At 37.2% G+C, this 72,089-nt stretch overlaps 1 long non-coding RNA gene across 1 annotated transcript; it reads left to right on the forward strand.

Annotated features, from left to right (window-relative positions):
- Nucleotides 1-16,425: 16,425 nt before the first annotated feature.
- LOC106782040 (uncharacterized) lies at nt 16,426-28,247 on the forward strand. The gene is made up of 3 exons (XR_001378873.3): nt 16,426-16,603; nt 18,268-18,433; nt 28,160-28,247. It is a non-coding gene; the product is annotated as an uncharacterized lncRNA (long non-coding RNA).
- Nucleotides 28,248-72,089: the final 43,842 nt, after the last annotated feature.

Here is a 72,089-nt window from a genome sequence, read left to right on the forward strand (position 1 = left end):
AAGCTTATGTAGCAGAGACCCCGGGCAATGTTTTTCCCAAATATACTGACTAGATCATAGCCTCCTGCTAAATGTTTTCTTCTCTTGCCAGTAACCCATGCTGCTGCTTCTTTGCCAAATTCAATATAAATTGTTATTATAAAACCAATAAGAGTTGTGTGCATTTGTTTTCGTGTGCTAGTTGTCAACCATCTGAGACCATTGATGGGTTTGTGGGATTCAATGTTGAAGACAGCCTTGGCTCTTTGCCCCTCTGAGTGATTATTTCAAAGCTTCAGTGGCCTAGTGATGTGGTAGGCAAAGTATTGGATTGTCTGATGTCCTTAAGGCAATGGACCTAGCTGTACCTTTTTCTCACCTGAACATGGCCTTTCAGAGTTTGCAGCATCTAAAATACTCCTAGTACTAAGTAACACAGAGTCCTCACAGAGGGAGCAAAGGGTTAATATTTTATATCACAATGAGGACAGGGTAAATTGACAAAGAACACTTATTGGGTTACAAATAACTTAAAGTAAATCTTGAAGAGGCCTGCTTTCGAAAATGTAGCTTGAATATCTTCACCTCTCCTTTTTATTTTGTCAAGTCTTGTTGCATTGTGGAATATTGTTGCTATAATGGAATAATGAGCCTTTGTTTATTTTTAAAAATATTTTCCAGGTTTTTATTATTTATTTTTTAAATTTTTAAATAAAAATTGTATATATAAAGGTGTACGACATGGCGTTTTCATATTCATGCACATAGTGAAATGATTACTACAGTTAAGCTAATTAACATATGTGTTTCCTCGTACTTTTTTTTGTGGGCTAATGAGCTTTCAAAATGAAAAATGCTAAATTAGGAAGTCATCCTAACTTTCATTAAAAAATCATCAAGGCTCAGCCTCCTGCCCCAGCAATTAAAGACTAATATGGAATATTCATGATGGTTATAATTCCTTCATTACCTTTGCCAATGAGTCTGTGAGTGGCTATTGATATCCAAGTATTGGCTTCCACTTAATTATTATGATTTTCCCACTAACAGTAATTTTTTTCATCCCAAAAGCTTGAGCCCTATAACTATTCATGAGTCACTTCCCCTGTATGTGAGATGTAGCTCAAGATGAATTACCTTAAGTTTAATTTTATCAAGGACTTAATTTTAATGATCACCTGCTCCACAAATAAAATAAGAGAATCAACGCACCTCTCATTGATAAAAGTCCTGTGTGTTTTGGTACAAGCTATATTTAGCCACTCTCCTTGAAGTTTTCTGTAAATTTTGAATGAGCCAGCTAATATGGGGTAGAACAAAATCACAAAGATTGCGTAAAGAAGTAATTAACAGCACACTGATACATTTGAATTGCAATGTCTTGTTTTAAATTGTTTACAGTGATTTTATCATTGCCCTTCTGTTGTTTAATGCTCATGTGCTTAGTTGTATAACCAGGTAGTAGTATTCTTGAAGGCAGTTTCTAGGATATCTCAGAATTTTGAATTTCTTTGAGTGTCCAAAACCTAGTATGAACTCAAAATCACCTCCTTCTTTATAGAAAGTTTAGGGGAATGGGCAGATAAAATAGTTTAGGACAGACAGGCTGAGACGTAAGATGATGCAAGAAGAGAGTGCTCAGGAGTGTTTAAAAGGTTAAACAGGAATTAAACACGAAGACTTACTGGAACATCCACTCAAACAATTGTGGATTTCTGGATAAGCATAAAAGGGCATATAGGGCCACTTACTTTGTAGCATTGAGTAAATAATGCATTTCAAGGTTAAGTATGGGTGTATTTTTTATTTCATTTATTTTACAGGCTGCTAGATGTAACAAAATCTATAGTAGTGCTGGTAAGCATAATAAATGATGTTTACGGGATGAATTATCAGATGTTGTTTGGTAGCAAAAAGGGGAAATTTTCTCTTGCATCCAAAAATCCAGAAGTGATGTTGCTTTTTTTTTTCTTTAAACAAAGGAAACAATGTGTCCTACAGGATGATGTACAGTTATTCTAACATTATTAAGATCAAAGTTCTTTGGGGTCCAAGCCCACTATGCATGATGGGTGAAGGTGATATTCTCGTGATCTGACTCTTTGTCATTTCTTATTTTGCAAATATCTTATGATGCCTGAAGTTCATGGAAGCAAGAATCAAGCATCTTGTTTGGACTTCCTGGAACTGATGACTTGGGAATGTGTATGTCTGTCAGACAATAAGATAAGAATAAAATTAAGGAAAATAAGACATAGGGCTTTGTATTCTTTGAGTATCATCTGAAGTCTTTTCCTAAGAGGGGAATTAAATTTCCCTGATGATGCACAAGATGGTGAGAGGAGAGAGTGCCGCTGCTTTTGTGGTTCTTGCTAATTGTCTATGATAACCCTGAGCCAGGCAATTAGTATAGAGAAATTGGAGAACGTGAAATTCCCCATTAATTATGAAGCAAGTATACAGACATAGTTCTAGGACACACAGGGTGGTGGGCCAGCTCTTGCCATTGTTCTCACCTTTTGCCTTGAGCACGTCACTGCAGGGCTTTACTGCTGGGGCACACCAAGTCTTATTATCTGGATTTCAGTCTTCATAAGTAACTAAGGAAAAAGATGGGGTAAGAAGAGAAAGCCTGTTGTAATTGTAGCTCAGAAAAAGAAAATGTTTCCAGCTCTGCTGTCACCATCTCTCAAATAGCCATGAAGACTCAGCCAAAACTCCCCATGGTAGAAGTAGCTAGTTTCTGGTCATACAAGCTCGGCTATAATGGCTGTCTTTAACAACCACTCGATAACTATTTGGCCATCTCCAAAAAAAATTAATGAGCCCTAATTATGTGCCAGGAGTTGTGCTAAGTCTTGGGGTTATAGGAGGAAAAACAAATCCATTCAGTGTTTAAGAGCTCTGGAGGCAGGCAAACCGCTTAAAACAGCTCAGTCACTAACTAGCGTTGTGAATATGAGCAAATTAATGTATTTTCTGTAGCTCATTTTTCTTACTTAAAGATGGGAATAAGAATAGTATCTATACTAGCACAATGCAACCAGTATTAATAAATTAACATAAAGTGCTTAGAAAAGTATGAGGAATATTTATATATTGTTAAACGTTGTCAATATTACTGTTTCAATGAGTGGTAACACTGTGTCAGACACTATACTAAGTGCTGGATTACAGAAATGCATGTATCTTGGCTTTGTGTGCTTACCTGGATAGAATCTAGGATGAAAATGCTTCTCAGTAGAGTGAGTTCCCTCCTGCTGGGTCACACCTGCAGGATGTTCCGCTGGTAAGGAGCTTCTAAGTCTTAAAGGGTCTCATTGGTGAGATGATTCCTGGGTGTCATCAGCTGAGAGATTCTCCTCTAGGGACTAGCTAGGGGCTTTCAGTATGTCCTCATGGAGAGCTTTATCTACTAAGTAAGTGAGGGATTCTGCCACTTACCCAGCAGATCCATTGGCCAGACTACAAGAAGAGCCCTATATTCATTCTGAGATTTCTTCCCTCTAAGTTGTGCCGTCTGGTTTCAGGAAGCTTAAAGCAAGGTCAGTAAACACTTACATAAATTAAAAGCAGAATGAGGATAAGTGTAGAGTATGCAATTATTCAGCCTCCTCATGACTCAACTATGAATTAGAGTTAAGGGGTAGAATTTTAAAATCCCCTTGATTTCTTAGATCCTTGCTCTGCCATTTATAAGCTGTTTGAAGTAGGCAATTTACTGCTCTTAACGTCAGCTTCCTCATCAGTACAATGAAGATGATCACCACCACCTAAGTTTATGTGAGGCGATGTCCGGCATCTGGTGTCTAGTACAGTGGCTGACATATAATGGGCTCTCAAGAAATGAAAGCAATTGGAACAACCCCAAGGTGAGCAGGTTAAGGACTTTTAAGCGTGTTTTTTCCCCTCCCCAAAGGAGGGGTTAAAATCATACAAGATAATTCCCAGGAACTTGTCGAATGAGTCTCATTAAGCATCCAGACTTGTTTGCTGGCTCCCTATTTTACAGATTTCATGAAGCATCTACTTCTGCTGGGGATCACCAGGCTTTTAAACCCAAAATCTGTTTTATTTCTGCCTTTCCCTTCCATTCTGATTCTTAATAGAAACAAATTCTAAAGATAAGGACTTCCTGTTTTTCAATGATTTTAACTATTTCTGTCATCCACAGTGTCATCTTAAAATAAATGAAATAAACATTAATGAAATGATAGATATATAGATAAATAGATACATATGTGTGACTGTATGATAGGAGGCTGTTAAATTCTCCATGCCTTACGCTAACTTCATGTATGTAAATAAAACAGTGATACGACAAAATGGAATGAAGAACAAGAGAGAAAAATTGTACCACAATTGTATTAAGCTCAGAATGATATAATACTGCACTTATTCATAAGAAAGCTCTGTTTATATTGTTCACAAAAAAATTATAAAAGTGAAGATAAATTAAAAAAAAATCTTATTCCTCCTTAGAAAATCTCTTCTGGTTGTTGAAATGCTAAATTCTCTCAATTCTCTCCAGCATTATGAAGTGACTATTCCATGTCAAAGAAGCCAGGGGTGCACTAGGATAATTATATTGTTGGTTTCAGTCCAACAATGACTTATCCTTGCAAGTTATTAGTGAGTTTATTGGACTGCTAAATCAAGAATTTATTAAAATGAACTGTGCCTCTCCGTAGTTTTGCTGAAGCATCAAGGTTATAGAGGAAAGTAAGTAAGGCTATAAAACATTAAATAAAAGATCATAATCTTGAGTTTCTAGTTAAAGTGAAGCTAATTTGATTTAAAATTAGCAAAGCTTTAGCTTCACCTTTGGAATTCTTAGCAAAATAATGCACTTTATGTGAGAAAATTCCATTTTGATAGGAAACTTTTTCTATAATTGGGGCTAGAGGATGGGGAATAGAGAGGTCATTGGCAGCCAAACTGTTATAGGGAAAGATGTTTTTTTTTTTTTTTTTTTTTAATAGTCCTGGCTTCTAAATGGCAGGTAGTTTCAGCACCATTTACCTGGGAATCATTCTCTTAATTCTCATTGGATTCTCATGTAAAGCTGCTATTTATATTATGCTGATAATGAGAACCCACCAGTAGTATCTGAATCAGTGAAAATTATTTGTAATATGAAAGTGTCATTTCCTCACTTGGAATGACCACTTCTCCTGCTAACCAATTTCCATTAATATTTTAAGATTCAGCTCTATTGCTTACCCTCTGTGAATTATTCCATGAGTATTCTCATTCCCAGTGAATTCCTATGGTAGACTATGTTCTAACAAATTAAGTCCTTGATTTTGTGCTACCCACACAGTTCCTGTTTGAAAACTCATGGGTAACAATTTGTCCTCCCAAATAAACCGTAAACTACTCACTAGCAGAGAGAGTGATGTCACATGGCGGGTAAAATTGGCTGCAATTAAAGATCACGCATCCTTGGAACTGTGTGAAGAACACTCTCTTTTCTACAGAATGGCGTCAGAAAAAGGAGTGTAACCTAATCTATGGCCCATGTTCAGACTAGGCTGAAATATTTGCAACTGAACTCAATATATTTGCTTCATCGATGCCTCTGAATAGTAACGAAGTTAACTAGCTTAGACGTAAAACAGCAAAGACAGGGTCCATATAATAAAACAATAAGGAAAATAGTGCTTGCTGATTAGGTAGTGGGAGATTAAGCGTGCTGGAAGGTGGGGAGGGGAGAGCTGTTGGAGGAGAGAGATACAGCTCACATCTGAGTGAAAACGATATATGCCTCCCAATCCATGTCAACATCTACTCTTATGAAGGCTCCAGACGTCCCCAAGAGAGAGTCTGTTCTGTGGGAGAAGAGGGATGATTCTTTGCACATCATGGAGTCCATCACTTGGCTGTGTTCCTGGTCCATCTTCTGCACAGTTCATCTGTAAAATGAATGTGGAACAAAGGTTTTCAACTTAACAACAACAATAACAAAAACAAAACAAAACAGGACTTATTGCACTGAAATATCTGGAACGCTTGGGGCATAAGCAGCATTTCTTGTGTGCCTGTCTCACAGAATGTGACCCAAGAGAAGAGAGGAAATATTTCTCTTCTCACAGTAATACACCCTACAGCTGTGGCAGAGACAGAAGACTTGGGTATTCTTAGAGGAAACAGCAGCACCTGGTGTGCAAGTGATTACTCATCAGAGTCTTATAGGCACTTAGGAATTCCATGGAACAGGAGCAGCAGGAACCAGCAGAAAATTGGCTTGTTTTGTGAGCACGTGGTATTCATCTTCTTGAGGATCCCGGATATGTTTGGCTGGGAGGGAGAAGGATTTTCTGGAGGACTGGAAATCAGAGCCGATGAAAGTTACTTTATTATTATTACTGTGACACCACATGCACCACAGTCAGTTATAGCACAAATAATCTTCGATTTCAGGCAAATCATTCAAACTTTAGGAAAAGAATCAGAATAAAGGATACAACACTCTTCTCTGAAGTATAGTTATTTACATGTTTTGAGTATGAACTCAGCAAGAGCTAGGTTAGTTCAGGCTCTTATTGGAGAAATTAACAATTCTTCCAGGTATACCAGGAATCATTCAAAGGAGACAATAATTCTTTCTTTGAACAATTATTTTAAACACTGATAGTAGTCAGACAATCATTACTGAGTGTGTGAAAGATACAGTGGGACTTCTTTTTTTAAGATTTAGTAAGGCAAGCATCTTTGGACAAGGAAGAGGAGTAAAACTAAGGAATGTAAGCACGCCATGGAAAAATATTCTGGCCTCTTAAGTGTGAAATTTTAGACCAGATACAGAAGTTTATTGGTAACTTTCCCATTAAACCCAGAGGTTAGACTTTTAAGACTTTTAGAAGGAATAACATTCTAGAATTGAATTTGAGCAATCACTGAATAGGGCAGAACAGAGATGTGAATAAGCTCTCACTAATGCTCCTAGGAAGACTGCATGGTTTGCCTTCTTAAAGGCAACCATGTCTTTGCAGAAGTACCTGTGGGTAGGAAATAGCAAGAGATTTAGAGATCTGGCCCCTCTTTAGCCAACCATATCTGAATCAGCATTTCCACCATCATCGGTATCATGAACATTTAATTGAGTACTATGTATATCACAGGCACTATGATAAATGACCTACTTATTCATTTATTTGATTCTCTAAACAACTCAATAAATAAAGTAGCTTTAATTCGACTTTTCAGAAGAGAAAATTGCAAATAAGTAAAATGTACAAATTCATGGATATGATAGCTAGGATCTGAACTTAGGTAATCTGACTCCAGAACCTGCCTTATCAAGGAATGTTTCATCCTGCCTCCCAACAGCTCCCGGTTATTTAAATCCAAGTACTGTTTATATCTACCAGAAAGGAATGATGGAATTCATCCTTTTTGTTTTATATTTGTCTAGATAAGGTATCCTGCTGTTGTCTCTCAAAGAGAGTTGTAGCCAAGCTGTTTATGGACTTGCTTTAAGTGAAAAAAAATAGTGGTCAGTTAAAAACAGTTTCTATCCATTTGCAGAATGATCAAACATGTATTTCCATATAACTGCAAAGCTAGGATGTCTGCTGTTTGGGGGAGGATGTTAAACCCTTTCATCCTCAGAGAGAAGATTAGTATTCCATTTGCTTAAAATGATCTTTCCCATGCTTGTTGTTATTCGCCAACTTGAAGGACAATCTCCTCCTTCCTCAATGATCATTGCGATCTCCACTCACCCTTGCATTCCCAGGTATCATTGTTTTCGAGAACCTTGCAATCATGTTAGTTTAATAAATTGAATTCACCATTCTGTCTCAGCAACAACTTACTTAGATGTTTTGCCACAATCTCAAACTTGGAATCACCCATATGGAACTTCCTTCCCTCTCTGTCTCCCTCACTCTCTTCGTTTTTCTTTCCTTCCTTTCTTAGTCCCTTCCTTCTGAAAGGAAGGTGTGTACCAGACACTGTGATGGAAGCTGGGGTTTTGATAAAAAGAAAATGATATTCTTTGCATCTGATAATATAGTAGGAGATGATCAACATAGAAACTCATAATTGTAGCATGGCAAAGAAATTGTGTAACGGGAGCTCAGAAGAGGCAGAAGCAATGGAATCTTGGTAAAACAGATCTCAGAGGAAGAAACAATATGTAGAGCTTACCAATTTCCAGGTTTTGACTACTTCCACTCTGGAAGACATCAAGCTACCAAAATCATTTCACTGAATTTGGAGTTGGAAAGAGATATGTGTGTTTTGCTCTCATAAGCCAGTATAAGCCACCTCAGTACTCTATTTTCTGTAAGTGATTCACCATGCATGGGTGTTGAAGGAAGTTTTCACATTAGAGTTGACATTTGGTTGTCCCTTAGTCTCTTAACTCCTTGGTATGTGTCTTTACATCCTTTATCCCTACCTCACCCATGTTTATTACAAATACATGATAAGTTTACCAGCTCAATATAGATAGATAAATATATACTACTAGGCTGAATTAGAAAACATACATATAGATAGAAAGATAGCGAGATATGGATATAGATATAAATATAGATATACATTCCCAAGGGGCAAAATGATTACAAGGAGGCCTAAACTACTATACTGCTACATGAAATTAAAAATTAAAAAACTTTATTGATATCTGCTTATGAGTTCATTTAATTCACTTGAATTTGTCCCTCATTACCATTCTGCCATCCTTTTATTCATCCCTTCTTAACTCTGTTTCTTTATAATTGTTGTTACAAATCTTTTCCACTATTCTGCAGTCATCACTTCCACTTTTGAGCCCTTTATTCTCACAAAATAACCCCAATTTGTTCTCTTCTGGCATCAAGTTCAAGCAATACGGAGCTCTTCTTTTGGGTACCACAAAATACTGCTTCTGTGTCTTGAACTCCTGCTCAACTTTTTCATCTGTGCTCCTATACTTGTTTATTTCTGACTTCCCTGAAACCCTGTTCCAGCATTTGTCAATATTCTCCCTTATATCTTCATAACTTCATTTTTATTAGCTATTTCCCCACAACTATAAACAAAGGACATTTTTCCCGTATGAGAGATTTTCTTCAATTGGACATCTCCTCAAGTGATACTTTTAGCTTTCTTCTTTCCTGCAATGCATACTTTTCAGGAGAGTTTTCTAAGTCATTTCCCTCTCTTTCTCCCTTTAACATTAATCCTTTGATAACTTTCACAATAGCTTTTATCCCCATTCCTCTGTGATAATTTATTTCTTAAAGGTCACACTGTGTGCCTAAAGAGGAACTCCTGAGACTGTTTTATCAGAGCACATATCTAGCCTCTTTGCAATTGATTTTCTTGAAATTTGCTCTATGCTACCATTTTGCTGTCCTCCTACTTCTCTGGCTGCTTTCCTGCCTCGTTCCTTGGTTTCCTTCCTAATTCCGACTCCATAAGCATTTCCTCCTTTGACTCCTTTTTATGGTAGTTGTACGTACTCCAAAATTCCAGCTGAGATAGTTAGATGCTCTACCTCCTTTTGAATATTTGGTGTTAGACATTTGACTTTAGTCATTCTAGTGGGTGTGCAGTTGAGTCATGTTGTGTTTCCACTTAAGCTTAATGATGTTGAGTGCTTTTTCATGTACTTCTTTGCCAGTTTCATGTAGGAATATATAAATATTGCTAATATTGCTTTTTTGAATTTGTCTTTTCAAGTCTTTTACTGCGTAGTTTGTTTTTCTTTAGTGATGTGTAAGAGTGCTTTATGTATGTTCTAGATGGCAGCCTTTTGACAGATGCATATCTTTCTTTCTAGTGACTTGCCTATTCAGTTTTAATGGCATCTTTTGGAAAGCTGATGTTTTAATTTTGATAAAGTCCAATTTAATTTATTTAAATTTATCATAGTTCTGTCAGTGTTCTATTAAGTAAAACATCCTGCCTATCTCAATGTTGTAAAGTTAGCTTCCGATGTTATTCTCCAGAAGCTTGAAAATGTTAGCATTTATATTTATGTTTATGATGCATTACATATTAATTTTTGTGTGTAATGTGAGATAGTGTTGGGGTTTGCTTTTCATCCATATAAATATTCAATTATTCTGGCACTATATGTTAAAAAATACTGTCCTCTTTGAATTGTTGTTGGAGGAGGTCATTGAGAGGACATGACCACTAGTTGATGGGCGAGCTGGACCAGTGCAATAAGAGGCTGCTCCTCACACCCTCCCCTGTCCTTGGAATGTATATTCTGCCCACTATTCCCACAGTGGGGGCTGTTTTCAAGGACACAGCCTTGAGAGAGCCATGTGTTGCTGAGACCATCTAGACAGTATACCTGATTGAACCCAGTTAGGGCCTCTATATAAGCTTTAGGATTCTGGCGGGTGGGGATAGAGATCTATGTGTCTTGTGGCCACCCAAACAACCCTCGTATGTATGTTTCCTTGCTTATTAAACCTGCAACCTACCAATCTGGAGTGGCCTGCCTCTTTCTTTGGTCTCTCCTTGTCTTCCATGTATGGGGACCAGTTTGCAAAGCAACAATTATTTGACATCTTCATAAAAACAAATGATGGTGGGTTTATTCCCAGTGTTCCGTTTATCTATTTTTCTATTCTTACACTACCTAACCAAATTGTTTTGATTACCATAACGTTGCAGAAAACTTGAAATTAGATAGCTTAAGTCCTTCAACTTAGTGCTCCTTTTTCTCAATTTTTTTTTTTTTGAGGAAGATTAGCCCTGAGCTACCATCTGCTGCCAATCCCCCTCTTTTTGCTGAGGATGACTGGCCCTGAGCTAACATGCGTGCCCATCTTCCTCTACTTTATATGTGGGATGCCTGCTGCAGCATGGCTTACCAAACAGTGCCATGTCTGCACCTGGGATCTGAACCATTGAACCCAGGGCCACCAAAGCAGAATGTGTGCACTTAACTGCTGTGCCACCAGGCCAGCACCCCTCAACTTGGTGCTTCTTTTTCAAGGTTAATTTGGGAGTTCTAGGTCCTTTTCATTTCCACACAGATTTCAGAATAAACTTGTCAATTTCTTTTAAAAAAAGGCTCCTTGGATTTTGAATGAAGTTGAGTTAAATCTTGAGATCAAATAGGAGAGAACTGACATCTTAACAATATGGAGACTTCTATTGTACTAACATGGATTATCTCTCCATTTATTCTTATCTACTTTAGTTTCTTTCAGGAATATTTTCTCTTTTCTCTAATATATAATTCTTACACATCTTTTATTATAACTATCCCTAAGTATTTTACGTTTTCTAAATAATGACAAATCATGTATCTAAATTTAATATTCCAATTATTTGTGTTAGTCTATAGAGATAAGTTTATATTGTTTAATGGCTGTGTGTCTTGTGACTTCACTAAATTCTCTTATTAAGTCGTGGAATTTTTTTGTACATTCCTTTAAGTTTTACACATATATAATAGTATCTGAAAAATACATTTCACTTATTTCTTTCCAATCTGTGTGCTTTATGTTTATTTATTTTGCTATAGATCAACCCTTTGTACAATGTTTAAAAACCATGATGAAAGTGAAACATCCTTCCTGATCAGGGGAAAACATTCGATATTTTACCATTAAATGTTATGTTGGCTGTAGGTCTTACATATGTATGCTTTATAAAATTGAAGAAGTTTCTTTTTATTCCTAGTTTGATGAGATTTATTTTTTTTTATCATGTATCTATGTTGACATTGTAAAATGCTTTTTCTACATCTACTGAGCTGGCTATATATTTATATAGCTTTTATTCTGTTAATGTGTGAACTATATTTATCTAATTACAAACATTAACTCAACTTTGCATTTCTGATATAAACTTTTCTTGGTTTTTTTTCCTTTTTATATAATGTTAATTTTGTTTGCAACTATTTTGTTAAGGATTCTGCATTTAAATTCATGATGAATATTGCTTTGTAATTTTATTGTCTTGTAATCTTATTGTCTGATTTTGGTGTCAGAATTATTTGGTTATTCTGGCCTTATAAAATGCATCGGAAATGCTTCCTCCTCCTCTATTTTCTGAAATAGTTTATGTAGAATTGGTATTATTTCTTCTTTAAATACTTAATACAAAATTCTAGTGAAGCCATCTGGGCCAGGAATTGTAATTGTAGGGAGCTTTTTGTATACAAACTTGGTTTCTTTGATAAGTATTGAGCTATTCAAATTGTGTATTTATGTGTCAGTTTTAAAATTAAGTATTAGGGAGTATAACAGAGTTTCTCCAAACTTTACAGTTGACATACAACAACTCAGTTTTAAGATGAACAAAATTTGAATATTTTGCAAATGAAGGCAATTTTAAGATGTATTTATCTAGACAACCTTCATTATGTCAGATAGAGTTGAACACAGATAATGCCGAAATTCCAAAGAGGAGGGGAAATGTAGAAAATGTAAAACTCCCCAGGATTCCCACAGGTAATCAATCACTGACAGGCTGCCTACTTCGGACTGACCTCGATATGGATGTCAAGAAGCATCCAAGTTGCCTGTTAAGGTTTTAGCTGAAGCTCACAAATGCACACCAGGCTAATGTGCGAGTGAGCACATCCATATGGTTAAGACCCAGTCAAGTATCAGAATGGTGAAAACAACAAAGGAGTGGAAAGAAAAACCTGATGCACCTGCTGCTCTTCCAGTAACCAAATTGCATTGCATCCTGCTTGTGACTGTTCACCTCCTTTAACATGAAATCATTCTCCGACTACTAAGATCATCTGACAGCAGCACCTAATATTTTTTAAGTTTATTTACACTTTTAAAAATTTTCAAGTGTAATACAGACATGATTATTAAAAATAATTTGGAGGATACAAAAAAGGAAAAGAAACAAAAACAGAAGAAGACTCAGAAGCTTATTTTCAGAGTTAACCTAGGATATTTATTTAACAAAAGTGTGTGTTTATAATTCATAATTAGTATCATACTATATTTATATTATATATTCATTTATTTTTCATTAATATGTTATCATTTTCCCATTCAAGGAATAGGTTTTTCAATTTCTTGATAGTAAATATTATGCTATCCTATAGCTACGCTACAATTCATTCAATCATTACTTGCTTTGCTTTTGATTTACATAAAATCTTTTTATACAATTCTTTGGTAGATTTTCTCATTCTTTGGATAGAGTCATATAAGATGAAATAATGAGTCAAATGGTATAGACTTTCTTCAGGCTATTGATAATATATTCCTAATTTGTTTCTTACAGAGCAATAGGAGCATTTAAATTCACGTCATGGATAAATGAAAGTGGCATTTACCTGCACCCTTGCAAACAATCAATTTTTACAAAATATTTGAATATTTGCTGGATAAATATTTCATTGTTGTGTTCATTTTAATTTACTCAAGCATACATAAAATTAAACTTTTTAATATATTTGCATTCATATATACTTTCTTCTGTAAACCACATCATTTTCTTTTCCTACAAACCTATTGGGATTTTAGTATAACTCTTGCTAACAAATAAGTTCTTTAGGGAATAATATCAATTTTTTTCTGCAATATTTTAGGAAATGTTCTCCTTGGCTTTGTTTGCCCTTTATGTGTTTTTTTTTTTTTTTTTTATAGTTTGTGTGTGTTGATATGGAAAGAATTTTGTTTGCATTTAAATTTTTCAGTTTCTTACTGGTTTATTTAATTGCGCATATTTTTAGAAAATCTCTTTTCATATTTATGAAAACTATTTACCTATATATTGGTGAGTGTTTCACAGGTTTTTTTAGTGCTTAAAATTCAGTCCATCTGGAATTTATTTTGGTGTCCTAAGCCTTGCCATAAAGGGATTTACTTTTTCCTTTTAAATTATTAAGTTCAAAACTTATTAGGTAATGAATTTGGTCAGTGTATCTTGTGTTCATCCCTTCATTACTCCAAAACTGTTGATTGTGTTTGTCCTGTATGTTCGAGGGTCACACAGTTTCCAGCCCTTAAACAGTGCACTACAATTAGCGACTATGCATATTTCTGTAGTACAAAATAAAGAAGACAACTTTCCAAAGGTGGGTCGAAGAATAATTACAGAAGAGGAAGAGAAAAAGAGAACAGTATTTGAGCTAACGTGGGAATAACAGAAAGTTTATTTTCAGAAGTGACCTTTGAGCTTTGAGCTGCTCATGTAGATTGTTTAGAACATTGTCCTAACATGCCCCATATGTGATCTAAATTCATCATTATGAAATTATCAGCAAATCAAGAATGTGAAATATTTTTTAGGACAATTGACCTGGAGTTATCAGAGGATTCAATATTATGAGAAATATAGCATGGTGAAGAATCTAGTCTAGATTGCAAAGACTAAGAAGATATAACAACCAAATTAGATACATCAATTTTTACTGGATCTTGCATTTAGAAAGAAACCATAAGTATGCTCTTTCAGACAACTGGACATGGAAAATAGATGGAATATTGTAGGATATCGTTGAATTAATATTGTATGTATACTACACATATGTATGTATATATCTATTATCATACATGTATTTTCACGTATGATAGTAATGGTGTGGCTTTGTAGGAGAATATTCTTGATATTGAGAGATCAATTCTTCAGTAATTTTGTTCTTGAGATGTACATTTGGAAGTGTTGCTGTGGATACATTCTATCTTCAAATGGTTTGGTATATGGACCGTGTGTGTAGAGAGAGAAATGGAGCAGTTAGTGAATATGGAGGTGTTTATTGTAATTATTTTCTCATTTTTCAAATTGGTCTGAAAAGTTTCTGATTACACATATGCATACACACATAGGGATGACATCAGTTTCTACCTTCCAGGCTTGTTATGAGCATTAAATGCGCTGGTCTATGTAAAGAGCTTACTACCATGTTTGGTAAATTATTACTATTTAATACATGTCACTTGATATTAAGTCATAGAGAACCTCAGTACAAGAATACTAAGCATAAATTTTTCAATGGATCATCATAATGATGATGATGGTGATGATGATGATGATGATTATAATTATAATTTACTTCAATCCTCCATGTAATTTCTAAAGCAACCCTGCTGTATGGTTCCTCTATTTATGATTGAATGTCTCAAATAAGAGGACCTTATTAGTTTTTAATTGTTATCCTTGCACAAGCCCTCTTCATGCGATTTTAAATCCCTTTTCTTTCATGAGGTTTATCAAGAGCATTCTTCTCAATTGAGATTATCTTTTTCTCCCAAATCTCTGCAAACTAACTTATTGCTTGTATTACTGATCTGGGCATTTAGATGTCCACCTCTTATTTCCCTTGCCTCTTACTACTCTAAAGTACTTCACAGCATTCAGTACAGTACCCATTTGTAGTATGGAGCCAAATATAGCTTTAGAGCACAGAGAAAACTGCAGCTTGAGATGAGAGAAATAATCTATACTATGACAGGAGTTGCCCTTTAAAATTGTGCCCAATTGTGGAAGTAGCGTTTTCCTAAAAAGTCTGAAATTTAAAGTGAGAAAATCGTATGCCTTTAAAGATTTCCCTGATTGCACCATACAACCTACAGTACAAAGAAGGACTGAATTTCTCCATGTACTTTGAATTTTAACATTTCCTGCCTACTTCCTAAGTGCACAGATATTTTTTGTAATAAAAATTGGCCCCAGAATAGGATTAACGTAGATGAGATTCCCTAAAACACAATACTAACCATGATCCTTTCGATTTAACTTTCTACTTCCATGGGATTTGCAAGGAAAGAAATTTAATTTTTCTTGAAGACGAATGCATTAACATTTAATAAAAATCAAGTCATATGACAGTATTAGTAAAAAATAAGAAATGTAAAAACCTTTCTATATTTGAATAAGATGACTGAATTGAGCAGCATCAACTCCTAGACACGAAATAAGATGCGAGCGAGAAGAAAAATTTCAGGCAGAAAAAAAGTGTTTGGTTATTGAGCTAAAGCATTGAATAGGCTCACATTATGGAAATAGACCACAGATTTATTCTCAGAAAGATTATCCTTTCATACATTGTTGGATGTGGATGTGATTACCAATGGTCTAGGAAATTGGCTACTATGTTTAGTATTCATTACCTACCATAAGACAAATAATGGCTATAGAATATATAGTGGGCGCAATTTTATTTTTCCATCTCTGTTCCTTTGCATTCTGACTCTTCTAATATTCTACATAGTTTATTTTTGGGTGGTTCCAAGTTAGGCCTGGCCATTCAGATTATTCCAAACTCTTGCCGTAGCACTTAATTCAGAGACTGGCATGCAATACAAGTTAGTCCACCAAGATTTATCTCTGAAACTTGAATTAATCAAGTAGTTGTATTAATCAGGACAGGCTAGGATATGCTGCTGCAACAAATTAGCCTGGCAGCTTCACAAAATAAACATATATTTATAGGTCAAGGTAAGTCCAATTTGGATTGAGTCACACTCCTGCTTGTGACTTCACCATTTGAAACATGTGGTCTCCAAGGTCACTGCACCAGGGGGAAAGAGGGCTGGAAGACCCAGAAAAAATATTTCTAAGACCTGGGCCTGAATGGATTTAGACCATTTCTCCCACAACTCATTGGCTTGAGCTCAGTCACTTGGCTCCATCAACGTGAAAACAAGGCTGGACAACAAGTCATCTTCTGTGGCTAGAAGGAAGAATTGAGGTAGTGAAAATGTCTCTATCTCAGTGCTCTTTCTATAGAGGTTAACAGTCCCATAAAATATGAGTTTGAGTAACTAGTGTCCTTTCTTTTTTTTTCTTTTTTATCCAATATGGAAAAAAAATCCTTCATAAGAATGAAAGCAGACAGAGATACTGTCCTGATTATATCATTTGAGCTTTGCAAGCGACTTCATATGTGTTCCTGTCCTTTTTTGCAAGTACGATGTAAGCTGGATTTCTCCTTCTTACAACCAAGTCATCACTAATTTAGAGCTTTTAGACTACCTAGCCCAATGCTTCCTAAAATTAGCTCCATTAATCAATTAATTAATCAGTACATCCAGGGGAAAGAATTTATTAATTAAAAATCATATCCTTAGCACTATAGTGTACCTGGTAAACTTCTACTCATCAGTCAAATTTTCTTCTAGTGTCACCTGCTCCATGAAGTGTCTTGATCACATTCGGTACACAGCTCTATCAGTTCACATAATTCTCATGGGCAGCATGGCATAGAAGGTAAAGCATAGGCACCGAAGTTAGAGTCCCTAGATGTAAATCCTGGCCCTTCCAATCACCAGCTTTGAAACCTTGGGCCATTGTGTTTAATCTTTTTGTGCCTCAGTTTCCCCAACTGTAAAATTGGAATAATACAAAGAAATTATTTTAAAGAACAAAGGGGTTAATACATAGAAAGATGTACAACAGTGGCACACCTCAGGCAAGCTTCAATAAATATTAGATATTTTATTCCTGTCATTTTATCTCCATTACACTGTGAACTCCTCAAGACAAAAGATAGTGCTTATTAATTGAACTTTTGTCCGGTTCTCAAAGCATACTTAGTACATAGCGAGCACTCACCAAATTATATTTGAATGGTTTGCACTAGTAGTAACCATAGTAGTAGTAGTAATTGAAACAAAAACTAAAACATTATTAAGCACAAATTATGTTAAACATGGTTGTGTTTTGCTTGTATTAATTCAAATAATGAGTAAATAGTGGAAGTAGTATATCGCTAATTAACTTACTGTTGTAAATTGACAAAACTTCCAATGTTTTTTTTTAAAAGTAAGAGTTTATCATTAGCATAAAATTCAATGTTGCTGGTTGGAGACATCTCCTAGGCAGGACTTCTGACAGTACTGACTGAGGTCTCAAGGCTTTGAACTTGGTACTACACATCCTTAACAAGGGCTTTCAAGGTCACCCTGGAAGGAAAAAGATAAAAGAATTATGAAAGGGATTTTGTTTTATTTTTAAATTAGGGCAAGGCCTAGAAATATGTCTATTACTTCCATACCCATTCTTTCACTCTATTGGACAAAACTTGTCACATGATTGTACCATAATTTTTTAAAAATCAGCCTCCTTTGTGATCATTAGTAAAATTAAATCATCTGACAGACAGGAAATTTAAAAAGTCTGCCTGGGGAAGGAAAGATTAACAGTCAAACCAATGAAAAATAAAGACTGTTATCATTAGAGAAAGCTCCACTTGAATGTGCCCTGCAGGATGAGAAAAAGTTGGATTGGTTGAAAAAAGGGGAAGACATTCCAGGTGAGGTGAGAGGCACAGCTAAAAATGGAGGAAAATTGGCAGGAAAATTTCTCATTACAGTGGCCCCCCCTTATCCGCAGTTTCACTTTCCATGGTTTCAGTTACCTGCGGTCAACCTCTGTCCGGAAGCAGACGATCCTCCTTGTGATGAATTGTCAGAAGGTCACTAGTAGCCTAACAATACATCACAACGCCTACGTCATTCACCTCACTTCATCTCAACATGCAAGCGTTTTATCATCTCACATCATCACAAGAGGAAAAAGAGTGAGTACAGTACAATAAGATATTTTGAGAGACAGAGAGACCACATTCACATGTTTTATTGCAGTATATTGTTTAATTGTTCTGTTTTATTATTATTACTGTTGTTAATCTCTTACTGTTCCTAATTTATAAATTAAACTTTGTCATAGGCACGTATGCATAGGAAAAAATATATATATGTAGGTCTGGTACCATCTGCAGTTTCAGGCACCCACTGGGAGTCTTGGAAGGTATCCCCTGTGGATAAGGGGGGCTGCCATAGAGAGCTAAAAGCTGTGAAAAATCCTAACTCAGCACAAGTAAATCCAGCAGCAAACGCAGCACATGGTCATCACAATCATCTACCAATTGGTCCACTGATCCTTCTTTCTAGAGAACACTTCTAGAACTAAGCATACTGCTAGTTGCAGGTTGAGATTGACTCCACTGCACCTGGTTGTCAGATAAACAGATCCTTTATATCTGAATCCACTCCTTTGTCAAATTACTGTTTCACACCAGATAGTCTACTGATCTGGTTTAGGATGATGTTGTTGGCAATATTTTCTGACAGTTTCAACCTGTTGAACCAATTCTGAATCCTGATTGTTTTCACACTGTTTAGTCCTGCCTCCTCACCTAGACTATACTCAATTTGAAAATCGAGACTTTAATCTTTCCACAGTTCTAAGCACAATGCAGCAAGCACAACCATTGTTTAAATAATGCTTCTTTATCTCTTGATTCACTGGATATCTGGCCCTGCAGTTGTTTTTTCCTCTCTGTATGCTGCTTTCTAAACAGAAGCAACAACCTAACCCCTGAATCCTATCTATATACTTTTTCAACTTTTTGACTGACTAGTGAAAGAACAAAAAGTTAAGTTGTAACATTTCGAGTCACGGACCTGTATTGGTCCCTATAATGCATCTTGTGAGATACAGGACATGGCTGACCATTAGTAAATGATTGATACTTCCTACTCTACCCTATTCATACCATCACCACTAACCCACATTCTGTTGACTATGCTTTCCTCTGATATACTCTTCTTTCACTCTTCTGACTTATTTGAAAGTCGAGTGCCATGTTAGCTTGTGTGGATGTCCAAACATGGCTTAAAATTCCAATGCCTTCTCTCTCTCAAGTTCTAAGGCATTTAGGGGAAGAGTAATTGCTTCCTGGGAATGTATCTACCAAGTAAGGAGATTAAATAAGCAAAGAAATAGAGATGGCATAGCCTGTAAAACCCAATTCAGGTCTAAGTGAGGTGTCTCCAAGGAGCATCTTTTAAAATTAAGTTTCTAATACATGCTAAATTTATATCTTTAAGTAAATGATTATGCAGATGAATGGATTGCTCTCTCTATGTGAGGAAACAATTTACATAGACTAAATTTCACTCAATCTGAAACATGTTTTCCCTGAGATTCAAAATATATTGTTTGTTCTACTCTTCAAAGAGTTGTATCTTTACGATTCTGAGTTAAAAAAACATAATAAAGCCTATATTTCTTCTGCTGAGTCAGTGAAGTCTGCTGAAGGCATCTGAATTGAATTTGGAGACGTAGTGTTAAAAACTTATTATGTAGACTGGGGGTATATTTTATCTTCGTGAATGCAGGCAAAAACAGAGACCCAAGGAAGGGATAACAAATTGGCTAAACAAAGCAGCTTTGTTGTTCCAAGAAACAAGATTTGGCCACCAACCTCAGTACATGGGACTAATGAGAAGTCTGTAAATGCAGGGACTCTTCTGGTGCCAGGAGATATCATTGTATTGTCTTCAGGCATCAGAGTTCAAGATTATAGAATTAGGCTAAAGAAGAAGTCAGGCAGTGGACAAGAAGAAATAGCAGGAAAAGGCCAGGATTAGAATAAAGACTTCAGGCAAAACAGGAACTGAGGTAGGGAGTTGCTGAATCTGTGCCCACTCCACCGCCCCCCAGCCACATGTGTGTGTGTATGTGTATGTGTGTATGTGTGTGTGTGTGTGTGTGTGTGTGTGATTTCAAGCAGTTAAGGTTTCCTTTACCCCTCAACTTATGAACGTTTCCTGATCTAATCATTTGTGAACAGAGTAGCAGTGTTAGTTTTATTCACTCAATTCATGCAGAAATAATAAGCATTCACCACCTAGTCAGGAAGAAATATGTCAGGGATGTTTTCCTGAAGCAATAAGTCCTCCACTTTTGTAAATCAACTGTATAAAACTTGAAATTCAAGGCTGAGGATCAGTGATGAGGATGCTGATGGATCAAGCGATAGATAGATAGATAGATAGATAGATAGACAATGTTGCCAATGATGACTAGGATGGTAATCGACATGATGATGATAATGGGAGTGATCACTAAGACTCAAGTTTTACTTTCATTCAGGCTCTGTTTTAAGTAAATGTCATATAACTTATTTAATATTTAAAATAACACTTTGAAATAAATACTATTATCCCATATTATACAACAAGGAAATTAAAGCCAAAGAAAGGTTAAATAATTTATCTTAAATCACAGAGTTGGTAGATATCAAAGAAGACATACTAGTGATACAACCAAAAAAAACAGTTCTCAATTGCAACAGCTGAGACTTCAGGGAAGAAAATAGCACCAACAATCCTGGTGCATTTCGGTATTTTTTTTCCCTCAAAGTAGCACAGATCTTCCCAGTGAATCTCTTTTAGAGGACAGATCACTTCAAACCCATGTCTAACAGAGGGATGGAGTTCTCAAGGAATCCCAGTGCCTACGGCTATGATGCCAGAACTTGAGTAATTCTGATTTTTTTCTTGGGATTTTAAACTCTTGGGATTTTAACTCTTGGGAGTTAAAGGATTCTGTTCTCCTTCAACTAGGTTAGATGGGTATCTAAATCCTAGCAATCATGGATGGATGGCTTAGACACTCTGCCCAACTACCTCGTTCCATTTTTCACTTACTCATTTGATGACCTTGCAGTAAAGACTGCATGCAAGCACTCAAAGACGTTATAAGACTTATGCCTTATATGTAGTTCCTGTTCCCCTGATATCACAGGAGACAGACTATGAAGAAGCAGCACTCCTCAGGTTACTGATGCCTCCAAAGTGTGATTCCAAAACAATATGTAAATTACTGTTGAACATATCTCCTTTCTGGCTATTTTCTTGCTCCTGTAGACTGGCATGTTAGAAGACAGGTTTTATCTCACAACTATAAATATAGCACCTTGACATTAATATAGATTACGCACCAATATGAGATCAGGCAAGAATGGTGCTATCCGATAAATCTGATGAGAAGAGTTAAATTTCTCTCCATGTACCAGCATTGGCAATTAGATTTGATTGAAAAATGAGTTGTTCTCACTGGCACTAGAAGCAGCATATCTCAAGTATTCATATACTATAAATAGCTAATAACAGGCATTGTATATATCATTAAATAATCATAATAATTATTCTTCATCAGTAGGACTAGAATACCTTGTGTACCACAGCTGAGTAAATCACTGCACTTGATGGTTTCCTGTTTTACTCTAAAAAGCAAAGACTGTAAATAACGTAAGCTGTTAGGTGTCACACAACTCATATCGTTAACAGAAGGAATATTTATAGAACCCTAAGCAAACCTAATATGACAGAAAAAAGATGAAAGGAAGATAGCAAAGGCATGAATAAAAATGTTAGGAGGAGAAATAGCAAGTAATATCATAGATGAAATGTAATAATATCCAACTCGATTTTGCATAAGCGTTCTTCCAGTCAACTAACATGTTGATGCCTAGAAATTGAGTTATACTTTGGTAGATGTCTTGGTGGAAAAATATGTCCTGGGTTCTAGTATTATCAGTTGCTAGGCGGATGTACAAAAGTCTGTTCATCACAGAATAAGAATAAAATGTTTAGGGGCCAGGCCAGTGGCACAGCGGTTAAGTTCACATGTTCCGCTTCAGCGGCCTGGGGTTCACATACGGGGTAGGACCTAAGCATCGCTTATCAAGCCATGCTGTGGCAGGCATCCCACATATAAAATAGAGGAAGATAGGCACAGATGTTAGCTCGGGGCCAATCTTCCTCAGCAAAAAGAGGAAGATTGGCAGCAGATGTTAGCTCAGGGCTAATCTTCCTCCAAAAAAAAAAAATAAAATGTTTAGGTAAATATTAATAGTTCTTTGAAATTGCATTCAGATATAACTTTTATATAGCTGTTCATAACAGTGTCTGGAAGGAATAGTAGCTTTCAGAAGATAGAAGTGAAGAGCCAGAACCATAGATTCACATTCATTGGAAACCCAGTCTTCTTATACTTTTCTTTTCTGCCACTTATAGCGCACATCATGCATCTTCAAATGTGCCTTATGTTTCAAAATGATTTTTGGAACTATGGAAATCATGTCTGTGTGCTAGACAGCATAAAGGAGTAGGATGAAAGGGGCTGGCTCAACTCTTTTAAGAAGCTTTTCTGAAAGTTGTACAAAACAACTTCTATATACATTTAATTGGTCAAAAACCCAATTTAAAGGAGGCTAGAAATATCATAGTTAAGTGGGCACATTACCATATTTAATAAGATTAGTATTATGATCTCCTCTCCTAATAATAGCTTAATTCAGTATTTTTGACCAATGCATCCTCTAATAACAACTGAAAACACTGGAGGAAAATCATAGGGAGAGAGAGAGAGATACATGCACACACAGTATTTGAAAGCATTAAAGAGCTGCTAAGGTAGTGAGGAGTTAGGGGACCAAGATCTATTGGAGGAAAAATCCCAGTGATAGTAACCAGAGAATTTGGGCTTCCGAGTTCCAATTCCTAATTCAGTGGCTGAGACATACTACTGAGAATAAAATTTCTGACATATTTATGGGGATGGTGGGACACCAAAAGGAAAGCCTGATAGATACTTCAGATTTTTGGTTGTGTCCACAATAAGAGAAGGGTGCAGAGGAAATATGTCAGTCCCTGCATTAAATAAAGCCCAGCTTTAAATGATCTCATTCCCTAGTTGGATTAAGATTTACTGGGATTTCTAGTGCTACTAGCCTCCCTGCATGTCAAAAGCACAAATAAATTCTTTCTGGAGGAACATAGTATTATTTAATGCCTTATGTTATCTTTATAAGTTTTCATACTTAGTGTCTGGATATCAACAAAACACTACTCAGACACATGAGAAGACTTTTTCTTCAAAAAAAAAAAAAAAAGAGCAGATTGAAGGGTCAAGTCCACAGGGACTCCAAATAATGAAGTCATTATACTTAGAATTTTAAAAAAACAAACCCAACCTTCATGTGTTTATGGAATTAAACAAAACACTGAAATTTTCAGTAGAATAGTAAAAACTATAAATAAAAACGAATAAAAATCATATAAATAAAAATACAACTATTGAACCCCAAAACAATAGGTAGCTTTACCAACATATTAGACACAGACAAAGAGAGAACTTGTGAACAGGAAAATGGAAAGGAAGAGAATATCCAGATTAAAGCACAGAGAGACAAAATGATGAGAACTTCAAAGAGCATATGCACCATATGGAATATGTTGCAAACATCTAGCATGCATGCAATTGAAATCCAAAAAGTTATGGGGGTGAGAGAACAAGGCAGAGATAGTGACAGTGATTCTTTCCTAAACTGATGAAGATCATCAACGCACACATTTAATAAGAGCAATGTACCATATCAGGAGTAATGCCAAGGAAATCCATGAAGAACATCACAATAAAATTGGTAAAAGCCAAAAATAAAGAGAAAGTCTTATAAACAAGCATATAAAGGTCTGTACTATCCTCCAAGGAACCATAAGAAAGTTACAGCTGCCTTCTTAACAGAAACATTGGAAGGGAGGAAACAAATGAATGATTTAATTAATAAGTTAAAAGCTTATAATTCCCAATCTTAAATTATCTATCCAGAAAAAAATTTTAAAGGAAAAATAAATATTTTATTAATAATAAATAAATTCAGAATTTATTTATTAATGGTAAACAAAGTCAGAAGAGGGATAAATAATGTTGAAGTATTCTAAATACTTTGAATTGTCTGGAAGGCAGGAAAGTACTGATTTATATTTGTTAGATGCATTATGTAATCTTTAGTATACCACTAAAACTATAAAAAATATTATGTAATAAGCTAATATAGGGAAAAATTGATAATAATGTATTAACTTAACCACAAGAAGTCAAGGAAGCAGAGAAAAAGGAACAAGGACAGGCAGATCAAAACGACAATAAATAAAAGATGGAAAATTGTAAAATGGATAACCATATTATTCACCAATAGACTAAATATTCTTACTTAAAAGAAAAAAAGTACTTTATTTGTTTCTTAGGGATGCCAGAACAAATAACCTCAAATCTCTTGGCTTAAAATAACAGAAATTTATTCTCTCACAGTTCTGGAAGCCCACTCACTCTGAATGCTCCAGGGGAAAACTCTTCCTTGCCTTTTCCAGCTTCTCGTGGCACTAAGCATTCTTCAGCTTATGACTACATAACTCCAGTCTCTGCCTCTATCTTCACATGGCCTTCTCTTCTTCCTGTATTTTCTATACTTCAGTCTCTCATATGGATACTTGTCATTAAATTTAGGGTCCACCTGGGTGATTCAAGATGATCTCTTCTAGAAATATTAAACATAGTTATATCTGCAAAGATCCTTTTTCCAAATAAGGTCATATTCACAGGTATCAGGGATTAGATATTTTTTTTTCCTTTTTGGGAACCACTATTCAACCCACTACAATTGGCCACCAGACTCGGGGGGAAAACTCATCTATATGCTGCTTACAATAGACCCATCTTAAATATAAAGTTGAAAAAACAGGAATTTAGAAAGGCTATCATACAAACACTAACAAAAAGAAAGCCGCAATAGCAAATTTATATCAGGGTTTTCAGATTTTAAGACAAGAATCATTATTAGAGATAAACAGTGACAATTTTGTAATGATGAAAAAGTTCATTCACCAGGAAAAATATAATGATTCAAAATGCATATGTACCTAATGATATACCTCAAAATACGTAAAGTGAAACTATACAGAAATAAATAGAAAATAGATAGGTCCAAAATTCTGATAGAAAACTTTAGCACACCTTTCTCAGTATATGATAGAACAGTCAAATAAACTTAACAAAATATAGAAAATCTCAAAAACAAATGAACAAACTTGATATACCTGAATAAACTGGAGGACTGAACCCAGGAAATTAAGAATACACACTGTTTTCAAATCCCATGCAGTGGATTTTTAACAAAATGATTATATGTTAAGCCATTGCTCAATTCTCAACAAATGTCACATAATTGAAATACTAAAGAGTAGGTTCTCTGACTATTTTGAAATTAAGCTAGAAGGCAGTAACAGAAAATTGCCAAAATTTTGGAAATCAAGCAATATGTCTAGATGACTTGTAGGTCAAAAAAGATATCACAATCAAATTAAAAGTTACTTTCAATTGAATGACAATGAATATTGTCATTGCAACCAAAAATACAACACTCAATAATTAAGGAATGCGGACAAATCTGTGAATAGAGGAAATTTATAGTCTTAGACATACACATTAGAAGGTAAATAAGTCTGGGATATAATCATTTAAGAATCCATCCAAAGAATTTTAGAAAGTGACATCAGGAAAATGCCCCAAAAGAGTAGAAGGAAGGAGATAATAATGGTAGAAGTAGAAACTGAAAAATAAAAGAAAATCAAATACATATGGGGAGAATCAAAAAACCCAAAGTTTGTTTCTTTAGAAGATTAATAATATGGATGAATCTATGATAAAACTGAAAGAGAGACAGAGAGAGGTTACAAGAAGGGCCTTTGTGAGCCAGGTGGTGGGCAGCAGTGTTGAGATTAGCTCCAAGATGCTCATTTCTGGAGTTTTCCTTCCATACCTAGTTGATTGTATCCACAGATAGCTGTCTTTTGCTTCCTGTTGACATGCCTCTTAAGGTCAGGCTGTTTTAATAATGTTGGCGTAGGGTATTGAATTTTAATATTGAGATTAAAGCAAAAGTATTCAATGCAAAGACAATCCGACTGAAAGTTATGCTTTGCTCAGATTTCACAGATGTAAATAAATCAGATTTAGTAGCAGAGTCTTTGCTTCTGGTGCAGGTGCTTGGGGCAATTCTTGTTAGAAACAAAGAGAAAATGTGGTTTATTAGAGATTTATAGGACTGAATATTCTAAACACAGAGTCAGAGTGAAAAAAATAGGCAGAAAGAGAAGTCACCGGGATAGTAGCTGCTGGGAATCCTGCCAGTCACATTTTCAGGTTAAACCTATTAAACTATTGCCATATTCATAGATCCAAAGCTTATACTCTTTCTCTCTGAAATTTCTTTTTAAATTTTCTTAGCTAAAGCAATCCTAACCAGATTATGAAGATCACATAGAACATGGGATGAAATTTTGGTTTCATTCTAAATGTCAGGGGAGGTCATTAGAAGGGATTTAGTATGAAAGATTACTCTGGTTGTTGTGTGGAGAATGGATTTCCTGAACACGAATGGAAGCAGAGAGACCCGTCACGTAGCCGCAGCAGTGGTCTCCGTGAATGCGCCCAGCAACCACTGGGAGACAATTGTACATAGAATGAGTGGGGCTAAGTGACTCTGACCCCAAGGCTATGTCAGATATGGGGTTAGTCCCTCAGGCTGTGTTAATTAAACATGCTCTCTCCTAATTATCTTGGGGCAATCATTTTCCCTGTGAAAATGATTTTTGGAAGAATACCTCTTGTTTGCCTTTTTCTTAAGCCGAGAGGAATCTGAAAATCAAAAGCTCTTGTGTTTACAGCCAAAAGTAATGAAAGACTTTAAAAATCTTTCAGCTATAAAAATAATTATCCAAAATCAAAGGCATGAAAATGCCGGCTGGCTCTTATAAATGTGTTTTAGATCACGTAAATCTTGTTAAAAGTTGCAATTAGCGATGGATTTTTTTTCCCCTGGGAAGGCTACATGCAATTTTCAGCTGCAGAAATTTCCTTTCTTTCTTGAGCTCTAGGCAAGCACCCCTGAAAACTATAATTTGTTCTCCTATATTACATGTAAGAATTGTTGCCGTGGTCAATATCTTAGTGACATAAAATGTCAGAAGAATCATCACCTATGTCTGATATGTGTCTTCTGTTAGGAATATTAGGCTAAAATAGCTTAATAGCAGGTATTATGGAACTAATTCTGCACCTTCTTTTTGATTGCTAGAAAATTGGTTTAACTCTCATCCATCGAAAATTATTTTCTAAGATAATTTTTCTCCAAGCCTGCTGTAGGGCTCTTAAGATTATTTTAAGAAGCATCTTTTTTTTTTTTAAAAGATTTTATTTTTTCCTTTTTCTCCCCAAAGCCCCCCAATACATAGTTGTATATTCTTCATTGTGGGTCCTTCTAGTTGTAGCATGTGGGACGCTGCCTCAGCATGGTTTGATGAGCAGTGCCATGTCCGTGCCCAGGATTCGAACCGACTAAACACTGGGCCGCCTGCAGCGGAGTGCACAGACTTAACCACTCGGCCACGGGGCCAGCCCCATTTTAAGAAGCATCTTTGCTGCTATATTCATCATGGGATGTGAAAGAACTAAGTCTGAACATTTTTTGTCTGGAGTTCTTGGTCATTCTTTATTGTAAGCCTTTGGGTTACATTTTATTTGTGAAGTAAATTCTAAAACAACTGTGAATAACTTCTAAGAACTGTTCGGGTTTAGGATGGAAAAAGGTCATTTCCATATTCTTATTTTACAGGCTTCTGATGTGTCTACCTGCAAGGCCAAGTGCAGTAATTTGTGAGCATGAGTTCATCCAGTCATTAATAAATACTTTACAGCATCTATATACCAGGCACTGTGTTTGGTTCTAGGCGTACAACCAAGCTGATGGGATTCTTGTTCACAAGGAGACTTCAGTCTAGTGTGAACAAAAGTCTATTCATCCAAGAAGTTCCCTCACTCTGCTGAGCTCCTGATAGGATGTAGAGAAGATGCCAGGCTCTGCATTTAAGAGCCTTTATTTTATTTTGAAGGTGGGAGTCTGATATTTCCTCTGTGGCTTTAGACTTGCATGCATATTGCCTGTGGGCCTGGTGGCAAAGTGGTGTCTGTGAGACACTGGCATCTAAATGGTTTTTAAAGTTTTCTAAAAATGTCACCCCCAGACGCTGACTCTGAATTCTTATTCTGTCTGTGTCAGGCACTTTAACGTCTACATATGTGCACACATGTGTGCATGTGTTTGTCTGTACACTTTGCACCTTTGCAGTATCCCCTAAAAGCAGATTAGTGTGACTGATTTACAAATGAGGGAACTGAGAATGAGAAAACGACTTGACCCAGCCCAAACAACAGGCAAGTGGAGGACCCAGGATTCAAACCCAGGACTGTCAGCTTCAACAACCTGCACCCCCCCGCCCCCACTCCACCACACCACTGACTCTTTGGCCTCCAGCTCTTTCAGCCCCTTTCCACTTATCCATGTGGAATGGGGCAGCCTTCATCCATTTCTCATCCTCAGACCTAAAATTATACTTTCGGTGCCCCCAGTTACTTTCTAGTTGTGTCTTTCTCTTGAAGAAAAAAACATCAAATGGGAAATTAAATTAAAGTTAGAGATTCAACTTAGATTGTATACATGGGTATTTTTGTGTGTATAATGCTTCAAGCTATAGGACTAAAGCATATAAACCCCCAAATTAAGAATCCAAATGCTATTATGGACTGTACTGTGTTCCCACATAATTCACATGTTGAAACTCTAATTCTCAATGCAGCCACATTTGGATTTATGGCCTTTAAAGAGGTAATTAAGGTTAAAGGAAATCATAATGGGATACCTAATCCAAAAGGATGGGTGTCCTTCAAAAAGAAGAGACACCAGGGACACACATGCACAGAAAAAAGGTCATGTGAGGACTCAGTGAGGAGGCAGCCATTTTCAAGTCAGGGAGAGAGGCTTCAGGAGAAGCTGACCCTGCTGACACCTTTGATCTTGGATGTCTGGCCTCTAGAACTATGAGAAAATAAATTTCCATTGTTCAAGCCACCCAGTCTGCAGTATTTTGTTATGGCAGCTCTAGCAGAATAATACACATAATAACACTCTAAAAAGAAGAAGGAAGAACAACGACTGTCACTTGGAAGGATCTTGGAGAGAAGGATGAGAAGATTATTTTTAATTACAAAAGGGAGGATATATGTGGACAAAATAAGGAAGATGTATTGCCATGAAGGCAGCCCAGTAGCATCGTAGTACCTGGTGGTAACTAAACTCCTTCACTCACAACATTTGACTAATGTGCTATCCTATGGGTCATTCTGAGAGTCAAGTTTCCTCCCTCAGCTCAAGCTCTCTACCTGGGGTTCAGAACCACCACCATCCCAATGTGACTACCAAGAGATTGTCATATACTAGGTATATGATTTATGCTTCCTCCCCTGACCATATCAGTGACCCCATTCCTGGCTCTCAACAGTAGAAATGATGGTGGAGCCTGCTAATCTGTGGTGAGCAGAGGGGATTTACGGAGCAGTTCACTCACGGGCTCTGTCTGGTGCTCAGGTGGACACTCTACCAGACAGAAGAGACATCTCTCTTTCACTTGGACAGTCATCAGCAGAATCTTCTGGCCAATCTTTGTGAGGCCCTTGGATGCTTCTCAAATAGGTCCAGTCTCCACTAGACACGTTGGAATCAATAGTTGAAAATCAAAAGCCTCTCCAGGGTGAGTGGTGGGGAGGTCTGATATCTCATTGAACACCAGAAATCTGTTTTAGTACCTGCAGCCTGCCTCACAAGTCAGTCCTCATCTCTTAGTCTTTCTAGACTCGATTTTATCCAATGACAATACCCCTATTAAAATATCTCTGGTGCCTTCTACCATGTGCCACAGCAAATTAATTATACCACCTATGTCACACACAAAATGTGTGTGACAAAACATTAGTGGTGCAATCTATATGGCGCTCACAACCTTCAGCACCCTATGCCTCAGTCTCTTCACCTGTAAAATTGGGATAATAACAGCTACCCCTCAGAACTGTGAGGATTACATGAGTCAATATGCTAAGTTACCTAGAATAGTGCCTGGTATATGTAAGTTATCCGATAAATAGAAGCTAATGATACTGCAATTATTCAAAATAAGCATCTAAATTAAGGCTTCTTGGGAGAATGATAATAGTAGCAAGATGCTGTACAACTATGGGACGCTGTAAAACAGCCTCCACTATTACCTAAGTGGTATTTCCAGGGTGGCAGACTGTTGTTCTGAGCTAGAATGTCTAGTGTCTCTCCCAGTACACCAGGAAACACCGGCTGCTCTCCTGGTGGAGGGAGGTCCTGCCTCCTGTTCCCCACTCCCTTCATCTCTCTGTAACTAAGGACCAGAGCTAAATGTGGAACGATTCTCATTTTGATTTGCAATTTGAAGGGTATGATGACTCCCCAACAAAATTCCAAACGTTTATTTCTTCTTTTAAATGCATGCTAGGGAATGCTATAGATATCAATAACCATCCAGGGGAGATATTTTAAGTATACAATGTGTAACCTCAGGAAGAATTCATTCTTTCTTAAGGCAGAACTCTCTTCACATTTCCCTTCCCTGGGGACACAGTGAGTAATGTACAAGATTTCAGGAGTAATTAAGAGTAATGGCGGTGTCAACCTCAGGACAAGTGGTAAATCTTTGTTTATAACTTAGAAATTTTATTAATGTTTAGTCAAAAGACAACTTTCGAGTTGTAACTACTATATGCTAGAATAGTTCTTTATCTTCATAAATGGAGAAACAGAGTTGTAAAATCTGCTCAGAAATTTCCTCCCAGGAGGCATAAAGTAAACTTCGATACTCCACAGATTATTCTAGAGCATGTGCAGTTTCAAGGCTTTTGTACAATATTTCATTTACTTTTAAATATGCATATATTCTGAATGCCTACTTTTGCACTGATGATACAGTCCCTACTCCACGTACTCATGGCGAGGTGGGGTGAAGACACTTATGTGTAAATAGTTACAAAAAACTGTGATCAGCACAAAAATAGTGTTCTATACAAAGTGCTGTGCGAGTACAAAAGTTATGATGTTTGAATCGGTCCTTCTTAGAAAGGAAACGATATGTCCTAGCCCTAAAGATTCTGACTGAATTGTCTTGCTGCGGGACCTAGCTTAGTTATTTGTTTTCTAAGTTCCAATCATGATATCTATGTGCAGCCATATTGAGGACCACCACCTTCACAGGTATCAGTCCTGCTGAGCTTCCTTATTCTTGGCAGTAGTGGCTTTATTATCTCTCCCAGGGAAAAGGCAATGGAAAACTTTTATTTTGAGGTTTCAGGATTTTCTTATGATAGAACACCAGATGCAACACTTCCTGTGTGCTGCATCTGCACAGAGCTGCCCTCCTGGCAGAGGGAGGCAAAGGGACGAAAACTAGTCAGATATCTTCACAGACCAGGACTTTATCATTCTGAGTCTCAGTTACTCCCTCTGAAAGAACTGGATACTGCTGACCTATAAAATTAACAAGGACAGAAAATGCTGGCTAGAAATAGGCTAGGGCAGTGGTTCTAAAACTTAGGTGGGTATAGGAATCTCCTGGACAGCTTGTTTTAATGCATATTTCTGGGCCCCATCCCCAGGGGTCTTTTTTCAATAGATCTGCAGCAGGGCATAGAAACGTTTATTTTTAATAAGCTCTTTTTTAGGTGATTTTAGTGTTGTAGGAGATTTAAGAACATACTTTGGAAAAAAACTGCACTGGGGCTTGAGGAATCTCAAGTGGTGCCAGTCAAAGGATTCCCTGAATTTCAGATATTTCTAAGAAGATAAAGAGGGGATGGACAGAAGAGAAGAAGGCTTAGACATAACATAAAAGAGACTTTGTATATGTGCCAAAGTACCTCTCTTTTAAAAACAGTGCTGCAGTGTTGGAAAGGGCTGTGGAGGTGATTTGGTCCAACTAAATGTATTGATACCAGTTTTGACATCATAAATAAATGGCCATGTAGCCTTGGCTGAAATTCTTATAGGAAGTTCCCTACATTTCTGTCCATTTCTGGACGACTCTGGCTGTGCAAGTGAGCTGCCCATATCTACCAATCTATACCTTCGATCTTTCGGCTGTTAGCGACATCAAACGAGTCAGCTTGTTCCTCCCCATGGCACCCTGTATATATTTGATAATGGCTCTCTTGTTGGCATCACTCCTGTCAGCCCTCTCTTCTCCCTGAAGAGGGCTCTTCCTCCAATATTCTTTGTTCAGCAGTTTCCATATCACACATCATCCTGGTCACAACACCTTGAAATCTGTGAACCTCAGAAAGGGTCTTCTTAAATGCTCCCAGGAGAGCAGTGTTACTGATGTTTCATACCCACATCTGCTGCCCCCTTCCCAAAGTGCAATGAGAGTATTACTTCCTGAGATCACTTCCTATTATTTATTCATTATTCCTATGCAGTGTATTTACAGAATACTAGCAGATGACTCTGAATTGGATCTTGAAGAAATGAATGATTTTCTGTGGATTCCTTCAAATCATTTACAGATATGGAAAGGAATAAACTCATTGCAACAGAAAAGAAATTAAATAATCCAGAATCAGATAACCAATTCTAACCTGCCTGGAATCCCTCTCAGAACTGGTTTCCAGGTGGACCTGGACTAGATGTATTGTGAATCCTGCTCCGAGGTAGAGGGAATAGGGAAATTGCAAAAGCTGTGGAAGATATTAGGACATTACCTCTACTTCACACCCAAAACCATGTGTCTGGATTGTGATGTTCTGACTCCACAGAACTTGCCTCATCTCTAGAAGTGATAAATATGCCACTTTATGGCAGATACTGTCTACTGGGCTGGCAAAACAGAAAGTGTAATCTCCTCGGTGAATCGTTGATTTGCAAAGTTGTATTTCTAACAACTGTAGCAGGATTTGTATATACCGTGCCCAAACAAGGCTTAAGGCTCTATTCTTTAAGAGGCCTGGAAGTGGGGTGGGGGAGCATAGAGGAGGGGGATAGAGAATGTCTGTTCCTACTCATGATTTGTGCCATAAGAAAAGGTGTTGTGGAAGAAAAACTGGGAATGTGGGTTAAACAGTCTAAAATGCTGTAAAGGAAAACAAGTGAAACATTCTATTCCTGGTGAAATTTTTACTATGTTGTTCAATTCACTAAGGTGGCTGACAGTGGAGTGGGAGGTGAGTGGTGGACCAAGGATCACAGAACTATAAGACTTGGACAACTCCTTCTTTCTGTACCATGCATTTCACCAAACAAATCTGAACCTGTTTAGTAAGATGGTGTAGGGACAGAATAATTTTCTTCTCCCTTATAGGATCTTTGGCTGGTCTAATAATTACATTGATATAAGAGAAATGAAGAAGAGAAAAACCAAGAGAATTTTAATAATATTTATACCTCCTGTATACATGGGAAAAACCCATGAAAATTGAGTAACACTCCGAAATGGCCCAAGACACCACCTTAAATACTGTCTTCAGCTAAAGACAACAGAAGGTGTTGGGGTGGGGAGTCAGTTATGGGAGGTTACCAGGAAAAGCATAGTAAACAAGAGTAAGGGTGTTATGCACATTTAAATCCAAGCCTTCTCCACTGATAATAGTTTCTAGAGATTTAGATATTTTCCTCTTTGTGGTACAGAGAGGGAGACAACCTTACAAATGGAGATTTCTCTTACAAATGGAAATGTCTCTTACAAGAGGGTAACATTTACTCAGCTTTCAGAGCTTCACCTGTGTCTATTGTTTCTTAAAAATAATCACCTTAAATAATCAATATTCCAAAGAGGCATATTTTGGGGTGGCATATTTTGCTCCCCTTCAATGTTCAAGTGTACATTGCTGCACAAATATCCATAATGATGCTTAATCCACTTAGTATGCATCTCCACTGCAGGCTATCTGCCTATTTCATGAATTGTTACGTTCTCATGACAACCAAAGTCCTCCATGATGATGCTTCAAACCACCTTCCTCCAGAGTCATGCCCCACTGGGGACCTCAGGACACTCAGCAATATTAGCTCTTTGCTGTGCTCTGAACATGGTAGTCTCCTTCATACCCAGACCATTGTGCTTGTTGATTCTTCACCAGGCAGGTTACTACTTCTGACCTCCCTTCAAAATTGACTCCAGTGATAGAATATCCATGAAGCCTTTCTTGAATTTTTAATAATTGCCGGATTTATAGAGCTTCTATATGGTAACAGGCAGTGTGTTAAGTGTTAAACATATTATTATCTATCTCAATCTTCATATCCATCCCATAAAGTGAAGCATTATTTTTCTTATTTTAGGAGTGGGACTGAAAGCTTAGACAAATTTTATTTGTTTACTTCTTAATGTCACCAAGTTTCTAAGGGTTGATTCGGACTTTGGACCTAGATCAGCAGCGACAAAATCAACACTCATCATCATTGTCCTCTGTCACCTTTCATCATTACTCCTCTGTTTATACTTCCCCCAAAATAATTGTGTCTCTATTTAGTACTTATTCCAGTTTGAATATAATTAGTTGGCTGCAGGTCTGTTTTCCTTGCTCTGCCGTAAGCAATTCTTTGTCATCTCCCTTTCCTCCCTCTCGGTTTGAGAAAGAGCCATACCCAATAAATATTTATTGAACCCAAAATGAAGGAACAATGGCTAGGACTTTTGCTTCCAACTATGATATAGTAGCCTGTATCAGAGTAACTCACATTGACAGAAATACAAAAGGAAACCATTTAGCTAGAAGAAAAATAATCCCAGATGAAAAATGAAGCTAGTTAAAACAAAAAGAGAAAGATGTAAGTAAGTAGATCTAAATAAATAGAGACTGTTTAAAACAATAGCAATAATGGTTTTTGAATTTTAATATCTGTTGCCAGTAAGGATTGTAAAATCTTTTCAATTTGGGGAAAGTGGAAAAAGTAATAATTTGTTATACACTCTGATAAGAAAAGGATAAACATTGAAGTGAATTAAAGAAATACATAACAGGTAGACTATTGGAGGGGAAATGCAATGATTTTTAAAATTCATAATTATTCCAAAAGAAGGTAAGACATGTAAACATACAGAGAACAAAAATTAAGATAGTAGATTTAAGCCCAAATATATCACTAATTAAATTAAAATAGATTAAGTTCCCTAATTAAAATAATAATGATAGAAAAGATTTAAAAAAGAATAAAACTAAACTAGCTAAACTCTGATGTAAGAAATATCTTTAAATATAAGGACATAGAAAAGATGAAAATAAAAGGACAAAGAAGGAGAAAAGATACATCAAGCAAATACTAACCAAAAAGAAAGCTCGTATTGCCTTACTACTATTGAAAAAGGAAATATTTATGGTCAGAAATATTTCTGAAGCTAAAGAGCACATTTAATGATGATAAAAGGGTCAGCCCAACAGAAATATACATTCATCTTAAACTTGTATGCCCTTATTAATAAGTCTGGAAACAATATATAAAATGAATGGAGGTGATTAGATCACAGTATCTGATTTCTCCTTCTCCTGACTTTCAATGATATAATCATTCTTTTCATCAAGCCCACATAAAAAGCCTAATTCGGAATGTTTCACATTCAAGGTGGCTTTTGCGACATTATTATTAGTGTTAATATGAGTATTTTATTATATATTCATACATATATATAAATATATGTGCACGCACATGTATGGAAGAGAATGTGTGTGTGTGTGTGTATGTGTAATGCAACTGAGTAAGATGCTAAGGTGCATAGGCCAATAAAGTGATTCCAATTTGCAAGAGAGCTAAACAATTTGCCCAACCTTAAACATCCTATTGGTGATCAGATCATACACAGGATATGCAGACCTATGCAACCCCTGGCTTTATATGAATTTCTTTGGGATGGTGATACTAAATTAAGACGATCTTTTAATAACTTCTATACTTTACCTTAATATTAATAATTTCAATAATTAATAATTTTGTTTATTGATTATTAAATAGTCAATACATGCACATTGACCAAAATCCAAAAACATAGAAGTGAATACAGTGAATGGTGCGCTTCCCTCTATTTTGTTCTTATATCTTCAAAACAAACTGCTCTATCAATGCTCTGCACCCCGACTCTGTTTCAGCTCTCCAGTGGGTCTCTATCTCCTCTCTGTTCTATATCTTCAATTGCTGCCTCATACTCCCCGCATCTTATCAGCAGCTGAGCGTGCAAAAATCTTTTCCAGTTTTTATCAAAATCAAAGAAACCAAAGCCAAAACTAAAACCATAACAGCTACTTTTGAGCCCATCCTTCCCTCCAGCTACTTCCATGTCATTTCTTACTCCCAGGTGAACCTCTCGAACAAAGTGTCTTCACTCTTACTCTGCCTTTTCACCACTCATTCCCTACTCAACCCACTTGAATCTGTCTTTTACTCTTTCCACTCCAGTAAAACTGCTCTTACAAAGGTCAACAATGGCCTTCCTTTTTACAAAGACAACACACGCTTCCAGATCCTCTTTTTAATTGATATCTCAAGAGCATTTGAGACATTTGAACACATCCTCCTTTGAAAACCACTTTTCCCTTGGATCTGCTGCTATCATAAACCCTTGGTTTTCCCCTTTTCAAGCTGCTTCATTCAGTCTTCATTTCCGACTACTTTTCCCTACCTGACTTTTAAATTTTGACTTTGATTTACATGTTTTTCCTACTTATCGATTTATGTATTACATATTGTTATGGGCTTCATTGTATGCCCTCAAAATTTATATGTTGAAATCTGAACTCCCTGTACCTCAGATGTGACAGTATTTGAAGATAGGAGCTTCAAAGAGGTAATTAAGGTAAAACGTGGTCATATGGGTAGGTCTTAATCCAATATGACTGATGTTCTCATAAGAAGTGAAATTTAGACAGAGATATATACAGGCATGGAGGAAAGACCAGGTGAGGACACAGTGAGAAAGCAGCCATCTGCAAACCAGGGAGAGAGGCCTCAGAAGAAACCAACCCTGCCAACACCTTGATCTTGGACTTCTCGACTCCAGAACTGTGAGAAAATAAATTTCTGTTTTTAAGCCACCTGGTCTGTGGTATTTTGTTATAGCAGCCCTAGCAAACTAATACACATACACTGAAAGATAAAAGTCTTGTGTTTAGTGTCATGAAATCTTACACATTTATAAGGTGATGTGCAGTTACCACTTTAATAAACCCACAGCTCATTGTCGCTCTCCCAAGTGGCTGCCCGAAAATAACAGCTATTTGATCTCTATTACCACATATTGGTTTTGTTTTTCAGCTCCGACAGAATTATATTGTAGAAACTTTTTTGTGTCCTGTTTCTTTTGCTCAAAATTACATCTGTGAGGTTCATCCTTGTTACTGCATAAAGTGCTAGTTTGCTTTTTATTGCATAGCTGTGCTGTGTTCCATCATATGAAGATACAACAAAGTATTAGTTCCTCTGTTTATGGACATTTGTATTATTTCTAATTTTTTACTATTATAAATAATTACACATGGGACATTCCAGCATATGTCCTTTATGGAACATAGTGCTCTTTTCTCTTGGGTTCTTGCACGTCTTTTATCAAACATGAGCACTGCTTTCTCTTGGATAGAGGTCTAAGGATGAGATCACTGGATCACAGAAAGCATATGTGTTTCACTGATTGGTTTAGTTACCCATTCCTCAGAAGTCAGTGTACTGATTCACACCACAACTCATTGTTATCTGCGAGTCCCTGCTGCTCCACAGGCTCACCAGCAAGAAATAATTCTTGTCATTGTAATTTCAGCTATTCTGGCTGGGAGTGTGGTAGAGTCTCTTTGTGATTTTAGTTTGTATTTGCCTGACTGCTAATGTTACTGAGAACCTTTTTTATGTTCAGCTTTATGAAATATAATTGACATATAACATTGTGTGGGTTTAAGGTGGACAACGTGATGATTTGAAACACGTATATATTGCAAAATGTTTGTCATGATAAGGTTATGCTTACTCCTCATCAAAATATCCTCTTCTGTGAAGTGCCTGTTCAAGTCTTTTGTCCACTATGTGGTGGTTTGTCAGAATATTTCTAATTGATTTGTGGCAGTTCTTTTTATATATATTCTAAACACAAATCTTTTGCCATGTGAGTATATATGATATGTACATGTATAAATTATATACATATACATCATATATGTATACACAGATATATGTGAGTATATATATATACTCTTATATATACTGAATTTTATTTGTGGGAAAAATGTCTTTTTAATTGATAAATCTATTTATCAGATATAACACTTCAAATTTTCTATTTCATCTTTTTATCAGTTTTGATAAATTATGTTTTTGAAAGAATATATTATTTTATCTAATTTGTAAATTATTTCCCATAATGCTTTTTAAAATACCACAGGATATATTCAATGTCTATAAATGTATAGTGATTTGTCTTTTCATTCACGTGTACTACATGTCTTTTTTACTTCTTTTTGTTTTAAACTTTCATTTTCCGTCTATGCTTCAAAGTGGATATTTTCTGTTGACCTGTCCTTGAATTCATTAATCCTATCTTCTACTTGTCAAGTTTTCTATTCAATCTATGCAGTGAGTTACATATTTTGTGTTTCAGGATTAGATAAGGTGAGGGGCAGGTACCCTCAACCATCACGAGACTGAGCTGGGTCAGGGTATGGTTGATGTTTTAGTAAGGTTCAGTTCACTTCTGATTTGTCTCTCTTCCTCATGCAGCAATTTCCTTTTTTTTTTTTTTTTCCGTTCAGATCATAGTGTGTCTCTCTTTTCTCATCCCAAAAAATAATGAAGGATATTCAGCTCAGCCCTTCTGATGTTTTGAACTTTTGTCTTTAGTCACATTCTTTGAAGCTTCGATGGGGCAAGTGTCTAATGGCGTGACAACACGGGTGCTTGAGGCAGGCCTCTCCCTGTGGCAGGGCTTTGCTTATGAAGCACTGTAAGCTTACAAGAGCTTTCCTCCTGCCTTTTAGAAGCTGCTTTCTAGTCCTCAAGTCTACTGATCAGCCTCAGAGGCCAGAAACTGTCTCATGGGGAAAACTGGCTGTTCATTCAAGTCTCTACAAGTTTTCAATATGTAACTTTGCCCATTTGTCTATCAAGGTCCTACTGATTATTTTCTCTCATTTTATTAAATCTATGTGAGCCCAACTTGATACTCTGTCCATGCCCAAACTCTGCAAAGGCCCCAGTCTTGAATATGGGCAGTGATGGTTCACTCAACTTGAATGGGCTCCTTTGTCTCTGGAATTTCAATTCAATTGCTCTCATTGTTTACATGGGGCTTTGGTTTCTCTAAATACCATTTGTATAATTTATACAGCTTCTACTGTTTGTTGCAAGGGCTAGGCAGAGTGGCTGCTACAACCTACTATATCGTACACAGGATCAGAAGCCATCTTCTAGGATATTAAAGTTTAGGATTTCTTAGGACTTAAGTGTAGGTGTTCTTATATTTCTACATTTTTCTTAGGTGATCTCATCTTTAGGAGACTTTTACATGTATTTTGCCAGGCTAGACTCATTTTCTGAGTTCCATATCATTGTACAAAATGGCCTCCATAGCATGCCTATGATGTGTTACAAAGCACCTCAAACTCTACAAGTCTAGAACGAAACACATGTTTATTACCACCTAATTGAGCCTCCTGAATATTTTGGTGAATAGTAACATCATCCAGCTGTAGTGTTTCCATTCACTGCCCAGAAGCCTGGGAGTCTTCTTTGACTTCTCTCTCTCTCTAACATCTCCAATCTAGGGCACGACCAAGTCTTTATTGTTTTGCCCCTTAACTATTTCTTGACTCCATCCACTTCTCCATAGGTATACTACCCTCCTCCTAGTCATTGCCACCATCGTTGTCCACTTCAACTTTTGCAGTAGCTTCTTGGTCCTTCCTGCCTCTATGCTTGCTCTTTTCTACTTCGTTCTTCAAGGACGACAAGTGTTTGTTTTGTCCGTTCAAGCAGCTGTAACAGAGTTCCATACACTGGGTGGCTTATAAACCACAGAAGTTTCTTTCTCACAGGTCTGGAGGCTGGAAAGTCCAGGATCAAGTTGAAGGCAGATTCAGTGTCTGATGAGAGCAGACTTCCTGGTTCTGTGTCCTCACAAGGCTGAAGGGGTGGAGGAGCTCTTTGAGGTCTCTTTTACAAGGACACTAATCCCATGGCCCTTATGATCTAATTGCCCACCAAAAGCCCCACTTCCTCATACCATGACAATGGGAATTAGGTTTCAAAATAAGAATTTTAGGAGGGGACACAAGTATTGAGTCTATAGAAGTATTCTTTTAATATCTCATATTTAATGATTTTTCTCTGCTAAAATTTATTCATGGTTTCCTATTGTTCATAAGAACATGTCCATAATGTTTAATAAAGACATGAAGACTCTACGTGACTCAGCTGTATCTATATAAGTAGACTTATTAGCAGCTCTCTCTGCTTTACTTTACTTCACTCTGCTTCATTTGGGGTTTTGGGTTTTTTGCTGTTGTTGTTAATCTACCTAACTTCTCTCCACTTCAAAGGTTTTCACGTAAAAAAAATCTTAAACACATTTTCTCCAACCTATGTCACCTGGATAATTCCCACTTATTTTTTAACTCTAAATGTAAACAGCATTCTAAGACTCATGTTCTCTTACACACGTTATAGTCCCCTTTACTTTTCTGTTGCACTATAGAGAAAGGGTTTCTTTTTTTTTAAAGAAAATTTCTAGCATAAACAAAAGTGAAAATCAAATATTAAACTCCAGTATACTCATCATCCAGCTTCAAAACTTGCCAACTCATGGCTAGTTATATTTCATTAATACCTATACTCACCCCTTCCTCACTCTGATTATTTTGAAATAAATCCTGTAAGCATTTCAATGTGTATCTTTAAAGATAAGGATCTTTTAAAAAATCACACGTCTATCACATCTAAAAATCGACAGTATTTTCAAATTATTGTAGAATAACTAGCCATTATTTTTATGTCTCTGGTCCCTCTCTCTCCCCTACCACAGTTTGTTTATTTGAATCCGGATTCAAATCATGAACCAGAAAATAGTTATTACATTACAGCAGATTAGTATCAATCTTAAATATGTTTTTATACATGGTTTCTTTTTTTTTTTTTTTGTATGTCTTGCTACTTATTTGTTGAAGAATCATGGGTTATTTGCCCTGCCCTGCTAATTCTTCTGCACTCTGGATTTTTTGATTGCACCCTCATGATGACGTTTAACATCTTCCTGTCTACTTTGTATATGTCTTATATTTATAGTTAGATCTAAAATCTTACTCATATTCAGCTTTGATATTCTGAGAAAAATATGGGCTAGGTGTTCTGATGTACTTTCATCAAGGAGCACATTGTTCTGTTTTTCCCTCTTTTTGTGAGCTTAATTTTCATTAATTTTTTTGTGCAATCATTTCTCTAGGCTACTTTCATAAATTGTACATTCCACAAGGGCAGGAAATTCTCCTGTCTTGTGCCTAGTATAATTTGTAGCATAAATAATGTGTTCAATGTATCTTTGATTGACTGAGTGAATGAGAGTGCAGCCTGTTCTTTTAAGGTATTGTACTGTCATATAGTATTTGTCGCCATATGGATTTTGGGTTGCTGCAGTGACAGACTTTTTCATAGATCTTCCTGAGCTGGACTGAAATTTTTGTCACATTACATATCAATGAAATTTTGAGTGGATGCTTTCAACCAACCATGTGATTTCACGAGCCATAGAGAACCTCAGCTGGTGAAAGATCTCAAGGTATATAAACCTCTGCAATTTGATCACCTTTAAATCTGAGTGGTGGTCAAGAATATAACTTCATACACTTTCCAGCTGTAGCATTTTTCAACCAAACTACTCCTAATGCCTCATTAATCCATGCTAGTGTTGTTGTGACCTCTAAATCTAAACTCACTGCAACCCCTTGGAACTGAGATTATGATATGAGAAGTCACTTTGTAGTTTACAGTTTAATATGCTCAGTTAACTGTAATGGTGATTTTTTTCTTTCTTCGGCAGACATAAAGAATTTTCATGATTGAAATAAAAGTAAACTTTGTGTGTCTTTATTGCTTCTGCTTTATCTTCTATTGTTTGATCCTTATGCTGTCAACTTAACACAAGCATAATATTTCTCCAACTCCTCTGTTATATTTTCGTATTTTCTGCTTTTCTCCTCTTGGTCTACAAAGACAGAACCAAGTGCAAAAGAAGGCTCCTACTCTGCTGCTGTCGGTCCCTTCCACATTAAATTGATAAATCATGTAAGCAGAAGTCATTTGTCAAAAATGCATTTATTGGAACCAGAATTACTTTATGTGCAGAGATTGCTGGATTGCTTTGCCAACTCTTACTAAATAATTCGTCAAATCCCTATTTGCTAGAAACATAATACAAAAGGAATGTATAATAACATTAAACAAAGTTCTTCTATCTTGTAACAGTACTTTGAAGGTAGTGTAATTACACCTCATTGCCATATCATAAATACCGTTATGTTGAACTCAGTAGTCAAATACGTGCTGATGTATTTCAGAATAGACACAGTGGTTATATTTTATTACCACTCTTGATTTCAAAATAGCGAATATTTTCCAATCAGAGCATAACCCCTTCCTAGGTCTCTCTCCAGCTGATGAAGGAAAATTACAATAATCTTCTCTGAAAAGACAAAATCTTTGGTTGTCTCCTGAATTTCTAATTGCACTCCAGGTACCAATGAACCACTTTTTACTTACCTCTGAAATGTTCCGTTGAGTAATATTTTACCATGTGTTTCTGTAAAAACCGCCGAGAACCTCCCTCTAACCAACCCCTGAAATTAAAATGCATTGATCTACCTTAAAATTAAAGAAAAGTAAAAATAAAGCTCTTTCAAAAATTATTATAATGCCTGCCACTGACGACCATGAGAACAAACCTTCTTGTCAACAAATCTGTGACATTAATTTAAGGAATGAGGATGAGCACATCCTCTTCATAAAAACTCATTGGGAAATTTTCTTTCTGTTTCTCTTATGAGACCTGCTTCTCAATCTCTTAAATGTTGTTTAATTTTGTATCATATGAACACTATAATTCATGTAGCTAATCATATTTTCTCTTTGTTTTGTTTATTAGGTAACTGTAAAGCCAACCTGTAGCCCACCTAGCATTTGAGCGTGATTTTCCACCTTTTAAATATCTACCACCCTTAACTTGGGCTTGGATTTATTTTTCTATTTTTATGTTTGTTTACTTATTTTCTAATGTAATGTCCTTTAGTGTTATTCATGACAAATAGAAATGTAAACTCAAGATATTTTATTTTATTGTATCCAATCACTGTATTCAAACTGGCTGTGGGAGTATTATATTTTTATTCTATGTTCCATTTCAATTTATTCTATCAAGTCTGTTTCTTTAGAAGTTTATTTTTTAATCTTTTATTTATTTATTTATTTGGTGGGCAAGATTTTCTCTGAATCAATATCTGATGCCAGCTTTCCTTGTTGTATTTTTTCCTTGAGGAAGATTAGTCCTGAGCTAACTTCTTTGCCAGTCTTCCTCTATTTTGTACGTGGGTTGCCACCACAGCATGGCTTGACGAGTGGTGCATGTCCACACCTGGAACTCCAACCCACTAACCCAGGCCACCAAAGTGGAGTGTGCCAGATTAACCCCTATGCCACAGGGCTGGCCCCAGAAATTGATTTTTCTGTTTATGGAGTTTGGTGTTTTTGTTGATTATTTGTTCATAAATTCCTAAGTGCTTGATAATTCCTAGTGTTTTCTGTTTCTTCATTTGTTTTGTTTATTAAATCACTTCCAGATTACTCTCCTGCATATTTTTTCTAGTTATCTTTCTGTAGATCTCATTTCCTATGCTGTCTTACTTTGAGAATTGCCTTAATTTGTTGTATGCTGATGGCGGTTATGGTTTTTGTTGCTTGTCTAGCATGTTTTCTATAATTTTGTTTCTTTAATTTCACGAATGAGAAGGCCCCATCGGCTCAGTTTGCCATCTTATTCAGTCTCCTTCAATCACCACTTTTTCTCCTGCTGGAAGAGGGAGTCTTTTTTTTTTCCAAAGATTTTATTATTTCCTTTCTCTCCCCAAAGCCCCCCGGTACATAGCTGTACATTCTCCTTTGCAGGTTCTTCCAGCTGTGGCACGCGGGACGCCGCCTCAGCGTGGTCTGATGAGCAGTGCCACGTCCGCGAACAGTGCCCAGGACCCGAACCAACGAAACACTGGGCCGCCTGCAGCGGAGCGTGCGAACTTAACCACTCGGCCATGGGGCCATGGGGCCAGCCCCATGGGAGGAGGGAGTCTTTTACTTGAGGATGTGTGTGGGTCTATCTCTGGACTCTCTATTTTGTTCCATTAATCTTTGTACCTATTCTTTCACTGATACCATACTGCTTTGATCATTTTCGCTTTCTAGTAAGTCTTGAAGTTGGGTAATATCCATCCTCCAACTTTGTTATTATTCTTTCAAGAGTTTTGTTTTTGCTTTTGCTTTTCCATATAAATTTTATAGTTTGTTGATATCTGCAAAATAGCTTATTGGGATTTTCATTGGGATTGTACTAAACCCATAGATCAAGGTGGGAATAATTGAAATCTTAACAACATCAAGTCTTGCAATCTACAAACATGGAATATTTCTCCATTTATTTAGCTCTTCTTTGATTCCTTTCAGCAGAGTTTTGTGGTTTCCCACGTATTGATCCTATAAATATTTTATTAGATTTTATGTATTTTGTTTTTTATTCTAATGTAAATGATTTTTTTTTTTTTTTGAGGATGATTAGCCCTGATCTAACTGCTGCCAATCCTTCTCTTTTCCCTGAGGAAGACTGGCCCTGAGCTAACATCATGCCCATCTTCCTCTACTTTATATGTGGGATGTCTACCACAACATGGCTTGCCAAGTGGTGCCAAGTCCACACCCGGGATCTAAACCAGTGAACCCTGGGCCACCAAAAAGTGGAACATGCGAACTTAACCGCTGTGCTACCAGGCCGGCCCCAGCAACAGATTTTTTAATATTAATCTTCTATACTATACTCTTATTTATAATCTTTTATTAGTTCCAGAAAATTTTTGTTAATTCTTTGGAATTTTCTGCATAAGCAATCATGTCTTCTACAGGCAAGAACAGTTGAATTTATTCCTTCCCAATCTGTTTATTGTTTATTTCTTTTTCTTCTCTCATTGCATTAGCTAGGATTTCCAGTAAAATGCTCATCAGGAATGGTAAGAGTACATTCTTCCTTTGTTCCCAATCTTATAGGTAAAGTACTCAGTTTCTCATCTTTAAGTATGATATTAACTGGAGGTTTTTATAGATGTTATTTACCACATTGAGGAAATTCCTCTCTATTCCCAGTTTGCTGAGAATTTTTTTCATGAATGGGTATTGGATTTTGACAAATTATTTTTCTGCATTAAATGATATCATTACATTTTTTCTTCTTTAATTTGTTGACATGATGGATTAAATTAATTTATTCTTGAATTTTGAACAAGTTTTGCATACCTGGAATAAATCACATTTGTTCATAGTGCATGATTATTTAAATATGTTATTAGATACAATTTGATAATATTTTGTTGAGACTTTTGCATCTACGTTTAAGAGATATTGTATGTAATTTTCTTTCATGTAATGTCTTTATCTGTTTTGGTATTAGGGTACTGCTGCCATCATAGAATGAGTTAGGAAGTATTGCCTTTATTTATATTTTTTGGAAGCGATTGTAGAGAATTTCTTTTTAAATGTTTCTTCTTAAACGTTTGATAGAATTCACCAGTGAAACCATCTGGGCCCAGCACTTTCTTTTATGAGAGATTATTATTAATTAAATTTATTTAATAATTATAAACTTGATCAGATTGTTAATTTTTCCTTTTGTGAGTTTTGTTATTTTTTTGTCTTTCAAGGAATTGGTTCATTTCATCTGTTATCAAATTTGTGGGCATAGAGCTGTTCACAATGTTCTATCTTCCTTTTAATATCCATGGGATAAATATTTTTATTTGGCATTCTACTATACGGATACACTGCCCTTTCTCAATTATTTATGTTTGTTTATTTTTGTAAATTCTCTTCCCCACTCTTGACTTTCCAATAGCCAGTCTTCTTCCCAGAGGCAACCAATGTTATCAGTTTCTTTTGTATTTTTTAAGAAATACTTTGTAAATAAAATTAGATGCATATTATTTTTTCTCTTTTTGCACAGACATTGACTTGCACTTTGCTTTTTTTGTCTAACAGTAAATCTTAGGGACCTTTCCATATCAGTTCACTGGGTGATTACTCATTCTTTTTATGCATATTCTATTGTTGAATGTAATATAATTTATTTAATCAATGTATCCACACTTATTTTTAGTCAATCTTTTGTTTTTACAAATGACAATGCAACAAATAGCTTTGAATTTATATCATTTAGAAGGAATCTTTAGGCTCAATTCACAGAAGAGAATTTGCTACCTAAAAAAGTGTGTGCATTTTAATTTTGATGCATAATGCCATATCATGCTTCATGAAATTGTACAGCTACATACTTCTACCAGCAATGTAAAAGATTGCCCATCTCACTTGAGCTTTGACATTATAGAATTATTTTTTTCTAAGTTTGACAATCCTGTAAGTGGAAAAAAGTTTTAGTATAATTTTATTTTGCGTGCATTTTATTTTGTGTGTTTGAATATTTTTTCAAAAGTTTAGTGCCATTTGAATTTTATTTCTGATGAACTTTAATCATAATATTTGATTTAGATATTTCTTAATATTTAATTTTTTAATAGAAAATTTACTGCTTTTCTTATGAGTTTATAAGGGTTCTTTCCATATTGGAGGAGGTGGCCCTTTGCTTGAAATAAGATTTTTAATTTTGTTTCCCTTTGCCATTTGTCTCTTTTCTTTTTTTACAGAAATTTTGACATTCAAACTTATTATTATTTTTATGTTGGAATTAAACAGATTTTTACAAGTGTGACACAAAATTCAGAAGTCCAAAAATCTTTGAAAAGTCTGAGATTAAAAAAAATTAAAATTCTCTCCCATTTTCTATTTTACTAGTTAAATCTAGACTTCATTGTTTACATTTAAATGTTGGATCTTTTTAGGATTCATTCTGGTATGACACATAAATCCAAATTTGTTTGGTTTTAAATAGGCACCTAGTTGTCCCAACTCTAATTCATTCTAAAAAAAAGATCCTATGCTACAGATTACTCTTTGCCTAAATACTAGGATAGATTTAGATCCTTGTAGAATCCTCCTGTCTGAAATTCTGGCCGATATACTTTCCTGATTTACAATTCTCCCTAGAATCAGAGAGAATCTAGAGCAAACTGGATATATTTAGAGGTCTTCTAAGCCTTTGATTCCTGGCATGTCATGTTGATCTTAATCCACCACTTAATAAAATTTAGTATTTTCCTGGCCACTGGAACATATTGAATGTTATGGTACTTTGATGACTTTCATATTCATGAAACTCTCATTGGAATGTAGCTATTTATTCCTACTTTTAAATTCAGTCAATTCTACAAAATATGTAGTCTATATTTGCTAAGAGCAAGGCACTCAGCCTGACACTGCAAGGCATACAAAGATATATAAGACCAACTCCTGCTCTCAAGGAACTTAAAGATAAGTATAGAGATAAAATAGTAGGTCAATACTTACAATTAAAATCAGGAGAAAATATTTTTCTCAAGAATATACAATGTGCTAATGTTATGGGAGTGTAAACGAAGGAAAGATCTCATTGGTTGGGAGGGAGGTAAGCAGGAGAGGGTTCATGGAAAAGGAAATAGTTGAGTTGGTTCCTAGTAGGTTGAGATGGCCTAAGGAAAAGTGATTCTAAAAAATGGAAATCTGAAAAAAAAATGTCAGAGTGGTCAGAAAACTGTTCCCATACAGAGAGAAGTCTGGTTTAACTGGAACATAGAATAGTTACTGAGGAGCAAGAAGAAGTAAATTTGAAAAGATAAATTGGCTTCAGATCAAGAATGGCATTTGTTCAACATTTCCAGATAGTTAAGAACCATTAAACGTTTGACAAGGTGGAGGGTAACATAATCTCTACTTTCAAGTAGAGATTAACCAAGTAGACAAGTAAGGGTATTGACACACTTTTAGCTTATTTATGAAGGATTTAAGAAGAAATGATTATTTCTGCTGTAAGGAGTCAATCCCCCTGCTTCTTTCCATGTATTTGTGTATTTTATGTGTGTGTGGTGGGTGGAGGTGGGAGATGACATTGAATATGGGGATCCCTCCTAGAACCTGGTACATCTAGGATTAAAATAATCACTCACTGATGGCTTTGTATTTTTCTCCTTGAGTTTGTACTCTTTGTAACAAGGAAACACCATGCAAATGATCTTGAAGTTTCTGTTATTCTATAGGGCCATTTGGGCACGTGAAGGTGCTTGAGGTGAGTCTCCATCTGTGTTGTCCCCTTGAAGTTGCTTTGGGGGCTGGTAAGAAGTAATATAATGTCTTCAGTTGGGGACAGGAAGAGTATGCTGCGATCCCTTGTATGTTTGCCTAGCTTTTTTCTGAAACTTCCTGGAAGACTTCTAGCCACTAATGCATTAAAAAAAAAAAATCTGTCATGTAAATTTAACTTGCTAAAAAGCTTATGAATAAATAAGCAAAACCACATTCTAATCAGTATTTCAAGCCGGCAGTATTATATGATGATAGCCTGGAGGAAAGGGTGGAGAGTTGGACGTGAATGCCTTTTACATCCTGCCCTGCACCCACTCACACCTTCCTCCCTTCCTTTTGAAGCATCAATTTATAATTTTTTTTTTACCTATGAAGGCTGAGAGACAATTGATCATGGCTGCCTCTGAAGGATCTGACCTCCAAAGGTCAGAGTTGACATTTTAATTTAGCACCTGGACATCCATATTCATTTCTTTTCATTTGATATCACCAGAATGGCCTTCCTGGGAAAGCAGGATTTTCAATAGCTAAGCCCTTTGAGTAACATGTAACATCTAGGGTTCTTTTAGAATGATGTAGCTGGGGATCTGGTCTGTAACCCAGCCCATGAGGGAGAAACCACATTTCACATTTTACCATGCTGGTGATTACAGTAGACAAGTGAATGAGAGAGAGAGATAGAGAAAAAAAAAAGAGAGGCAGAGACACAGAGAGAGACAGAGAGAAAGACTGAGAGAGAAAGAAGGGGGAGGAGATTAAGGAGGAAGAGGAGGGAAAGGTGGGGGGGGGAGGGAGAGGGAGGTTTACATCCATAGGATAGAGAAATTCAAGAGGGAATGCATGTGGTTTAAAAGTGATCTAATAATGAATGTCCATCCCTATACACAAGAGTGTAAATTTCTGTGTAGAATGGTGATTTCCATATTGTTAAATAAAGAAGGACTTGAGATCAGAATCAAGTCAAAGAAACAGAGAAATTTATCATTATTGAACCTGGTAATGTAGTTGATTGAACTCCAGAGAAAGTTGTGTGTGGAAGAGCTTTTCAAAGGTAAGGATTACTCACACTAGGCCCCTGGGATATGCTTAAGAGAGGTTATAACTGGGATAGTTTGGAAACCATCACAAGTGGAGAGAGGGGGCTGCATTAACTGACCTCTCAATGCTGCCAAATAACTAAGATCTAACTCTGGGCTCTTTGACCCCTTCTTCCACTCTGGATCTTGACACCAGCTTTGATTGCTGAGAATGGCATAACAGCATTTCTACAAAAATGACTCAGGGCAAAGAGTATCAGATTTCTATTCATTAGGTGACAGATTGATATTTCTAATTGTGCAACTTCCGAAATTCATGTGTAAGGGGCCATGTTTATAGTTTCTGTGATGTTAGTTTTTTAGTCCCCTATTGGCAGAAGCTCTAGAAAACATGGAAAGTTAATGGAGAAAGGCTGATATGAATGAACCATGAATTTGAAAGAAAGAGGCAGAAGAACACTGAAAAATAACAGACATGGAGGAAGGGGAGTTAGAAAGCAAATGCAAGACTCCCCTTGCTGTAGCCCTGAGAAGGGATACCAGGAATGTAGAAATATGGCTATAAGTCAGGCTGACAAGGAAGAGGGGAAGGTGCCCAGGATAGTTAGCAACACTTAGCATTTCTCAAACTGCAAAATTTCCTTTGTCATGGGGCTGGTTACATTCTTCAGCCAAAGACCAAGATATTTCCTTGCTTACTTAGCAATAGCAGGTAGCCGTACAACAAGAACACCACACGTATCTACCATTGTCATTTACTAAGTTCATGACATGTGCCAGGATCTCTATAAATTTTTTTACAAGCACATCATTTAACCCTCATCATGATCCCATAAGGTGGTACTATTATCAATTATGTTGAGAAAAGGGGAAACCGTGCCTTACGGAAGGTAAATAATTTGTCTAAAATTTCAACACTAATGTCTATTAGTGCTGGTGTTTGAATCCAGATCTATATGAACAGAAATGTCTTACTTCTTGGGCTGTATAACTAAGATATTGTTATTATTAGGCTACTTTTGAAACAATTGGAACCAAAGAAGTACTTTCTCACATTTAGAGTAACTGCTTTCCGTGGAAGAGAGAGGGGTCAGGCCTTCCAGGGCTGTATTTTATCCTGTCAAGGAGGGCCTTCGGCTCGCCATCAAGTGTGAGCACCCATACTATTAACCAAGCATTATTGAAGTGAACTCTGGCTTTGAAGCCTAGAAATATGCTTTTGAAAGCAATTGTAGGAGAGGCAGAGCTAAAAAAAGTCAGCAGTTTTGAAGCAGAAAGAAAAAGGTTTATAAAGAAAACTATTAAAGTCATCAACTTTCCCTTGCTTAAGGTCAAAAACTTACAGTATGTTGGAATACTATTATATTACAAATGAGTTCCAACAATCATCTGTTTTCTTTCTCTTGTCAGCTCTCTGCCTGGGGTCTTTCTATTTGATCATTGTTGTTTTAATGACTGTGAACCAATGAATAAGCTGTGATACCTACAGGTTTAAAACAGCAGAAGGGAGAATATGTGGATGGATACTGTTTTACATCATGGAAGTCAATCTCATATAGAAACTGTTGATTTATGGTTGAAGAGAAAGAAATCTGTCAGGAAAGTAAACACAAGCACATTAGCCCTTCTTGAAGGGCAGAAAATTCAAAGAAAGGGGTAGTGGGACAAGTCCCTCTCCAAGGCGTGTTTGGCTACCTCATTGAGATTGAAGCTCTACTCCCAGAGTATTATGCATCAAGGTGAATTAGATTCTGTCATTTGCATAATGCATCAAGGTCAGAAAAGAAACTTTTTCAAACACTTAATGAAACAAACACATGGCTAGAATTTGAGTCTTATCAAAGATAGAGACTTCAGCCAGAATATAGGTGCTTAAGTCAAGGCAAGTACAAAATATTTTTGAACTTCCCTCGAGCAGGCACATACAGACCAACTGTTTAGTAACTGTATAAATACATGAAAGAAAAGCAAGGAAGGAGAGGGGGAATGAACAGTCCTAAGTTTCAGGACATACAAGCATTTTCTATAACTACAGAGCAATCACTGTGTATCAGAATTTTAATCTATGAAATGGTAATAAATTGGGAGGGAGGGCATCATCCTTGGGTCTATGAGGTAGTTCTATAAAGAATTTCAGTAATCATCTACTCTATTTCTGATTTTTATAGTAAGAAATTTGAGGATCGGGGAAGTTTAATAATTGACTAAGGTTATAACTCCAGTCAGTGACAAAGCTAATATTAAAATCCAGATTTCCTGATATTCTCTTAAGTGAACATTTGGACCCTCCATTAATTTGAGCCTAGGGCCAATGTCAATAAAATTTTAGTATTATCTGCCCGTCCTCCTGTTCTATTCATATTATTTATCATCTAATTTTATTCACTTTTGTCAAATATCTACTGAGCACCTTTTGAAGGTGCCAAGTACTGTGCAGAGGACTAGGATTCAACAATGAATAAAGCAAGTGTAATCTCTGCTGTCATTGAGTTTACAATCTAATGGAAGCCAGACATTAAACAAGTGTTTAGAAGTGCAAACGGTGTTTGGAAATGCAGAGTTTAGTACGATCCTTGTCAGAGCAAGCTTTATTATTTTTACAGACAAGGAAAGCTTACAGACAAGGAAACAAAATCCTCCAGGAATTTCTTAGGCAAATGTTGGAGCAAGAATCTGGGACTTTAATGTTTCAGGATTCTTGACATCTTACACTTTACATGTGTGTATAAAGGATCTTAGACTTATATCAGTTTTAACTATTTTAAAGTTAAATGACAAAGAAAAATTATACCAGATGGAGTTAAACAGGCAAGGAAGATTTTATTCAAGACTGTACTGCAAAAGGGGAGAGAGATTGAACTCAATTCTGCTGAAACAAAATGTAGGGGAGTTTTAACTGCTGGGATAAGCTGTGGAAAAGTACTGATGGACTTTGGGGGGAAGTTAGTCAAAGAGATTAAACCGTATGAGTCTTCTAATTGTTGCTTATGGAAGTTAGGCTCTTACTCTCTCACTGAGACTGGGAGATAGGGTCACTATCTTTCTTGATGATTACATGTCAAAGGGATTGCTCCCAGGTCCTTGAGAAAGACATTCCTGGGTTGTGAAACTGCCAAAAGGCTGGGGGAAGAGAAAGTACAATTGCAAGTTTTCTAAAGTAAATGTTCTAAGAAAAGGGAAGTCAGATGCCCATAGTCAGGAATAAACCTGTCTAAACTTTGAGAAGCTGAGGGGAATGTTAAGTCAATCTTGGTCACAGAACATACTGAGAAGCTGGTAAAAGCTGTTGAGCCCTCTTGCCAAGAAAATACACTTATGGACTAGAGCAGAAATCTGTCCTTTTGCCTAAACAACATCAGTTCCCACTACTGATTTGAGCATCTGGGTTTCTATTTCTGGGACCTCCTGCCCCCTACTCTAAGTCCTTATGATTTGAGTGGGGGACAAGGGGCACATACTCAACTCTCTGGCCACAGGGATTGGTTAAGGAGGGAGCATTTGACTCAGCTGGTCCAATATGGAGGTGTTGAGAAAGAGGAATCTTTTCTTTCTATTGGACATGAAGCAGGAACAATCTAAGACTGGGTGCTAGGGGCCATCAGGTGGAGATAGTGCCCCTGAGAGTGAATCAAGCACACAGGAAAGTAGACCAATGAGACTGAGACCAACAGAGCCCTGATGACATCATTGCAGGCCTTGGATCTAGCCATGCCTAACGTTGGCATACTTTTTTTTTAAAGGAAATTGAATTCATTCCCTGTTTTAATTGAAACCAGTTTGAGCTGAGTTCTCTGATATTTTCATCTTGATGGATGAGAGATATGAGTAGGAATGAGCATTTTTTCCTTAATTGTCTGATTTTTTCTGAACTATGAAAGTATCTTACACAGTCAACATATTAAATATTGTACAAGCATGCTACTGAGTGGAACACAACATGCAGGGCACTGAGATATGCCTGTCACCAGACTCTAAAACACAGCTCAATCCAAAGGAAGGAAAGAAGAGGCTGAGGACAATGAACCTCCTTGCATACTTAGGTCTGCTTAAGAACATTAATTCTTTCAAAAATCTTCAGGAGAATCCCCCTATTTTCTACTGTGTGCCATCAGGCAAAGTTGATTATTCTCCCATAGCAAGCCCAGGCCTCTAATAAGGCTTTAACAGCAATGAGCTGGATATGTTCAAGAATAAGATGTCATTTTGATGATGGGCTGTCCCCATGCTCAGCCCTCCTTGTGGAAGACAGCAGACAGTCCAGCACTAGCTAGTTCCCAGAGCTCAGTGGGTCACCTGACTGCAGCATCATTACTCTCTAACAGGGTATGTGTCCTCTGATAGAGAATAATCAGGACAGTGTTGGGTAACACTTATCGTTGTGTTCGGTTCAGGTGCAGAAAAGGGAGACAGTTCCATAGAAAGTTCTTCCATTTGCTTGGGTGAATATACCTGAAACCATAGGTGGTGGCTCCTTCATCCGTTTCCAGGGATTGTTCCAATTCATTTAAAATATTTCACCAGTCAATTTTAATCACATATTTAGCAAGCTCCCCACAGGTGATTGGGAGCTCATTGCATGACTTAAGAGCTTTATTGTTCTAGATACCCAAATCTATTAAGCCCTCACTTAAGGCTAGGTGGTGTAATAAATAAATTTGTAAAGATCCTTATATTTAGTAGTCTCAGAAACTCTGTGAGGTAAGTATTGTTATTATCCCTATTTTAGGGAAGAGGAAATTGAAGCTCAGAAAATTTAAGTGCTTGTCCCAAAGTTACACTGCTAATCACTGGGAGCAACGGGATTCAGCCCTAGGCAGCATGCTTCCAGTGTTCATGTTCTTATCCACTGCTTCTCTGATGCCTCTGTGAGAGTTCTAAGGAACTAGGAGCTTATATTAGTTTTCTATTGCTGATGTAACAAATTCGTGCAAACATAGTGGATTAAAACAACAGAAATTCATAATCTTACAATTTTGAAGGTCAGAAGTAAAAATGGATCTCACTGGGCTAAAAGCAAGGTGTTGGCATGACTGCGTTCCTTATGGGGGTTTGGAGGAGAATCCATTTTTCTCTTCTCCAGCTTCTAGAGGCTGCCCACGTCCCTTGGCTTGTGATCCCTTTCATTTTCAAAGCCAGCAATGGGCAGTTCAGTTTTTTTCATGTCACATCCCTCTGATACGTCTGCCTCCGTTTCCCACATTTTTTTCAGCTTTATTGATAATCAAGAAATAAAAATTGTATATATTTGCAGTATACAATGACGTTTTGATATACGTATACATTTTGAAATGATTACAATCAAGCCAATTAACAAATCCATGACATCAAATAGTCATCATTGCGTGTGTGTGTGTGTGTGTGTGGTGAGAACATTTAAGGGATGCTGGAGTAAAAATCATCTGGGATGCTCATTTTTAAAAGATGATTCTGAGGCTCTAACTCAGGCCACCCTCGGGTAGGAGAAGAGCAGCAGGAATTAACACTGAAAATAATTCTCCCAGTGCTTTTTATGCGGCTGGTCTGCAGACCACACTTTGAGAAACATAAACATTCTCACCTTTTTCCACCTTTAAGGACCCTTGTGATTACATTGAGTCCACCTGGACAATCCAAGATAATCTCCCCATCTCAAGTTCAGATGATTAGCAACTTTAATTCCATATGCAACCTTAATTTCTCTTTGCCATGTAACTTAACAGATTCACAATGTAAAGGGACTATGGAATGGACATCTTTGGCCACCCGTTATTCTACCTACCTCTAGGCTCAAAGCCTAGAAATACTGTAGTGATCAGTTCTCACCTCCTGATAAGCCTCTGGTTCTGAAGACACTGAACATACAAGAAGCTTTTCCTGGGGCAAATGTTGGTACTGCCTGAATTACTTATTTCAAGTTTCTCGTCCCTAAAACACGATGAGGCAACATTCCTTTTTTCGCTCATCTGTGCACATCACCTGTTCAGTTAAGCCTAGCCAAGTATGAGAAATAGAATTTGCAACATTTGCTGTGTATTCCACAAAGACCACATCCTCTATCCCTGATATGGCAGGTCTGCATAAGAATCACCTGGAGAATTATTTCAAATGTTCATTCCTACTCCTCCTCTCCTACCCAAGATTGGTCTGAGAGCCTCAGAATCTTTTAAAAATGAGCATCATAGATGATTCGTACTCCAGAGTTGTAGGCCCACATGTCGAAAAACACTGACAAATGTACACAAAGTTTCCAAAGAATACAGACATATAGACTCTGTATTTTTTATTAGTGTGTCAGGGTGGGGGGGGAGGGAGAGACAGAGACTGAGAGAGAGAAAGAGAGAGAGAGAATATCAATGGGAACATGCTTAAATTATAAAAATAATTGGCATTTAATCTCTTTTCTAAATCTTGCTCATTTCACCTTCAAACTGTAATCATATACCTTATGTATTGAGTCCATTCCAGTCATTTCACATCCAATTTTTAGTTTATACTTTTAATAATAGCATATATCGCAGCGTTTGTTGTCTTTTGACTCTGAGTAAGGACCTCATTATTAGTAAAGATCCTTAACTGCCTTTTAAATAGTTTCCTCACCATCATTCAATGGTTAGAGCTGGGCAAACTCAGAGCATTTTTCTTTCTGTCTCTAAGCTAAAATAAAAATAGTTCAGGAACAGGAGAAGTCAGTACAAGGTAAAAACATATAAAGAAAAATCATTGAATGTGGCAGAGGGGATTTTCCGCTCTCCTCTTCATCCCTGAGGTCTGAATCATCTGAGCTGAGAACTTAATACAAGAAGGCATGATGCACAGTCATATGTCCAAAACCAATACCCTCCAGACAGCTGATTTCCTGCCCTAGAAACTATTTGCTGCTTATTTACAGAGGCAAATCAAGGACCATGGCTATAAGTTTCCTGCAAATTCTGTGGATTATATTTGCCTGGAAGAGATGGCAAACAGACAGGGAGCACCTGGAGAAACCAGACATCCTACCTTTGGGAGAGATGAGTATTTCCAGGTAGAAGATGCCCCACTTAGACCTTTTTGATCAGGGGCAGTGTGCAGCTTGAGGAGTGCAAGGGCACCCTGCACCACAGACTCCTACAGAGTCACCAGCCCCACTAGACAATAAGAGCTGTGAGAATCAGGACCTTCATTTCCCTCCAAGATTGGCATCATGTCATCCTAGGGCTGCCCTATCCATTCAGCGTTGCCCATACCAGGAAGTGCCCCATCTAGTACTTTCCATGACTTCCTCTAATATTGAAAACTTAACCATTTTGTTTTGTTTTATTCTTTTATATAGATAGGTAGATGATAGATAAAGATAGAGTTCTTACGATATGTCACTCTGTGCTACCAACTTTTTATAGAGTCTCATTTAATATTCATAATAATCACATGAAGTAGATTCTTCTAGCATCCCTATTTTAAAGATGTGAAAACCGAGGCCCATGAAATATAAAATGACTTGGCCAATGTCACAGAGATATGATACACACAACTGTCTTCATACATTAGCTTTTTTCCTGCTGCCTATTTTGGGCGTAATCCCTTAATACAGACAATGACTTAATGATTGAGTTACCATAATTCATTACTTTTGAAAATTAAATAGGTGAGTGTTAATAATTATGGTTGGACAAGAGGATTGAAGTGGGACTGTCCCAACCGGCTAAAACAGAATGTGCTGTCATTTTACATCAAGGCTACTCATTTAACCAGACTCTGCATTAATGGCGGACTCTGCTAACTGCAAAATTTTCCTCAAGTAGTCTCTCCTTGGATCTTCACACGACCTCCCTGAGAAAGACAGAACACTAGGCTTAAAATGCTTAAGAGACATTCGGGCTGCTCGAGGCCTGGACAAGGACTGAGCCCCTTATTCTGAGTCAAGTGTTCTGCCGACTGCATCACACCAGCTCTCCCAAGCAACATGCTCGGAGGGACCATACCCCAAACAGTGCCCGAAGGTGGAAATGACAGACCTCGCAGTAGGTTTGTAGAGGAGACACTTGGGGCAGGGGAGCATCTTTGATTCACCTTCAGTTGCAGCACCAAGGCTACCTGCCTTCCTCTAGCTAAAGGCAGTCCTTCTCTATAACCCAAGTCATACTGGGTGAACTGGAGTCAGGTCAGAACGGGATTGGAAGTGCAGCATTGTGGGGTGCTGGAGATTTGAGGAATAGGAACTCATTTTCCTGCAGTGAAGAAACATTTATTTGAATGACAAAATTTCCTTTAATGTCACATTAGTTTCTTTTTGTCAGACAAATAAAGTTTTATATATATGTAATGTATATATTCAGGCTTATATAATATATATGTGTGCCTTGTGTATCACTAATTGCATATATAATTAAAAATAACTATATTATGTCATTCTATTATCATAAAATTATTCAGTCTATGTATACATCCATTCGTTAGTCTCTGAACAAATTGATAGCTTATGAACAATGTGATGACTAGAATAATTTTGATCAAACAAAAATACTAATATTTCTCCCTGTTTGGGAAAAGCTATTTGGGATAACTTCTTTTGTGTTCTATTTTGTTTTGTACTTTTCTTCTTAGCTTAAAATTTCATAATGAATATGTTAACTTTTTTAAAGATGTAAAATTTAAAAAAGAAAAGATTTAAGGTTGTTTTCAAAGGCAAAATGTTAATTAATGAAAGATCCATACCTTGCTTCCTGTGTGAGTTTCCACAGTACAAAACCCTAACCAAATTTATTTCCTGCTTCAGCTACAGTAACTTAGGGTTGCCATAAGTTCCTGTTTGCTGAGAACGGTGTTAAAGGCTGTTGTCCCAGTAAAGTTATTAGGAGCACCTGTTCCTCTCTAAAGTGTCCTTGTTTGGAAGATAAACATATAGTTGCTACAACAGACTGTGTTCTTCAGGAGACAGACTATGATTAAGAATTTAGCATGTAGGATGTTTATATGAAAGTGCCCTTGTAATCACCACCTGTGGAAAAGAAAGGAAAGAAACAGGATTAGGCAGAAACTGAGCTGGAATGCAGGGCTAACAATAGCCTTGACTGAGCCCATGGGGAGTTCTGGAGCTAGAATGGCCCTTCAGAGTTGTCCAAGTTGGGCTGAGATGCACTGCTCAGTCATTGGATATGGGCCACCTTCAAAGGAACATGACTTGGGTGGGGCAGCTCTCTCCTGCTGAAAGAATGGCTGAAGGGTCCCTCTGCTGACAGCACTCACGGTAGTTGGGCCACAGGATCTTCATTACAGGGACATCTGAGTGGTATCTTAGTGTTGTTCTCCTCTCACTGAAGTGTAGTTTCGTGAGGTCTAAGCACCTCTCTGGGGAACAAATTGGTTGTCCCTTTTACTAGAAAAAGAGTGGCCTCTAAAAGTAGCTACCTAATGATGCTAAGAGATCCCAGCAGACCCAGGTTGGAGTGAGATACTTTCCCTAATGGTTCTGAGGATATGTGTGGTCATAGTGGTTAATAAAAGACACTTAAGTTACATTAGGCTCCTTTGTTGTAACTTCCCTTGTAATTATGCTTTGTAATTGAACAAAAAGGACAAAGGCTTTCTCTGAAGTCCTTCTAGCTAAAGACTTTCTCTGCTGGAGCGAACAGCCAAGGTTCCACCTCCCCCATTGCTTTCTCTGGAGAGGTTAATATTTTTAAACACACACACATACACACCAACACCACCAGCACCAACACATCAATATCAATACAAAAAAGTGGATTGTTGTTACCCTGACGGCCTTTGGGACTTAGTACCCTAGAAGGAGGTTTCTCATTCAAATTCACACTTTTCTTGATTGAGAAATTTTCAATTAATTTCAAGGAGGAGATCTCAGATTATGGGAAGGATTCCTCCAGACTGTTCTATCTCAGGTCTTTTATTGAAAGATGTGTCTGGATTTCTCTTTTTTTTCTCATTCTGAATTTATTCATTTGTCAAAATAAATAAATACTCTTGCCAATATCCCTACAAGTAGGCAATACTCTTATATTCATTTTAAATATTCTAGACTCAAAATGTTAAGCAACTTCCCCAAAGGCTGGGTTCAAACCAGGTCTGTCTACATTGTCTTCCCTGATGAAAGGGTCACAGTGTTTAAATGGGCAGCCTTGCAGAATGGCAGCTCTCCCTCCCTATCCTGTTTCATTGACACTTAGAAGACAGCTGACTCAGCTCGTAAGGGATGATTGAAATGTGAGTGCTTTAGAGGAGGCTTTTGAAGGACCCAGGTTCATTCTGGGTAGTGGCAATGTGTGGATCATTCAACTCAAAGTAATTGAAGTCGTGGTAATAATCAGTTCTTTTCAGGGTGGATTGTGAAGTGTTTAAAAATAGGGTTCAGGGGAAATGTGTTATTTAGCAAAGCATCATTACAGCTTTAGCAAAAATGACCCATCATTTGTGTTTCATTCTAGTTTTTTTCCTCTGGTCCCTAATTTGTACCCAGGGTTTCCTCATTAATTGTACAAATGGGATTAATGACTTCATACCAGCAGAGAACATAAAGTTCTTAAGAACTCCAGCCATATGACACATTATTGTAGTAGCAAATGGTGAAGCAGTTAGCATTTATGTAACACGTTCTTTGCAGTATGCCCATTCTGGTGGCATATTCACACACACGTTATACCCTAATGATCACTTTGTGCTTTTCTATTTGTTATGCTTGTATGTATTTGCAGCATTTATAATTTGTAATATTAAGGAAAATTAATGTTCATGAAAGCCTGCAGCTGCCTGCCCTGTTTGGTTTGGTGCTTCATTTATTCACAGAGCTTTTGTCTTCCCTGCTGAGGACCATAAACCTAAGTCTCCCAACCAGTTGGGTGGGCTTTTTTGCATCAGGGATGCTAGATCGGTCATCTTCTATTAGAGGAGACTTGAATGATGCCTCAGGGTTATTTGGTTCACTGAGAGCCCTCTACTTAGGGCATCTTCTCCACTGAGAGTTCTCTACTTCTGGCTACAAATTCCATAGCCTTCAATCCCTTTAAAAATGCTTAGACTTTTCTTGAGGTGCCCCAGTTCTAATTGACCAACTCCCAGCTGACAGCTATCTAGGAAAATTCAAGATCGACTATGGTGTCATTTTCACACCTTTCCCTTGAAAGTCATTTATGACTCTTCTAGTTTCTGGAATAATAAATAGTCCAGAATATTAACAACAATAAGGGCAATAATAAAATAGAATAGTAAGCATTACTCAAGCAGCTGGGTAAGTACCCTCTGAGCACTGTGATTTACTCCTCAGAAAGTCTTGTGAGTTAGTTCCTACTATTAGCCCCACTTTGGAGAAGAAGAAGCTAAAACTTAGAGAGATCAAGAGACTTGCCTATGGTCCCATATCTAGGAAGTCCTATGCTAGTATTCAGACTCAGCCAAAAGAGACACCAAAGCAACTATTAACCGTAAATTTCACTTCAAATCACTTGAGTCTCACAATCAGGAAGAGGATTTCATGCTGGTCAGTGAAAACAGGCGATGCCATCTATGTTCTGCTCTGTGCACTCAAATTGTTCTAGTGCTTATAGTTAAAAGTCAAGGAACTATCCTTAACAATACATTCCTCTTTGTCTTCCTAAGCCTTTTTTCTTCCCCCTCATTTCTTTCCTTTCAGGAATGATTACCACTTTCTCAGCACTGTGCTTTTTCTGTTCAGTTTGCAATTCTGAGTTTATAACTCAGCTCATACTACCACATATCCTAATAGGATTTAAGTGTCTTTGGAGTGTTGCTGTTTAATGTCATGTTTGTGGTAATGAGACAACATCTGGCAAGTGGCCTCATATCTTTCTATAAAGAAGGTGAATTTCATTGAGATTTGGGAAACTGCAACCTCTTGTTTGTTTGCTCCTTCCTGTATGCTCTTACCTCTGTCTTCTCTCAATTCCCCAAATCACACTTCTCATGTAGGAAAGTGACCCAGGATCTGGATTCATGCTTGGTGTGGTAACTTAATGAGGGACCTCTGTCAGGGGAATTGGCATTGAAGTGACTGCACATAGGTGGAGTGAAGAGTGGTGTTTAAATTGAAGGAATGCTTCCCTAGAGTTTTAGGTTTTAGGTAAAAGCAATGACACATTTTTTTAAAAAAATGTGCTTATTAGTTCTCAGACAAGATACTAAGCTCTCCGCACAATATCTCAAACTCTGATCTGTTTGCTATTTGGTTCTACATACTGCACCTAGCACCTATCACCTAACCACAGATGTCTACATGCGTGGAAGGCACAAGTAGACAGGAAAGTCTTTCATGTGACAGTCAGCCAGAGGTATCACCCACTCTGTTTACAGGCACCGGGGACCCTGATAGAGAATTAGCTGGAATTCTCCTTTACTCCTAGGGTGCTAACATTGCCTTCCCATTGGGGTGGGTATGTACCTGGCTTCTGGAGGTAAGGTGACAGAGGGTGAGGGGGATTCCTAAATTATAGCTATAGCTGAGGGAGGAGTTTTTTGTCACAGACTCAGGGAATCGGTAGGTTCAGCTCCTCCGCGGGCAGAATTAACTCTTCCTGCTTCAAGTCTAGTAGGAGAAGACCAGGGCATCCTTTGTGAGCAAAGAGGGAGGACCCCTTTGCAGGCACCTACTGTGTGCTAGGCACTTTTAGACTCATTTCATGGAAAACCCATTGCTTTTTTTCTTGTTTAGAGTTGGGGGCTGGAACACTGCTGTATGAGGCAAAGAGATAGAAAGAAACCCTAGAAAGCTCAGTTTGCAGAAGTATTGCGTTCTTGGCTTTCTCACAGCCTTCATTGCCCAACAAAATGTTGTAGATAGAAGCCTTCCCAAACCTCTCCACTCTAGAATGCTTCAACACACACAGCAAGGAGATGCCACCCATGGAATAAAGATTTTGCCCCTGCCTTTTCTCCAAAATGATATTCTTAAATTTTCAGCATTGTCTTGAAGCTCTTTTTGTCTATTCCTGTCCTCTTTGATCTGGAGGCAAGTGAATCACATGGTTCTGAGTTCTTTTTATTATCACCCTCACCACCCCCCAAAAAGCCAAAAGAGAAAACAGTGTGGTTGAACAATGTACTCAATTGTCCGAGGTTTTGTGTCACAAGCCCATCTTATAGTGTCAATCCCTGTAAAAGCCACTCGGGGGAATCTGTGTCACTTTTAGAGCTACTGCAACTCAGAGCCTCAGTCTGCTACCATTTGTAGCATCAAATCAGATTGAATAAGTTCCTCTCAGACAAATTTAAAGTCTATTGAGACCCAGGAAAAGACCTTCCAAATGGCCTGAAGATTAACCGATCTTTCTGTTCTCAATGGGAAATAAGTAAAAAAGTCAGTGAATGAAAAGTGTCAGCATGTTGAATTTCATAAATCTGTCAGTAACCCTAACTCTCCATGTACATGAAATTAAGCCATTTTTTTTGTCTAATTTTGATTTGAATGATATCCTCTGCATTATGGATGGATTAACTTCTTCCCAGATGGTAGCCATGCTTGTGGAAGACACAGATGCATTTTATTTTAATTTTAACATACTTCTGATTCAGTGGTTACAGTGACAAGCTATCAAGCATCAGGTTAAAAAAATAATCTGTAATAGGTGAGTGAAAACCACTTCTGATTATACCCAATGAGATATAATTAGTGATATTGATAACACCTTGAATAGCATTGATTTTCCAATCCAGATGAAAACTTTGATGACACTTTTATTTTCACCTGTACTATACCTCTTTTTTTTATGAAACAATTTGAACAGTAAAAGAAAATGCCAGGCACAAGATCCATGCATGTATCTGTGCTGTTTTCTTGAAGGAAATGCACTTGGATACGTCATCTGCAAAGGCATCAGAATAGTGACCCATTAATGATTGCTGACTATGCAGAGCCTCCATATACTGTTAGGCAGGTTGTACATCACACAAGTGCACTCAGCCAAGGACAAAAATAGTGTCTGGAATCCTGCCTATACTCCACTTGCCAAGTTGGTCACTCAAAGGAAGGGGCTTCTTTTTCTAATTTACACAAAAACACTGTATGAGCAAACAGAAGTCAGGTACCATGTGCTAGAAACAAAACAGAAGCTCAATAGCCTGTACTATATTTAATGTATACAAAACCCACATAAAATATCTATTTATCCACTCTAGAGATGTGGGAACTGAATCTCAGAGAAGTGAAACAACTAAACCAGAGCCACATAGCTAGCAGGCAGACATGCTGGATTTCAAACCCTGGTCTATGCCACTACAGAGCTCTGTGCCTAATCCAGTGGGTTCTGAGGCTTCTACTGCACCTCAGAAATGCTTTCCTAAGGAAAAGTTCTGTGTTGTACCTTAGATGAAGCGGGAAAAAGTAGCTTCTCTGTCATTGCCCCAGCCAGTTTTTTTTCTTTTTTTTTTGGCTTACTTCTCCAAATCACTCTCAAAGCATCAACCACTGTGCATTGTCTCTTCCAGTTGGGGGGACGGGGTGGAGAAAAAGTTAGTTTACTCCTAAAATTCTTCTTTCAAAATGAACACAGGCATACTCCTCTAGCCAGGACCCATCTTGTGGCAAGAAAGACAGACAAGCTCAAATACAGATAAGCGAACACAATGAGGTCTCACAGGGACATGAGGACACAAGGAAAGCTGAATGCCAAGCTTTGGAAGATTAAGGCTTGAATTTCTCTGAGCTTGATCTCTTCTTCTCATGGCTTTTATGGAGCACTTTCCTCAAATGTTCCATTCTATTTTCCTCATCTGCTTTCTCTGGGACTCTAATCTTCCATAAATCTGTGTAGACATTTTCTGATACTTGGAGCCCTGATCTTGACTTTGTAGTACCTCTCACATCCACCGTTTAGAATTTAATTCTGTGTCTTTTGATTAAAATTCCCAACATGGAGGATCCCATTGACTTACTCTTCTTTTCATGCTAGATAGCCTACTTGTTACCTTCTCCTCTTATATTTAGCTGGAGCTGCTTTCTGCAGAGATTTGGCATGGGGAAAGCATCTAGGATTGGGGTACATAGTATAACATGCACTCCAAGCTGCCACGATTTGGGAGCCCAGATTTGTGGGCATAGATTGGCAGTTTCCTAAAATAGATTTAATGTACTTTACAGATTCTCTAACTGGTATTACACTTCAGAAAGGTTATTAACAGATCCAATCCATGGCAGAGGTTACAATGGCAAAGACTTATTCTAAGGATGAAGTTTGACAAGATAAAGTAATAAACAAGTCTTAGAGTAAGGATGAAGAGAATGAGTTCTGCACTTTCCCCTTCTCAGTGCTGTTTTTTTCTATTTTCAATTTGTCAGGTACTATGTGATATCAGGAAATGATCCAAAGAAGCAGCTTACTTCTGTTAAATGGTTGAGTTATCTCCCTCCCTCCCTCACTCCTCCCTCAACCCCAAATACATCACAGGTTGAATTTGAACACAGTCTTCCATGGTATCTCAAAGGGATCTCAGGCCCATAGAAGACACTCAGGATAGATTTTAGACCAGTGAAATTTTGATATCCTCTAAAATCTTACTTATATCCAGCTGCCGATTTTTTGTTCATAGGATAGAGTGCTCCTACAGCAAAAAATAAATAAATAAATAAATAAGGGTTTATCTGATTCAAGTTATGTGGTTTTGTAGATCATGAAACTAGCAGGTATTCACACAATGTTAAGATCATGGGCTTTGTAATAAGAAAAAACTTGGCTTAAATTCTGGTCCCACCAATTACTAGTCATATTGCCTTTCATAGTCACTAATTTTGCGTGGTCTAAGCTTTAATTTTCTCATCCAAACAAATGATGATGGGAATAACATTCTTCTCATAAGATTGTTGCAGAATTAATTGATATATATCACTTAGGGCAGTACCTGGCACTAAGGAAATACCCTCTAAATCATTGCTAATACAATAGCATCACTGTTCTTAGTAGCTGTAAGAAGTAATAATAACGTTTATATGTAGTGTTTAAAGATCTTTGTCTGTCCAAGACACCCAGGAAGCTCCCATATTTCATTTAATTTCATATGAGTCTTGTCCTATTTAGTTTCTCTCATCCAATTTCCCCAGGGGCTTCCTGAAGGTCAGGCCTGCTTTGTAGGGAGATGTCCTCCTCAGTGAGTCAGGCTGAGCACAGGAGATTGTGATTGCATTAGATTGGTGCCTGGATCAGCAAGGCCAAATCTGATCACCAACTAACTCAGAAAGCCTGTCCCTGCAGAGGCATACCCTGGCTGATCTCTGCCAAGAGAAGCCCCATCTTGTTTTCGTCAAACAGAAAGATTATTCATAATTGATAAGATCCAAGGACATCTCCATCACCCACCACCCTAATTTAATGAAATATATTGTTAACTAAAACAGTGGTGCTCAAAATGGCTATTGATTCCAACTTTCATCTGGGCACAAACTAATTTCCTCTGAACAGAGATTTCACTGACAAAATGAGATGAACATCCAAGCATTTCTCTTCCTAGTTCATCTGAAGCAAGGTGTCACAACTGCTTAAAGCAACCAGACATTGACGATGTAAGCACCAGCATACCAAGAAAGCAGTCCTTAAGAAAGTCCTGCAAACGAGAAAATGGGTTCTGTGGGTCCTAGTTGGAACCAACACCCTCCTACTATTAACGGACAATGTGTTGCTGAGCAAGAAAAGAGACGGGCAGAGTTTATCTAATGGCTGCTCTACTATCGTTAGAAAAACTACTTAGTAGACCTGGGGAGAAGCAAAATGTTATAGCTTAAGTAGACCCTTAGCCAAGAAACGCAATGTATTAATCCATTGATACGAAAACTATTTAGCAGCTTAAAAAATTGCTTACTTATTAGCTCACAGTTCTGAAGGTGAGAAATTCAGTCAGAAATTCAGACACAGTGTAACTGCATTCTCTGCTCAGGGTTTTACAAGGCTGAAATCAAGGTGTCAGGCTGCATTCCAATCTGAAGGCCCTTCTGATTTACTCAGGTTGTTGGCAGAATTCCGGTCTGAGGTCCCCATTTCCTCGTGGGCTGTCAGTGGGGAGACACTCTTAGCTACTGGAGGCCACGCATATGCCTTAACACATGGCACTCTTTATCTTCAAAACCAACACGAGAGTTTCTCATAAGTTAAATCCCTTTTATACTTCTAATTTCTGACTTTTTCTGTGTTTAACCTCTAGACTCAGATTTAAGGGGTTCACGTGATTTTGTCAGGCTCACGTAGATAATCTCCCTATCTTAAGGCCAAATGATGAGGGCCATAACTACATCCATCAAAGTCCTTTATGTCATTGCCTACATTGGTGTTTGACTGGCTATCTGGGAGAAGCTGTGTGTACACGAGATGTCAGGAATCTTAGAATTCTGCCTACCACCCCAGGGATAAGGATTATATGAATGCCAGGGTTGGAGGGCCTCTAATGTCCTCTGAATTGGGGTGAAGAACTCTTGCAGAAGTATCAGCTGCAGAGTTTTGGTTAATGTTTCCAGTAACCACCATTTCAGAACTTAAAGAAATGCTCTTCAGCTCACTTGAGTGGTCATGAAACACATTATATATTGAATATTGGACTTAGACATCCTTTGAACCAAATGAAGGCAGGAGAACTTCCTTCAAAAACATAATTACTTTGTAGAATAGAAGGTGAGCAGCATCACAATTCAATGAACTAATAATACTAGTTATAACAAATAATTATGTAATTACATATTTCACTTCCATTATCTTATTATCTTCCTTCAAAAAAAAATCTAAAATAGGTGACATGAGGTCGTTTGTGGTTTCTAAAAGTGTGGCCCAAAAGTCAATAATAATAGACACCCCAGGGTTAGTGAGGGAGGAGGGGAAGGTTAAAAATATAAATTCTCGAGCCGTATCCCAGAATCCACTGAGTGACAATCTTTGTGGGTTTGGCTTGGGAATCTGCCTTTCAAACAAGCTTCAAATGTCATTTATCTGCATTGAGAATATTTCTTTCTCTGTGATGAGAACTCAGTGTAATATCTGACCTCTTCTCTGATCCTTTACTACCTTTATCACAAGGGATATGGAATATGTCTTTTGGTAAAGTTGTAAAGTTGCAAAAACTAAACTAAGCATTCTTGGCTTAACTCATTTTCTTCTGCTCGGAAGGACCTACTTGAGGGGAAGAGGTGGTTCTGCTGTTCTTCTGGGGCAGCCACTTTCTCCATGTCCTCCTTAAACATGGGGGCTGCTGTGTTCCAAACTGGATCATAAGTCTGCCTAATTCTTCTATTTCTGGGATTATTTGTCATAATCATTAGGTTTCTATACTAAGCTATGTTCTCCAATTTAGTCTGTTTTATGAAGAAGATAATATTTTGAGCTCTTATCTGCCTTGTTATTTTACTTTATTTCTCAGTTCATTCAGAACCTAGGTGAGGCAGAAGGCCGTTCAGAATCCCTAAAACCTTTAATTGGCCTTTCCTCTGTTTTCCACAAGTTCACTCAGCATAAAAGAGCATTCTCCCCAAAAACATGTTTCCTTTCATCTGTCTACCTCCACTCTGTCACTCTAGTTGGAGAAACATACTTTGTTTGATATTGGCAACCTTATTTTTCCCCAGAGTACAAACCAGCACCTTTTCCTATAAATCATGAACTCTTTCCTCTGCCAACTCTCCCTTCCCCAGCCTAGTCTCCTCACAATTCTTTTCTCCTTTCTTTCTGTATTTTGGTATAGAATTTGCTATTCAAGCAGAAATGATTTTCCTTTTCATTAGGTCTTACTTTCAATCAGAAACCCCTTCATTTATTTCAAAGTAGGAGATCCTCAAAGCTCCCCGGCTGACCCTCCCACAGGAGACACTGAAGCCAGGAGAAGCTTTCCCTTGCGACCCTGAGCACATAACTGTCCCTTCCATGGAGTTTTACTCTTCCCTTGACCAATCAGTCCTTCCACTCACCTCCCAGAACATGCTGCATGCAACTTTTTTGAAAGTTAAGATTTTTGTTTTTAATCACTAAATTGTGAGTTCCTTAAAAGCAAGCAACATGTTATAATGATCCCTTTAATCCTTTGAGAATCTAGCATAATGCCAGGCAGAGTAGATGTGTCACAAAGGTGTATTTAAGGTGAAATTCCTTGGAATCTCTTGCTGTTATTTTTAATCACGCAAATAAGACATACATTGCAGAAAATTATGGGAGTATGAAAATAAGAAAAAATATGGTACCATATTTGCTGTTCTACTTTAACACATTTAAAAATAAGTTGGATAAATAGAATTTTATAGTTAAATAAAATTTATGAACATTTCCCAATATTGTTATAAGCATAAAAAGTAAAAATTTAATATTTGAATTATACTCTAATAGATTTACTAATAAATATTTTATTCCTTCCAATTTGATTATAGACTACACTAAAGATTTTTATGTATAAAGGCTTTTTGAAGTTTAGAAAACACGTTTCTTCAGTATTTACTATCATACTAGAAATACTGGGTTAAAATTACTACTAATTATATGATTATTTTTATAAACTTTTTATACAATGTTTGCAGCAACTTCCTTTCCTTGCTTTTTTGTGAGGGCTTCTTCAAATTCGAGTATTCATATATATACATAATATTTGTAAGTATATAAAATTATATAAATCTTCACAAATTTGTAGGATACTATTTTTTAAAAAGCTTTTCCTTGATATCAGTGCTATTCGGTACAGTGTCATAAAGTTTGTGCACTGTACAAAGGCTCCTGGGTGAGGGAGTAAGGAGGAGGAATAATCTGACTAGAGTTGTACTCACCATCTATGCACTGTGGGCTGCCTCGGCTCAGTGGTCCTCCTTTTCCTAATCTGTACCAGCATCACTTCCTCACTGAGCCATTTGTCCATCTGCAGTCGGTACTTTTTCTAATTAGCACAAATTACTTCTTATGGGACAGAGGGGCCATGAATGAGATTTTCAAGGCTAGTGAGTCCAATTTGTGTATTAGGTTTTCCTGTTAATGTTACTTTCTGAAAGAAAAGGTGATCAACTTGTGGAGTTTAGCTTTTAGGGGGGCCCAGGTAAAGTTGACACTGTGAAGAGCTTGGGTAACAAGAATCTGTAGGTTTTCTAAAAATTTTATTTTAATTTAATTTAATTTTTTATTGCTAAGGGAGATTAGCTCTGAGCTAACATCAGTGCCAATCTTCCTCTATTTTGTATGTGGGATGCCTCCAGAGCATGACCAGTGAGTGGAGTAGATCTGCGCCTGGGATCCAAACCCGTGAACTCGGGCTGCTGAAGTGGAGCACGAGGAACTTTAAGCACTCTGCCTCGAGGCCGGCAAGAGTGCTTAAAGAATCTCTAGTTTTTGTTTTTTTTAACATGGCAATTGAAGTTCCACTTTTGGCCTGTCCAGCTTTGTCTCTCTTTCTGGTAGATCTGAGAATTTCACTCATACCAAATCATGTCTACCACTAACTTTATGTAACCTTCTCCCTGCTCCTCTCATTTACTTCTCTTTGTATAAATCTGCCCCATCTTTTAAGAATTAGCTGATTCTATACCTGATGTATTAGTAGGCAATTCGCCAAATGTCTCTTGTATTTCTGCCTGTCTTATGAGCAGAGTTACTGATTACTTTTTTTCCTGGACTATCTTTTCAAAGATGCTTTTATACTGAATAGTTTTGGAACATAGAAATAGCAAAGGACAGGTTTACTTACAGCCTTGGAAGATAAAGATACTCTCTCATGCAGAAGCACAAGGGCTAGTTTGTTTACTGCCCCTTATAAAAGACTTGCATTTCCCAAACTTAGGGTTCCTCTTCTGTAGCGTGCTCCTGTACTCCTGTGAATGCCAGGGATTGAGGAATTGATGCAAAAGCTGACTGCTATAAGTAATAAAAAGTCCAGTGTCTCTCACCCAGAAGTTTCGTATCTTCCACCAGCATCCATGAAACTCTGGCTGGCTGACTTGTTCTTTTGCAAGTAGGGTAAATCCTCAGACTTTTTACAGTTCTTGACATTTCTGTGAAACTTCCTCTTGTTATAATTCTTAATTATCGATGACCTTTTCCTCTTTTGAATTCATAACGATTATGTTTTTGACGGTTACTTTATGTAGCAGTTAGTGGACAGGTTCTGGAACCAGATTACCTTACTTAGAAAATGGTCTTTGTCACTTAATCTCTGAGAGGGCTCCGGGAAGTTTCTTAAACTCTTTGCACCTCAGTTTCATCGTGTATAAAATGGTAACGACAATAGTACCTATTGCCTGGGCTTATAGTGAGGAGAAACAAATTAATATGCTTAGCACTGCAGGGCTTGGCAAGTAATTTTTACATTGTTGTTGTTCATTTGTTTGTTTTGTGTATATAAACCTTGTGTCATTTGAATGCAAGATTTTTTCTTTTCCTCTCTCTCTCTCTGTCTCTGTGTTTTCCTTTTTTAATTCTCGTGGCTCTCTGCACAAGGCAAGCACTAGTTATTTTTTTTAAATGAACAGCAATACAAAAGGACAAGCAATGACTTGACTGAACTGCAGGTTGTACCCCTTTCTTCCTTCCCTTGCTTTTTTCCTTTCTTCAATCCTTCCTTCCTTCAGCGGATTAATGTTCCTTGACCACCTGATGTGTTCCAACATTTGGGGATACCAGAAGATCCTGATAAAGACCACAGAAGTCCACGGAAGCAGACAATGTTTGGTGATTGCAATGTGGTGAGAACAGTGCTCTACAGCTCTACCGAGGAGGCTGAGAGCACGGAAGGGGGACAACTGACCTGGATGAGACCAGGAGAGGTCTCTACATAGCTGGAACCACGGGGACAGTTTGCTGTGTCATTCCTGTCTAGAGTGACACTTATACAGTATGATTGAATAGGTGATAGGTGAAACTGAATGACTTGGAAACAATCCTCTCTTGGAGAGAAGGCCCAGTCAGCACTGACAGTGCTTCTTGCAGGAAAGAGGGCCCAGGTTTACCAACTTGTTATAATTGTGCTTTTCCTATGCAGATGCATATCCTAAAAGGGAAACAAAAAAGAACAAAGTCATCCTTTACATATAATTACTATTCCCATCAACTTCCACCCTAATGAAAGACAAAGTTTGGAGATACACTCACAAATGTTTTAGCTGAGTCAAATACCTTTGTTTGGTGCTTACTCAGGCAAGTACCAGGCAGCAAGCCACCTGTGGCTTAATTACTAGGTCATATTAAAACAAGACAATTTAATTGCAATTAGTGTTAGAATAATTTATTCATAAAATGCCAGTA

Source organism: Equus caballus, chromosome 1, assembly GCF_041296265.1.
Source record: "Equus caballus isolate H_3958 breed thoroughbred chromosome 1, TB-T2T, whole genome shotgun sequence".
Lineage (NCBI taxonomy): Eukaryota > Metazoa > Chordata > Mammalia > Perissodactyla > Equidae > Equus > Equus caballus.